Raw genomic sequence first — 51,967 nt, 5'->3', positions numbered from 1 at the left:
GGAAGTTTACATACACTTAGGTTGGAGTCATTACAACTCGTTCTTCAACCACTCCACAAATGTCTTGTTGACAAACTATAGTTTTGGCAAGTCGGTTAGGACATCTACTTTGTGCATGACACAAGTCATTTTTCCAACAATTGTTGAGAGATTATTTCACTGATAATTCACTGTATCACAATTCCAGTAGGTCAGAAGTTTACATACACTAAGTTGACTGTGCCTTTAAACAGCTTGGAAAATTCCAGAAAATGATGTCATGGCTTTAGAAGCTTCTAATTGACATCATTTGAGTCATTTGGAGGTGTACCTTCAAACTCAGTGCCTCTTTGCTTGACATCATGGGAAAATCAAAAGAAATCAGCCAAGACCTCAGAAAAATAATTGTAGACCTCCACAGGTCTGGTTCATCCTTGAGCAATTTCCAAATACCTGAAGGTACCACGTTCATCTGTACAAACAATAGTACACAAGTATAAACACCATGGGACCACGCAGCCGTCATACCGAACAGGAAGGGGACTCGTTCCGTCTCCTAGAGATGAACGTACTTTGGTGCGAAAGGTGCAAATCAATCCCAGAGCAACAGCAAAGGACCTTGTGAAGATGCTGGAGGAAACAAGTACAAAAGTATCTATATCCACAGTAAAATTAGTCCTATATCGACATAACTTGAAAGGCCGCTCAGCAAGGAAGAAGCCACTGCTCCAAAACCGCCATAAAAAAGCCAGACTACGGTTTGCAACTGCACATGGGGACAAAGATCGTACTTTCTGGAGAAATGTCTTCTGATCTGATGAAACAAAAATAGAACTGTTTGGCCATAATGACCATCGTTATGTTTCAAGGAAAAAGGGGGATGCTTGCAAGCCGAAGAACACCATTCCAACCGTGAATCACATCATCATGTTGTGGGGCTGCTTTGCTGCAGGACGGACTGGTGCACTCCACAAAATAGATGGCACCATGAGGAAGGAAAATTCTGTGGATATATTGAAGCAACATCTCAAGATATCAGTCAGGAAGTTAAAGCTAGGTCGCGAATGGGTCTTCCAAATGGACAATGACCCCAAGCATACTTCCAAAGTTGTGGAAAAATGGTTTAAGGACAACAAAGTCAAGGTATTGGAGTGGCCATCACAAAGCCCTGACCTCAACACTATAGAAAATGTGTGGGCAGAACTGAAAAAGCGTGTTCGAGCAAGGAAAAACTGAGTTTAAATGTATTTGGCTAAGGTGTATGTAAACTTCTGACTTGTAGATACGCTACACATACTAAGACAGCTAGTTCATTCGCTCTGATGTTTTCTCCAGTGAGATACACTTCCTTCAATTCCCAAGAGGCTGAATGTATGAAACACAGAGAAACAAAAAATACAAAATAATGTATGTAGTATAAATAAAAAAAATGGGGGGGGGGGTTTTTAGGGAAGCCTGGCGTCCATAAATACACGCCACTAATCTACACTTAACAAAAATATAAACACAAGATTTTACTGAGTTACAGTTCATAAAGGAAATCCGTCAATTGAAATAAATAAATTAGGCTTTCATCTATGGATTTCACATGACTGGGAATACAGATATGCATCAGTTGGTCACTGAGGTAGGGGCGTGGATCAGAAAACCAGTCAGTGTCTGGTGTGACCTGATGCAGCACGACATAGCCTGATCATTTGATCAGGCTGTTGATTGTGGCCTGTGGAATATTGTCCCAACCCTCTACAGTGGCTGTGTGAAGTTGCTGGTCATACACGTCAATCTAGAGCATCCCATACATGCTCAATGGGGGACATGTCTGGTGAGTATGCAGGCAATGCAAGACGTGGGACATTTTCAGCTTCCAGGAATTGTGTACAGATCCTTGTGAAACGGTACCGTGCATCATCTGAAATATGAGGTGATGGCGGTGGATGAATGGCATGACAATGGGCCTCAGAATCTTGTCAAGGCAACTCTGTGCATTCAAATTCCCATCGATAAAATGCAATTGTGTTCATTGTCCGCAGCTTATGCCTGCCCATATCATAACCTCACCATAGGGCACTGTTCACTACATTGACATCAGTAAACAGCTCGCCCACACGACGCCATCTGCCCAGTACAGTTGATATCGGGATTCATCCATGAAGAGCACACTTCTTCAGAGTGCCTGTGGTCATCGAAGGTGAGCATTTACCCACTGAAGTCAGTTACAACCCTGGTGAGGACAGCGACCACACAGAGACTGTTTCTGACAGTTTGTGGAGAAATTCTTCAGTTGTGCAAACCCACAGTTTCATCAGCTGTCCGGGTGACTGGTCTCAGACGATCCTGCAGGTGAAGAAGCCGGATGTGGAGGTCCTGGGCTGGCGTTGCATGTGGTCTGCGGTCATGAGTCCGGTTGGATGTACTGCCAAATTCTCTAAAACAACGTAGGAGGCGGTGGTAGAGAAATGAACATTCAATTCTCTGGCAAATGCTCTGGTGGACTTTCCTGCAGTCAGCATGCCATTTGGACACTCCCTCAAACCTTCAGACATCTGTGGCATTGTGTTGTGTGACGAAACAGCACATTTGAATGGCCTTTTATTGACCCCAGCACAAGGTGCACCTGGGTAATGATCATGCCATTTAATCAGCTTCTTGATATGCCACACCTGTCAGGTGGATAGATTGTCTTGTCCAATGAAAAATGCTCACCCACCCTGATGTAAACACATTTGTGCACCAAATGAAATAAAGCTTTTTGTGAGTATGGAACATTTCTGGGATCTTTTATTTCAGCTCATGAAACATGGGACCAACACTTCACATGTTGCATTTATATTTTTGTTCAGTGTATTATTAGTACCTGAGGTATTCACTGAGAAAATACAATTAAAGGGCAAAAATCACTTTTATTGTCAATAAATACAACAGTGCACATTCACCCAGAAAAAAAACAAGTGTACAAAAGTAAACCATATCACTTTTTTTATTTACATGTGTACTTGTTAAGTAACACAAATATCCCTCATTACAAAATGTGAGCGATCCAATGATCAAAGTGAATAGGAAATGCAAATGCTACTTAAAACCTCTTCAATGGGCTGTAATACTTCCCTTATAACAGGGGTTCCCAGTTACTGTCCCAACGTAGAGCTATGCAGGTTATCAATAAACAGATGCACTATGTGATCATGTATATAGAACATATATATTGGGCTACATGTTATGGACTGAAATTGGGATGGCCCACATCAAGAACTACCAAACTCCAGAAGTCTTTACCATTGTGCGCATAGGCGCCTGAGCAATGGGGAAAATGGAGCAGCTACAACCCCACTTTCAGAATAGAGGTGCAAACATCGGTTTTAAACCCCCACTTTTTTACCAGAAAATTATCATCTATTGGATCATTTTAAATGATTAGTAATGTTTGTATTAAAATGTATATGTCAATTTGAGAAATAATCAGAAGGCCTAATATTACATGCTTACATCTGTGAAATATTCCCCAAGCTATTTACAGGCATTTAACACCATTCTGCATTTTTGTCATCTATTTTCCCCAACTTCAAATCAATTAAATCACATTTGTTACTTAATGAAAAAAATGGAACAAAGTAACAGTTGTGGCTGAGCCCCATATGCCAGTGCACAATGGCCGCTTCACGGTTATAATGTAGCCAAGTGGTGTCTGTATGCGACTATGTTCTAAATAAAAAAGCACAGGGTATTTGGATCTCCATAAAACAGCTCTGCTTGCGGACCCGGCTCCACGAGGGGGCAAAAGGGGGCTTAGCCCCCTCAAGTTAAAACGTGTGCCACTTCAGTTTTACGTCTCTATATAAAAACAGCAAAAAAGTTCAAATTATCGAGTGACAGGTTGGCGCAAAATCAGTATCTGCGCACCTCAGAGTGTGTGTATATGTGTAGGTGGGCTATGGAAAGCTACTGGGCGGTTAAGTATGACTCCTTTGGGTTTGGTTTCCATAAAAAGCGTGGGGAAAATGCTGCTCATCTGTGGTAGGCTACGTGAATAATGTGATACGCCTCTGCCTGTAATAGGCTCATTTGATTTTGATTTATAAGGGCAGGTCAAGTTCAGTTAAATCCCCACCACTACAGAGTTTAGTTAGCTTCTTAGCTAGCTGTAAAGGGTGTTAGTGTTATTAGCCTATTTTGCTCTAACCAGCTAATCTGCCACGATCAGAAACGAAACTGCCGCCAAGCCCAGCAGTGATGATGCTGCCGAGCTCCAGCTAGCTCAGGAGTCAAGAGCCTACTCTCTCTTCCACAAGTGCCACAAGCATAATGTCTCCACAGACCCCTCCACCTGTTCCTGATGATCTTGGAACAAAGAAGCCAGCCCAGGTTAGCAAAGAATTATCCCCTAGCTGCAGGTTTTCTGAGCCTTATTCCAAGTATTCTAACTGGAAGCATGCTATTGATAGAATAAAAGGATTCGCTAGGAACGCATAAAGCATTTGAAATGCACCGCGGAAAGAAAACAAAGTTTTAAGTGCTATGGGAACTGAGGTGTCAACACGTGTTAATGATAGGCAACTGGCACAAACTCCTTTTCCACTTTGACAAATGTGTTTAGTCAGCAGACGAAGCATGCTACACCCAAGGAAAGCTCAACTAATCCAACTGGCATTTGTGTGGAATCTTACAAGAAGATTTCAGGGAGAATGGAATGATTGATTACTCAGGAAGTTCCACAGAGCATCAAAGGCTGCAACTCTTCTGAAAAGGTAAGAAACAATCTAGCTGGTTGGTTTTTATCATAATCTTGGTAGTATAGCCAGTGACATCCTTTTCAGCAACAACCTAGAGTATGAATGGCAAATATATTTTCATTGCCAAAAAGGGCTTGCTTAGTGTGTAGGGCGCTGTACATGGTGCTGATAGAGCACTCAATCGTCTCGGCCTTTGAACTTTTACGTTTATTGTGATAAGCAGAATTCATTCTAATTCTAATGGAAGGACCCAAATGACAGCTACATATCGATACATTTCACCATAGAAATAGAACGTAGGCTTTCTTGGCAGCCTATTGGTTTTCATGTTTTTAAAATGGAACTGAAATGGAAACGTATTTATGGTAGGCCGGCATTGCTTAATTGATTACAGGGGGAGGAACAGGGTTGGAGAGCCCTGCTGTAAGATGTGGTTATTTGCATTCTCCTTTTGTTTACTGTTAATGTAACTAGCCTAGATTCTGTCATGCCTTTATCAATCCGCGTTTGTTTATAGGCCTATGGTAGACCTAACTCTGTTTTGTTCTGTTCACATTCATTTGTTCACATTCGCTGTGTCGTTTTTCTAAGCCAAACTGCTATTCAGTATTTTTGTTACTAGTCTACTACTTTCAGCATTTAGTTAGCATTATTTTGGTAAGATGGCTGTGTGTACGCCTGCATTCACATTAGGCAATTCACCCATTATAAAAAGCCTATATTGTAGCCTATATTCATTACCAAAATGGCCTTGTGTAGGGCGCTGTCCATTGTGCTGATACAGCACAGTGGAGCTGGGCTACAGATTTCACGTTAATCTGTCACTTCAAAAAGTACTCACTGGTCTGAGTCTCTGCATTTGAACTTAGTTTATTACGTTATAGCGTGATAAGAATTCAATATAATTCCAATGCAAGAACCCTTAAAAATTGTGCCCCCCTCACCGAGTTCAACTGCACCCCTTAATCACTTAAACGCCTGTCCTGGTGCCTGGTCTGTGTGCTTGGCTTGGTAAGTCATTTTGACCAAATAAGCCATTTCTACCCTTTTTTAATCAAATATGTACACTGCTGAGACAAGTAAATTGTTTTAATGTTTATGGTGACAGCGCTTCAAACGGTGCCAAAAAAAGTCAAGCCCCCCCTTCCAAGCATTTGCACCCCCACTTTTAGACAAAATCAGGCGCCCATGATTGTGCATGCATATAATGCAATCCAGCACAAACACTAAAGGAATGATATTTCATTGACTCTGAAATGATTATTTCTTTACAGTAAATAAATATGGTAAAGGTGGTACAGCTGCATTAAAAATGTGGATAGAAAATCCCAACATAACAGGCGTTTGGATTGGAAAAGGCTACGTTCGTGTTTGTCTCTGTGTGTGGATGTTCAGTCAATCTTCTTGCTGCGCAGTCTGGCGGTGTCCAGCAAGTACCTGCAGGTGGGGCCGGTGTGGTGGGAGAGGAGGGTCAGGGCCTTCCCATGGACCAGGGTCAACAGGGTCTGGTGACCCGCAGCCCAAACCCGGTACCAAGGCCCATAAAATGGATCTGACACTGCTGGACACAGCATGTTGTTCAGATTGACCTCGGTCATCTGGGAAGAGGGAGAGAAAGAGAGAAAAGTGAGAGACTATGTAGAAGGAGACACACTGAGGCCACAGGAGGTTGAGGAGGACTGGCTAGTGGTAATGACTGGAGCGAATTAGTAGAATGGTATGAAATACCTTAAACACATGCTTTCCAGGTGTATAATACCATTCCATTTGCGCCGTACCAGCCATTACTATGAGCCGTTCTCCCTTCAGCAGACCTACTGTAACGGTGGCCTTGCTTGGTGTTTGTTTCCTTCGTGCCATCAGTCAGGCAGAGTGGGAGAAGAGCAGTCCGCTGTGTCATGCAGCTCATTAGTCATGCTAGTGTGACCTGTACATTAGTGTCGGACTCCTATATCTGTGTCATGTGTCTCGTTACTGGCCTCTCTTTTAAGAGCGAGTGAAGAGGAGTTGCACCGAGTGTCCAGTAGAGGGCTCCCTCCATCAATCTTACCAGGCCCAGGCCCTGCAGGAACAGGAAGTGATAAAGGAACAGGATGCCAGTGGAGAGGATAGCCCACCACATGTCCCCCAGGGGCTCTGGCTTGTACACACCTGGGGGAGGGGGAGGCAAGAATAGTAAATGTATGAACATAATTCAAAACAGAACTGAAAATACAGTTATGGATTTCTTCCATTTTATGGCAGACTAATCAATATGGGTATTCTCAAGTTCCCTTGAAAATTAAAGAATGCAGCTGGCAGTGGATTTTTTTGCTCCCGAGACCAACTATTGCATGCCTTTTCACAATGGGTGTGCCGATCTGTCATACTCATATTCGTAATGGGAATTACTTGTGATCGGAAAACCCGGAAGTGCACTTTAAAATGCCAGGTAATGCCTATATCTTAAATGTGCATTACTGCGCTATATCACCCAGAGTACATTAAGTTTCTTCACTCATTGTAAATAAAAAAAATGAAAAATGATTTACTTACTTGGTCCTATTCAATTATGAATGGAATAGGCTAATAAATTGCCTAATGCATGGCCAGTTACTACGGACTGCATTTATTCCAGACAGATTCAGGTGAAGGCAGGCACATTTTTTGCCCCATATATTGTTTCACTTTCGTGAGAAGCAAAACTTCTCTCCCAACACTTTTACAATCAAAATAAACAATCTACATTTGTGATATTATTTTCTAATGATTTGTTAAACGAGAGACTTCTACTAATTATGCGGACAGAAAGTAGGCCTACTAAACAAGGCAAAGTAGACAGACAAAAACAACTTATAGCCTCAGCAAAGTGTGAGAGCAAAATTGCTAAATTATGCTAGAATACTGTAATTGCATCAAATGGTTGTTTTATGCAACAGAATACGGGGTTGTTAGAACACTCATCTGTGTGTGTTCTACGGAGGGTTAAACACTGACAGGAGATGTATGTCTTTGGGTGATACCGCATCTCCCCCTGGGGTAGCAGTATGGAGTTGGGGGGCCAGACCCTGGTCTCCATACAATGATGACAGTATTTACAGCAGATACTGTTTGCTGTGAATTATTAGCAACCTTGTGACCCATCCATACAGCCTTTGTTTGTCACGAACATCCAGGGGGATGGACTTTGCTACAAAACGCTGTCGCTCAAATCCGCTGGTTGACTTTTCAGAGGTGATCACCGACCAGCTCCATTACTGCACTAATGAAATAATAAAGTCTGATTGTTTTGAAGAAATCTAAAAGTCTCTCCTTCTGATTACAATAATTCCACCACAAAGGTCAAAAGGAAATAAATTGATTTACCAATGACTAGCTACGGATTCTGATTTATACACGGAGAAAGGGAGACTTGTTCCCTGAGACGAGTGAGTGACATGAGAGCGCCTTGTTGTAATCTAATCGTTGCAGCAGGTTTAACCAATCCCCCGTCCATTTTATTTACAGACAAAAACTACCTAATAGTAGTTTAGAGCACCCAGCGCTTCAGCTGAAAATGAATTTTTCCAGATTACGGATAATTAGAAAATACTTGTGTCATAATCGTATTTGAAAAATTCTCCATATCCTTTTTGATACTTGTTTTGTCCGAGTACTCAGCACAGCCCTACTTTACACTATGTTAAAAAACAGTGTTGAGTAGATAAGTGTGTGCATGTACTAAGAATGTTTGTATTTTTAATCATATTTGTATTGAGTTTTATTGAATATCATGTAAAAATGTGTACTGACAATGCAATTGTTTGTCCAATGCGGTTGCTTAAACATAAAACAGAAGAAAACAGTACTGAGTAGGTATGGATGGCGGCGTCTACTTTTTGGTTGTTGTTCGGTTTCACAATAATAATCAAATGCAGCCTTTGCTTTAATGAGGCCCTTCCCACCCTAGACTCCCCTTTTTGTTTATATATTACAATGATTCCCTACACTATTCAGTGCATGTTTTCTCAAAACTAAAATTGAGCAAACAGTGCATAATGTTTTGCAGCCAGGAAATGAGAGCGATTTCTACATTGGCCACTTGACCCGATGTCCACTAGATAACAGCCAAAAAGTCAAAATAGCTTTCCCACTTTGACAACAGGTGCCAGCCCGGCGGGAGATATCAATAAGCGAATATCACAACACTGGCCAGCCAATCACAACACTGCCGGGTAAATAATACTGTGAAACACTATCATTCCACTATTACTGCAGATATACAGTGTCTTCGGAAAGTATTCAGACCCCTTGACTTTTTCCACATTTCGTTATGTTACAGCCTTATTCTAAAATGGATTAAATAAAAATCCTCAGCAATCTACACATAATACCCCATAATGCCAAAACGAAAAAAACAGGTTTTTAGAAATAGTTGCAAATTTATTACAAATAAAAAACAGAAATACCTTATTTACATACTGTAAATATTCAGCCCCTTTGCTATGAGACTCAAAATTGAGCTCAGGTGCATCCTGTTTCCATAGATCATCCTTGATGTTTCTACAACTTGGAGTATCCACCTGTTTCTGGAGGAAACCTGGCAACATCCCTACGGTGAAGCATGGTGTGGAGGTGTTTTTTCAGCAGCAGGAACTGGGAGACAAGTCATGATCGAGGCAAAGATGAACGGAGCAGAGTACAGAGAGATCCTTGATGAAAACCTGCTCCAGAGTGCTCAGAACCTCAGACGTGGGCGAAAGGTTCACCTTCCAACAGGACAACGACCCTAAAACCACAGCCAATACAACACAGGAGTGGCTCTGAATGTCCTTGAGTGGCCCAGCCAGCGGCCAAACTTGAACCCAATCGCAATGCTCCCCATCCAACCTGACAGATCTTGAGGATCTGCAGAGACAATGGGCGAAACTCCCCAAATACAGGTGTGCAAAGCTTGAAGCGGTATTATTAGAGAAGAAAGATAAAGGTTTTGTTCGGGCATCAAGCAGGTATTAACCAAGCCGAAAGGAAAAGAGTAGAATAGAGAGTACCACTACCAGACACACACACATCAGCAGAAGAGACTGCCTAGAGTGTAGCCTGTTTACCAGAGGAGAGAAGATACACCATATAAACCCACTTCACAGCACAGGGGTGACCCTACCAATAATACCTCATACAATAATAATAATAATAATAATGGCAGAGCAATTGAACCGCAACTTTATTTCCTCCTTCCTTTACTGCTGAAGTGCTCTTAAAGAGGCAGCGCACAGTGAAGGCTCCGTACAGGATTTCTCCACAAGCTTGTAGCGTCATACCCAAGAAGACTCGATGCTGTAATTGCTGCCAAAGGAGCTTCAACAAAGTACTGAGTAAATGGTCTGAATACTTATTTAAATGTGATAGCAAAAATGTCAAAAAAAACATGTTTCTGCTTTGTCATTATGGGGTATTGTGTGTAGATTGACGAAGAAAATCAACAATTTAATACATTTTAGAATAAGGCTGCAATGTAACAAAAATGTTGAAAAAGTTAACGGGTCTGAATACTTTCGAATGGCACTGTATTACGGACATTTTCTGAAATTACAACGCAGAAAAATCCTGTGTGTAGCACCTTTAAGCCATACTGTTAACTCTACAGTACAGATATGGACTTGGTTTTTGTTGAGTTTTTTAGCTCGCCAGTGATGCTGCTATGACAGGGATATTAATTATTCCTTATGTTCACAGATATGTGGTGTGTAATACATCAGGCTGTTGTTCCAAATGAGTTTGAATTTGTTAGGAGCCAGGGTGGTGTGTGACTGTGTCGATTTTTCCGTTTCATTTTGAAGCCATTTTTCATCCTATTGAAGAAATGGTAGATCACGATGGATAGTTAATTCCATTCTCTTTGTTCAAATAGTAGCCTAGTCTGTTGTTGACTGGGGATCCATTTCCCGATGTATTGGAGCTAATTCTAAAATACGGCCACCGTAGTCTCTATTCCTCTGAATTGTTCAGTTCATTTTGTTTTTATTGCCATATTATGTTTGATTTTAATGTTAAACATGGATAATTATCACATTCTCACAAAAAAAAAATAATGTCAAAAGTGTTTGCAAGAATGGCATCACAACACTAGATGGCAGTCTAGTTTACTCCAGGGCTCTGCCTCTCTCACTGCAACAATTTCAGAACTGGGAGGAGGTTTTTGATTGGTTGAGTTAAGGTAGTAGTGAGAAGTAACTCAAGATGGTTCAAATTCTTAATGATAGTGAAGCACCCATGGAATGGAGACAGAGCACAGAATTCCATAAGTGCAAAAGAAGCCGGCACGTACCTCCTTTCCTGAAGAGGTATACAGGCACCAGGTAGAGCAAGGAATGCTGGATGTAGTAGACCTCCTTCTCAAATGGAAGCTGAAGAAACAAAATGGACCAGTGTTTGGTATCTACATGATCATCATCAGCTTCATTATAGCAGTACAGATATGTACATGTCAACAATTAGTGTTTGCCTTACTATATTGAATGTTAAACAATGCCCTGCTCCTGCATTTCACATTGTTTGGCTATGGAAATGTTTGAAACTGTGTGTGTTTATTTTTTAAATTTTATTTCACCTTTATTTAACCAGGTAGGCTAGTTGAGAACAAGTTCTCATTTGCAACTGCGACCTGGCCAAGATAAAGCATAGCAGTGTGAACAGACAACACAGAGTTACACATGGAGTAAACAATTAACAAGTCAATAACACAGTAGAAAAAAGGGGGAGTCTATATACAATGTGTGCAAAAGGCATGAGGAGGTAGGCGAATAATTACAATTTTGCAGATAAACACTGGAGTGATAAATGATCAGATGGTCATGTACAGGTAGAGATATTGGTGTGCAAAAGAGCAGAAAAGTAAATAAATAAAAACAGTATGGGGATGAGGTAGGTGAAAATGGGTGGGCTATTTACCAATAGACTGTGTGAGAGCACAATTGGATCAAAACATGACTGGTGTTTCGGATTCAGTTAGACTAACTCGCGTAGAAAACAAAGAGAACCCTTCCCTAGGCATGAGTGTAACCAATCTGTAAATTGCCAGCCAGCCTGAACAGTAAAAGGATCTGTGAGTGAGATGGTGAGCTGGAACGGAAGGGGAGAGGTCTGGTTGGTAAAGCACTGGAAATCCACAGGGTTACACATCATCTGGTTGTGCATCAGCACTTTCTCTCTTGTCATGTCAGTCACTTACAATTAGGCCATATCAGCTTATTGTGTTTTAGATTTAGTCAAGCAGACAGCTTTCTTTTTTTTAGTCACTCAGTAAGATATTAAAACTGCACATGTTTCTCTCCACCCCATGGCAAAATGAGTAACAGGGTTCCCTTGACATTAACTTTTTTTTTGTGCCAATTTTCCTTTTTTTTTTACACCATATAGAGAATCAGATAAAAATGTAGGCTACACTGCCTATTGGCTTCATTGCATATTCAAGCCTGTCTCAAAATACAACACTCCCCTTTTAAAGCTCTCCTATAGGATGGTTGGCCACCCTTTGTAGTCTTTGAAATATTGCAACATTACAATTACAAACAAATACTTGTATGTATCTTTTCAAAATAATTCCCTCCAGGGCTTGAAATGAAGGACGCCCCGCCCCGTCGGTGTCTATGGTTGAAAATGGACTCTGGGACAGTTCTGTGACGACAGATCGTAAAATCATACAACCACTGTGCATTAAACATGTATAATTAAGCAAATGAGGCTGATGCAACAGATAAGTCTGTTTAGCCTAAAATATTGATAAAGTTTTAATTCTTCATATTATAAACTCAACAATGCCGACATGGCTGTAGAATACGTGCGAATGTTCCAAAATGCAATTAGCGGAAAACACCGTTCTCAAAAGCGCTCCGCATGTGTGAGCGGTTTCATGCGACATTGATGAAAATATCCATTCGAAATGAATAAAGACTGGAGCTCTAAAAATGCATCAACTAGCAGGGGTTACTAATATGACTAATATTATGCCTTTGGCTTCTGGACAATAAAATACTGTTGAAAACCAATGAGAAAAATGCTGGTTTCAATGTCATGATGGTGTTAATAAAATAATTCCCTCAACATTTCTATGGTTGTATTTTGGCTAGGCTACTTTGAAACAAGACATGCTTCATAAATAAAACATTCAGGGTTTCAACAATTAAGTTTATGGTTAAATAGTCGTAAAATGCTGACCGCCTCCGCTCGGATTCAAGTTGTGTGAATTGCGGAGCGCAATTCCTGCACTCTCTGGTCTTGTGACCATTTGATCTAAAACGAACCGTGCCTAGAGGACAACTTGTATATAGCCTCGTTATTGTTATTTGTGTTATTTTAGTATTACTATTTTCTTTTGATCCATTTGTTAAATGTTATTTTTCGTACTAGTTAAATGAAAATGATATTAACTGCATTGTTAGGAAAGGGTTCGTTTAGTAATAATTTCATTCAATTATTTAGACGTTAATGTTTAATTATTATTTGTCAAACATGACTGGTGTTTAGCCTCGATTTTCTGTAAATAAAAAAAGTCTAATTTATGTTTGGCCACATTTTCTGGCGCCTCCATCACGTCAGCATCAGTTTGGACATGACGCTGTAGAGGATATGCAGAAGGCCCAACAAAATGTAAATTTGGGGCCCCCAAAATGCTCTGACTGCATGTGTGGGTATGGATGTGGGTACGCAGATGCGCGAACCATTGCGCAACCCCCCCCCCCCCCCCCCATGATGAGTTCAGATTGTATATGTGGCCCCCACCCCCATCAAAGTTGCTCATCCCTGCCTTGGATGACCGTGTCTGTGCTGTAGCATACACCCTTGCCTTTCGTGACCACTGACTTTGCTGATAGTAAATACAATTTTACTCAAATTCAATACAATTTTCCTCACTGTTTGTCAGGGGTTCCTGAGAGTCTCCTGTCACATGTTGCTGCTGTTACTCAGCCAACAACACAATAAACCCACCCTGCCTGCCTCTCGACTGCCAGGCAGCAGTAAAAGAGTTAGGAATTGGTGGTCACAGGCCCAGAGCAAGTCAAGGGGACTCAAGCATACCGAAGGGCAAAGCCACATAATGAGGCCATAGTTATGCAAGTAGTATTTGTCTTTATTGCTGTTCAACATTCAATACAGTTGACACAAATGGCTGGAAAACTTGACTTGAGACATTCAAAGGATGCATCCACTTTTTAAGAGAGACAAATCTTCTGTATGAACAAAAACTATTCCAAATCCTTACTGCTCATCAGAATGACCATCCGTCCAAACCGGACAGCATAGATCAACAATCTTCAGGAAATAAACTAATTCCATTCAGGTATTGTGAACTGGACTAAAATTAAAATAAATGTCTTGTTCGGTTTGGATATTTACCACCATGTTGTGTGCTTTGTTCAACTATTTAGAAAATAGTTTGGAATGAAGTATAAATGTGTGGCCATGCTTTCCTTGCTATTGAGATATGAAATTGAAAAAGTGCTTGATGTGTGTTCTGGACAGAGAGCAGATAGTTGGATATAAAACACAGGAAGATAACAGTGATGTTGTAATCACAGTGAGAAATGTTTTAGCAACACTGTCACTATAACAGGCCTCACATACAGAAATGGCAAGTTTTAAAACACACCCAATAGGCCTATCTAAATGTATAAAATGAAAACATCTTAAAAATGATCAACACACTAACACAGCCATATGATCTCTGGTGAGCGTGTGACCGTTGAGAAATAGCAATAGCATTACAAAGCACAGATCAGTGTGATCACAGATCACTTTGATGACGCAGTGTATGTGTGAACCCTCCTCCCCCTCACCATGTAGCTCAGATTTACCAAACTCAGTCCTGGTGACCTCAAGGGGTGCACGTTTTGGTTCAGCTGTGTAGTGTTAGGGCAAAAACCAAAACGTGGACCTCTTGAGGTCACCAGGACCGAGTTTGGAATATAGCTTTACAAGACATACTCGGCTGGACATGTGGCTCCTCCCTAGGACAGAGCACGCCCGTCCCTACACACCAAATCAAATTGTATTTGTCACACATGGTTAGCAGATGTTAATGCGAGTGTAACCCCCCCAGGTTTGTGCCAGCATCAAAGACAAGACATGGTTCATCTTCTCTCTCTATGATAAAGGAATTGATATTGACTGTTCAAACAATAAAAGTACTGGGAATTTGAGATGTGTGAAATGAATCTCTATGCTCCACTGACACCTCCCTTTGGTTAAATCCTGGCAAGGATCTATCATACATGGGATGACAAAAGGCCACTCAAATATGCAGTTGTCACACAACGCCACAGATGTCTCAAGTTGAGGGAGCGTGCAATTGGCATTTGACTGCAGTAATGTCCATTAGAGCATTTGCCAGATAATTGAATGTTCATTTCAATACCATAAGCCACCTCCAACGTCATTTGAAAGAATATGGCAGTATGTCCAAACGGCCTCATGACCGCAGACCACATGTATGCAACTCCAGCCCAGGACCACCACATCCGGCTTCTTCACCTGCGGGATCGTCAGATCATTCACCCAGACAGCTGATGAAACTGTGGGTTTGCACAATCAAATAATTTCTTTACAAACTGTCAAAAACCGTCTCAGGGAAACTCATCTGCATGCTTCCTCACCCGGGTATTGACCTGACTGCAGTTCGGCGTCATAACCAACTTCAGTGGGCAAATGCTCACCTTAGATGGCAACTGGCATGCTGGAGAAGTGTGATCTTCACGGATGAATCCCAGTTTCAACTGTACCGGGCAGATAGCAGACAGCGTGTACGGCGTCGTGTGGGCAAGCGGTTTGCAGATGTCAACGTTGTGAACAGAGTGCCCCATGGTGGCGGTGGGGATATGGTATGGGCAGGCATAAGCTACAGACCACACACACAATTGCATTTTGAATGCACAGAGATACTGTGACGAGATCCTGAGGCCCATTGTTGTGCCATTTATCTGCTGCAATCACCTCATGTTTCAGCATGAGCCCCATGTCGCAAGGATCTGTAAACAATTCCTGGAAGCTGAAAATGTCTGTTCTTCCATGGCCTGCAAACTCACCAGACATGTCACCCATTGAGCATCTTTGCGATGCTCTGGATTAGAGGTCGACCGATTATGATTTTTTTTCAACGCCGATACCGATTATTGGAGGACCAAAAAGGCCGATACCGATTAATCGGACGATTTTTTTAAATATATTTTTTTATTTGTAATAATGACAATTACAACAATACTGAATGAACACTTATTTTAACTTAATATAATACATCAATAAAATCAATTTAGCCTCAAGTAAATAATGAAACATGTTCAATTTGGTTTAAATAATGCAAAAACAAAGTGTTGGAGAAGAAAGTAAAAGTCCAATATGTGCTATGTAAGAAAGCTAATGTTTAAGTTCCTTGCTCAGAACATTTATTTGTATTTTTTAACCTTTATTTAACTAGGCAAGTCAGTTAAGAACAAATTCTTATTTTCAATGATGGCCTAACATGAGAACATATGAAAGCTGGTTGTTCCTTTTAACATGAGTCTTCAATATTCCCAGGTAAGAAGTTTTAGGTTGTAGTTATTATAGGAATTATAGGACTATTTCCCTCTATACCATTTGTATTTCATTAACCTTTGACTATTGGATGTTCTAATAGGCACTTTAGTATTGCCAGTGTAACAGTATAGCTTCCGTCCCTCTCCTCGCTCCTCCCTGGGCTCGAACCAGCAACACAACGACAACAGCCACCATCGAAGCAGCGTTACCCATGCAGAGCAAGAGGAACAACTACTAGAAGGCTCAGAGCGAGTGACGTTTGAAACACTATTAGCGCGCGCTAACTAGCTAGCCATTTCACTTCGGGTGACGCTTGACGCACAACAAAGAGCTGCTGGCAAAACGCACAAAAGTGCTGTTTGAATGAATGTTTACGCGCCTGCTTCTGCCTATCAACGCTCAGTCAGGTACTTGTATGCTTAGACAGATTATATACAACGCAGGACACGCTAGATATCTAGTAATATCATCAACCATGTGTAGTTAACTAGTGATTATGATTGATTGTTTTTTATAAGATACGTTTAATGCTAGCTAGCAACTTACCTTGGCTTACTGCATTCACGTAACAGGCAGTCTCCTTGTGGAGTGCAACGAGAGAGAGGCAGGTCGTTATTGCGTTGGACTTGTTAACTGTAAGGTTGCAAGATTGGATCCCCCGAGCTGACAAGGTGAAAATCTGTCGTTCTGCCCCTGAACAAGGTAGTTGGGCGGCAGGGTAGCCTAGTGGTTAGAGCATTCAACTAGTAACCGGAAGGTTGCAAGTTCAAACCACCGAGCTGACAAGGTACAAATCTGTTGTTCTGCCCCTGAACAGGCAGTTGACCCACTGTTCCTAGGCCGTCATTGAAAATAAGAATGTGTTCTAACTGACTTGCCTGGTTAAATAAAGGTATAAAAACAATGACAAAAAATGTAAATTATTATTATTATTTTTTTAATTCGGCAAATCGACGCCCAAAAATAACGATTTCCAATTGTTATGAAAACTTGAAATTGGCCCTAATTAAATCGGTCGACCTCTACTCCGGATTGATGCGTACGACAGCGTGTTCCAGTTCCCGCCAATATCCAGCAACTTTGCACAGCCATTGAAGAGGAGTTGGGCAATATTCCACTGGCCACAATCAACAGCCTGATCAACACTATGTGAAAGAGATGTGTCATGCTGCATGAGACAAATGGTGATACTGACTTTTTTTTACCCACGACCCCTACTTTTTAGGTATCTGAGACCAACAGATGCATATCTGTATCCCAGTCATGTGAAATCCACAGACTAGGGCCTAATGCATTTATTTCAATTGAACGATTTCCTTATATGAAGTGTAACTCAGTAAAATCTTAGAAATTGTTGGATGTTGCATTTATATTTTTGTTCAGTGTATATACAGGGTCAGTGCAAGTACCACATGTACGCAGTGTGCTGTACTGTAGTAGTTGAGGTACATTCTCTCCTGAACAGCCCCAGGTACATCCTGAAACATGATATTCCACACTGCCCACGAGCAGGTGCCATTGACACATGAATGGATGTCTGTTGCATGTGTATGAGACACAATGACTTGACACTAAAACAGAGAAAGTCTATAGCCTAGAGAACATGCCCCACATGGGATGGAACCAAGAGACTGAACTCTTATAACCATCTGACCTGTGGTATTCAAAAGCGGAGTTGTTGACCCATAGAATACAGTAAAAGTGCACTTTCACATCAGATCATCAGACCTACAGGTTGTGATCACAACACCTCTACTTCCCAGAGGTATGTAGGGGGATTGGAACAAAACCAATAAGGTAGAAGTCTAGAGGAAGCCAAAAGAATCCTCACATACAATGTTGTCAGAGTCATTTCAGGGGCTGGGCCAGACTCAGCATTGAATTGAGTATTGTTCTTTTTTGAACAAGAGAAACTGAAGTGCTTTTGAGTCATTGATGGATGAATGTTTGGGAAGGTGGTAATGAAATGTGGAAAGGGCCGAATAGGCCTAATTGAATTTGGGCTTGGTTTCCATGGCTGAGATGTGATTAGTAGCAAGAGAGACATGATTCAAGAGCAGGGAGCAGAGCTACTCTTGAGGAAAAGGGAAATGCAGCAAAAAGAACAGCCTGAGGACAGAGAGAAAAAGAGCAAGTGGGGGTTGTGACAGGGCAGCTTCACAGTTATTCTGTCAGCAGCAGCCAAGCACAGCTACTGTAGGGCTCTGCTTTTGCTGTTTCACATTCAATTACTGAGTGCGGAAGGCTCAGAAAAAGAGTATCTTCTCCCCGATCCTATTCTGTGACCACGTCACCATGGTTACATTGGATTGAGAGAAGTTGATATTTTCCGAGATGCATTACACATCTGCCATTGTCAACTAGAGACGGTGACATTAGCTTACAGAAAAACATCTCATCAAGTCCCTGAGAACAGTTGGACGTCATCGCTGCGTTCATCTTCTGCACAAAGGACAGTTATGTTGCTTTCCCACAAGGCTAGGAGATGCAACCTTGAGCTTTTTCTATGTCCCGATACTGTATTTTTCAAACAAACATGGTATTTCAGCATCCTGATAAAGTTGTATTTATTTGAAAAATACTTTTTAACCATAAGCAATGCAAGATGTGTTTTTCTGTGTTTTACATACTAGGCCAACATTTGTATTTGATATGCATAATGAAATATGATCTTTGAAACTATGAAAGAGTGGAAGTCTAATTGTGAGTGACTGCAGTGCTCGCTAATACAGTGAATTGGTTTCTTACCAGCCTAGTGTTGACCACAGGGAAGACGAGGGCCAGTAGGGCACCGTTCAGCATATGGACCTGAAGCCTGCAGACAGAGAGTACACGTCACACACTTAACGCCATAATCAACTAAACTAAATAAGCGTTTGCTTAAGATTCTGCAAGCCAAACGCATCATATACCATATGATACCAACCAGCACCTGTCAAAGTGCTAGGCTAGTATGGAGACGTGCTACACTTGGACCGGTGGTTTAATGCAATGAACTTGGGCATCCGCAGATGATAATTTAGGTAGATTCATCGTTTGTGTATCTCATATACTAGTATATATATCCTAATTTTGTAGTATACCCAACATCTGGTTGTTGATCATCTTCAGCATGGCCCATGTGACATAATCCTGTAGCTTTTGCATTACATCTCATTTCCTTCCCTCAGGGAACCCAGATTAGTCTTCATATCCTTTTCAGTCATTTTGTTTCTATGCAGACTAGTTCAGCTACATTTCAATTCTCCTATGACTGCATGGCAGAAGGACAAGGCAAGGTCCTGATTGGAACAGGGAGGGTTTGGAGGCCAGCATGGCTGTGGTCCAGCTCCAACCCTCCTGATGAAGTAGAGGACAGAGAACAGGGCCCAGGTGTTCTGTACTGACCCCCACCTTAGGGTTCCTCCCTCTGCTATAAGACCCTACCCACATAATTAGAGGCTGACAGGTATGTCTGCAATTTGGGAGTGATTGGTGCTGTGATACAGATCCTAGTTGGAGTCTCAATGATTTTGAGTGATGTTTGTTATCTACAACTGATGGCTCTGCTCTTTTCTCTATGGGGATCCTTTAGGGATGGAACGATTCACCAATACGCATCGGTCCACGAATCAAATGTTTAAGATACAAGTGCATCGATTCGCGGACCACAAACCCGACCCAAAAGTAGCATGCGTTGGTCAGAAAATCTATTCAAATGTTATGAATAGGCAGTTCACCCATATATATATATATATATATATATATATATATATATATATATATATATATATTGCTCAAAAAAATGAAGGGAACACTAAAATAACACATCCTGGATCTGAATGAATGAAATATTCTTATTAAATACTTTTTTCTTTACATAGTTGAATGTGCTGACAACAAAATCACACAAAAATTATCAATGGAAATCAAATTTATCAACCCATGGAGGTCTGGATTTGGAGTGACACTCAAAATTAAAGTGGAAAACCACACTACAGGCTGATCCAACTTTGATGTAATGTCCTTAAAACAAGTCAAAATGAGACTCAGTAGTGTGTGTGGCCTCCACGTGCCAGTATGACCTCCCTACAACGCCTGGGCATGCTCCTGGTGAGGTGGCGGATGGTCTCCTGAGGGATCTCCTCCCAGACCTGGACTAAAGCATCCGCCAACTCCTGGACAATCTGTGGTGCAATGGAGTGGATGGAGTGAGACATGATGTCCCAGATGTGCTCAATTGGATTCAGGTCTGGGGAACGGGCGGGCCAGTCCATAGCATCAATGCCTTCTTCTTGTAGGAACTGCTGACACACTCCAGCCACATGAGGTCTAGCATTGTCTTGCATTAGGAGGAACCCAGGGCCAACCGCACCAGCCTATGGTCTCACAAGGGGTTTGAGGATCTCATCTCGGTACCTAATGGCAGTCAGGCTACCTCTGGCGAGCACATGGAGGGATGTGCGGCCCCCCAAAGAAATGCTACCCCACACCATGACTGACCCACCGCCAAACCGGTCATGCCGGAGGATGTTGCAGGCAGCAGAACGTTCTCCACGACGTTTCCAGACTCTGTCACGTCTGTCACGTACTCAGTGTGAACCTGCTTTCATCTGTGGAGAGCACAGGGCGCCAGTGGCGAATTTGCCAATCTTGGTGTTCTCTGGCAAATGCCAAATGTCCTGCACGGTGTTGGGCTGTAAGCACAACCCCCACCTGTGGACGTCGGGGCCTCATACCACCCTCATGGAGTCTGTTTCTGACCATTTGAGCAGACACATGCACATTTGTGGCCTGCTGCAGGTCATTTTGCAGGGCTCTGGCAGTGCTCCTCCTGATCCTCCTTGCACAAAGGCGGAGGTAGCCGTCCTGCTGCTGGGTTGTTGCCCTACTACGGCCTTCTCCACGTCTCCTGATGTACTAGCCTGCCTCCTGGTAGCGCCTCCATGCTCTGAAAACTACGCTGACAGACACAGCAAACCTTCTTCCCACAGCTCGCATTGATGTTCCATCCTGGATGAGCTGCACTACCTGAGCCACTTGTGTGGGTTGTAGACTCCGTCTCATGCTACCACTAGAGTGAAAGCACCGCCAGCATTCAAAAGTGACCAAAACATCAGCCAGGAAGCATAGGAACTGAGAAGTGGTCTGTGGTCGCCACCTGCAGAACCACTCCTTTATTGGGAGTGTCTTGCTAATTGCCTATAATTTCCACCTGTTGTCTATTCCATTTGCACAACAGCATGTGAAATTTATTGTCAATCAGTGTTGCTTCCGAAGTGGACAGTTTGATTTCACAGAAGTGTGATTGACTTGGAGTTACATTGTGTTGTTTAAGTGTTCCATTTATTTTTTTGCGCAGTATATATATATATATATACACATATACACACACACGCTTTAATTAAGCGCAATGTTCGATGAAACAAGACAATGACTCAAAAAGGAAGCCAGAGATCAAGATAACCAGAAGGGGGAAAAAAACTTTACTTGACGAGCGTCCTCCCGCTCCTACTGGCATTCACAGACTGCCGTTACTCTCCAGAAGTTGCCAGTAATAGGTTGCCGACTCCTCATGTAGCCTTTCTCATGTGGAATGCCAATTTATTTGACTATTTCTACTGATCTGCATGCCAGTTATGGTTATCATATGCACATTTTTGTGGAACAGTTTCATTTAATTTATAATAAAGTCTTTGTATCTCAAAATAATTGGTCTGTTAATCAAAATACTGTCCACATGTAAAATCAAAATAATACAAACTTAAAAAGTAACTTCAATTGCCATTGCAAACTATGTAAAACAATTGCCTATAAAGCCAACAAATAAAAACATTGCTGCCTACAGGTAGAAAATATCCTGATAAAAATAAATATCCTAGGAATCACATTGGAACATTGTATCAACTATTAACTTTGGTCCAGCCCGAAGTGTGCTATCAAATTTGCAAAATTGTATAATATATTTTGGGCCCTGAAGAGTTTCCTGCACCAGTGAGCTCGGGACAGACACAGCTGTAGGCTATTTGTAATCAGGAAGGCATATTTTATGTTTTCCACTGGATCAGAGCATGATATTTTTCACTTTCACGCTGAGTGGTTATGGAAAGGGAGAAAGCTGGAAAGATTTTTCAAATACATTGAGGAACTATTGTCATTCTCAAAGAATGTAAAAACAGCTTGCTGTTTGAGGTGAAGAAAACATTACTTTGAGAAGCTCCACAGCTCATTAGTGGTGGTGCGTTAAGCCAATCAGAAACACTATCAGATCCCCAAATGGGCACATTTATATGCCTACATTTGCACGCTGACACGGTCGCCAGGTGTACGTTTCCTCCGACACATTGGTGCGGCTGGCTTCCTGGTTAAGTGGGAATTGTGTCAAGAAGCAGTGCGGCTTGGTTGGGTTGTTATGTTATGTTTCGGAGGACGCACGGCTCTTGACCTTCGCCTCTCCCGAGTCCGTACGGGAGTTACAGCAATGAGACAATTGGATACCAAGAAATTGGGAAGAAAAAAGGGCAACAAAAAAAATTTTGGGGAAAAAGAGGGACTCCCAAGTATACAGACTACACTGTTTGACTTCAGTCTTGTTGTGCCACACGTGTCCATTGTTTCTGAAGCTGTGTTGTACTATAGCAGCTTTTTCCAAAATGAGCTTCAATAATGATAGTCCACTTGTTTTTGAATTACTGTACTAACAAAAACTCTTGTGGGATGTTGGCAATATTACACACCTCGGCTGTGATTATGAAATGTCCTGAGAAGGAACCTCAGCCTGACCGCCAGTTGATGGAACTAAATTTGCATGGCATTGGTTTGAAATGTCATGCTCTGGTGTGGTGAAATGTGCACGGTAGTCATATATCAACAGCATAGTCAACTGTTGCTTGTGACATTCTAAAACCACAATGTTCTTTTCATTTTCGTGGCATTGCAAAAGTCCTAAAAAGGTTAGTAAAACAAGGAAAATTCAGACAAGTGGGGACATTTTGCCAGTCCCCATAAGGAAAAAGGCTATTTTAGGGTTAGGGAAAATAGGCTTTTGAAGGGGAATAAATGTTTTGGTCCTCACAAGGATAGTAAAACTTGTGTGTGTGTAATTAATGTTTGTGCATGTACTATGTAGGCACCTGAGCTGAGCCATAGGGGAGACTAGGCATCTACCACCCCACTGTCAGATTAGGGGGGGGCAGTGTTGCCTGTTCTTTGTCCACCCCACCTTGGTTCTGAAATTACCATCCCCCACTAACTTGTCATTTTAGCATATTACGTTTTTGAGCTAGTAATTTATCAATATTTATTGTTTACAAATTAAAATGGGCATTAACAGATTTGTGGAACCATGAAGCCAGTGTCCAGTCAGTCTCATTGGATCTCCCTCCTCGTCTCTCGAGTGTAGCCTAATGCATGCAACCAGCTAGAGCAACTTCACAAGGAAGAGAACCGATTCAACAGATTGTGGTAAACCCTCAGAATTCCCCTCAGCTTCACATATTGTACATGCAGTTCCTGGTTAAGTTCAGTGTCCTACTGTGTTGGGACTCAGTCATAAGATGAGCACTGAGGTGTTGACAGGGTGATGGTCTATTTTAAGAAGAACTTTGACAGTCAGTTGAAGTAAATGCCTGGGAAACTCCAGTCACTGGCTAGTCTGCGTTCTCACATAGCTAACTCAGCATGACACCTTAATACATGGTGTGGTCAGGAGGATAGAATGGGTGGGTACTTGGGGTGAGGGTGGTTGGATACGTATTTGAGGGTGGTGGCTTGTTGAGGTGGTGTTGGGATTTCATGGCAGTGAGTGTGTAGAATGGAGGTACTCACCTAAAGAGGACCATGGCTGTTTTACATGGCGGACAGGCCAGCAAGAAGATCTGTGGAAAAAGATGAAAGAACACTGATAAAAAATAAATATGCTACTGATATATTCAACTCCAAGTCGGGTCCTTTACGGATACTGGGTCGGCCGTGGTGCTACACGAGATACTGGGTAGGCCGTGGTGCTACACGAGATACTGGGTAGGCCGTGGTGCTACACGAGATACTGGGTAGGCCGTGGTGCTACACGAGATACTGGGTAGGCCGTGGTGCTACGAGATACTGGGTAGGCCGTGGTGCACGAGATACTGGGTAGGCCGTGGTGCTGGGTAGGCCGTGGTGCTACGCGAGATACTGGGTAGGCCGTGGTGCTACACGAGATACTGGGTAGGCCGTGGTGCTACACGAGATACTGGGTAGGCCGTGGTGCCGTGGTGCTGGTGCTACACGAGATACTGGGTAGGCCATGGTGCTACACGAGATACTGGGTAGGCCGTGGTGCTACACGAGATACTGGGTAGGCCGTGGTGCTGGGTACGGTGGTGCTACACGAGATACTGGGTAGGCCGTGGTGCTACACGAGATACTGGGTAGGCCGTGGTGCTACACGAGATACTGGGTAGGCCGTGGTGCTACACGAGATACTGGGTAGGCCGTGGTGCTACACGAGATACTGGGTAGGCCGTGGTGCTACACGAGATACTGGGTAGGCCGTGGTGCTACACTGGGTAGGCCATGGTGCTACACGAGATACTGGGTAGGCCATGGTGGTGCTGGTGCTACACGAGATACTGGGTAGGCCATGGTGCTACACGATGGTGCTACTGGGTACGGTGCTAGATACTGGGTAGGCCATGGTGCTACACGAGATACTGGGTAGGCCATGGTGCTACACGAGATACTGGGTAGGCCATGGTGCTACACGAGATACTGGGTAGGCCATGGTGCTACACGAGATACTGGGTAGGCCATGGTGCTACACGAGATACTGGGTAGGCCATGGTGCTACACGAGATACTGGGTAGGCCATGGTGCTACACGAGATACTGGGTAGGCCATGGTGCTTCCTCGAGTTGTTGTAAAAGCTGCATCCTAAAAAGGTCATAGAATGTACATAGGTTTTTAGTGCCACCCAACACCAACAGGTTATATAAATCCGACTGACCACCAATATTATACTGAACAAAAATAAATACAAGCAACAATTTCAAAGATTGTACTGAGTTAAGGAAATCAGTCAATTGAAATAAATTCATTAGGCCCTAAATCTAGGGATTTCACATGACTGGACAGGGCCTTGCGCATAGGCCCAGCCAATCAGAATTTGTTTTTCTGTTCAAAAAATGCTTTATTACAAACACAGGCTGTACCTGTTTTAGGTTACAGTTATAACAGTTGCCAAGAAGGCTACGGGGGCTATATGATCATAATGTAAGCCTATCAGAGTGGCCTACCATAAAAAACTAAATGCATCCCATAATATTTTAACATGGAAATAGCTGTGCTGTCATTCCGCCTACAGTAGCAGCCAATGTGTGGTGTTCAATGTAGACTTTTGGAAAAAATATGCAGAGCTTGACATTAACCTGTTTATCCACTTGTTATTCAGATAAGGAGGTGACAAAAATGTGTTGTTTGATACAAGAAACCACTTTACAAAATAAAGTATTATTCCCATACCATTATTACAGAGAATCAGACAAATTATGCTACCCTGAAGGTATTGGCTACTTATTTAAGCCCGTCTCAAAATACAACACTGCCCCTTTAAAAATACAACAATGCTAGAAATGCACACATTTTGTGCTGTTGTAGGAAGCAACCACTCCCCCATTGTTGACTAGAAAGGTGTTATAACTGGGCTAATAACTCACTAACAAATGTGCACGTGGCTAAATGCAGCTATCGCTTTGATCTCTAAAAGTACACCTACTCATGACCACTCATGCTGTAAACACAGTCTAGTTCAAAGTGAATGGTCAGATCCATACATGGCAATGGTATATTTGTATATAGGGATACTGCATCTGATTAGTTATGCCGCACCGGTCTGTAGAGTACAGGCTGAGTCGTCCCTGTCAATGCAATAGACTCCTACTCTGATGCATTCTGCAAGAAAATATCTTGCATAGTTAGCTTTGCATACGAAGTCTTGCATAGTTAGTTTTGGTGTGTTGCATTGAAAGTGGCTAATATGGGAATTCCCACAGTAGAGGGAAACATTGATAGTGTTAACTAAAAAGGGGAAAAAAATAAAATTGAGTGAAGTTTAATCTCGTGCTTCTCTACGCAGGCTGATAGTTATTCTCCGCGGCAGTCCTGCGTGCCCGCGCACACACGCAGCTCAGAGGGCACATTGCTCCTCAAGCACCCTCCCAATTGCATGCTCCCTCAACTTGAGACATCTGTGGCATTGTATTGTCCCCAGCACAAGGTGCATTTGTGTAATGATCATGCTGTTTAAATCAGCTTCTTGTCAGGTGGATGGATTATCTTGGAAAATGAGAAATTCTCACTAACAGGGATGTAAACAAATTTGGGCACAAAAGTTGGGAGAAATAAGCTTTTTGTGCATATGGAACATTTCTGTTTTTTTAATTTTAGCTCATGAAACATGGGAGCAACACTTTACATGTTGCATTTATATTTTTGTTCAGTATATTTAACTCCTTATTTTTGGCACTAAACAGTCTCCATATGTACTTCCATTAACTTTTTCAACTGGTACCGGGGGACCTTCAGAGTCTACGAGTCTTGTGAGGCCTGTGGTCGTCCTAGAGCAAAACATGTTTGTGAGAGTTTCCCCTTTGCACAGATCGGGTCATATTAGTGTGCAGCCCAAACTGTTTGGACGCTACAGACAGAAGTTGGCAGATCGGCGGTACCGACTTCAGTCCCAAGGCGCTTGTGGGGGTCGTAGAGCAATCACAATAGTTTGTAGGCCAAACGGTTCGGACACTACATATGGTTTTGTGAAAGGGATGTCTCATGGCCTTTCACCACAGCTGCAGAAGTGTGACAATGTGATGGATTGAGACGTATCCAATGCAAACAAAAAAACATCTCTAGCTTAAACTGACAGATTTTTATGGGGATAGTTTTTTTTTTACTAATTAGATTTCAGCGGGGGTCCCGATATCGACATTAAGGGGTTTAAACACCTAGATTTCTGCGTAATCTCTCAAATTATTAGGACATGTAAACACCTTAAAAGGAAAATTCCTTCAAGGTCCATTGCTGATATAGTCCCAAAATGTCATATGATTTCAAAAGCAGGATTATAATAATGCAAAATGCCTCATACTGGCTGTATTTCTGTATTTTTTGAAGTTATACATCTTAAACTTGATTGCTGACATGCAACATTTTGTGAGACTATACTCTCATCTAATCATTTGTCAATTAGTCAGGGAAGTTGTTCAAAGAGGACTACACATCAGCTCCAGCAGTGTGATCTGCACACATGGTTGCACAAGCAGCTCAAGCCTCCCTCTTTTGCGGGAGGGAAGTGAGTTGGGAAAAACTGCATTCTCACATACACACGTCTCCAAAAAAAACATGGTCGCTGTGATAATGTTTATTTTGATTGCCGATTTTCTACATTCATCGAAGTCCCATCAGGTAGTCTGATTTCAGATGTGTCCATGTAAACAGGATTGAGGGAAATCTTTCTTCTTGCAAAGCAGGTACACTTTTTAAACTATTATATTAAATCTGAGTATTCACAATAATCGTATTATTGTGTGCATGTAAACGTACCGAACAATGGAACACTTTACAACCTTCTCAACTGTCATTTACTGCATAAGCTACTAACCTAAAGCAGATGACATTTTAAAATTGCAGATGCTCTGAATGATGGAGCCGAAAGGAAATTAGTATGAATATTTTATTACCATCAAACCCCTGCAACTTATCCAGAATGCCACAGCCCGCCTGGTGTTCAACCTTCAAGTTTTCCCATGTCACACCGCTCCTCCACACACTCCACTGGCTCCCAGTCAAATCATCACTCACATCCACTACAAGATCATGGTACTTGCCTACGGAGCAGCAAGAGGAACTGCCCCTCCCTACCTTCAGGCTATGCTCAAATCCTACAACCGGACTACTCCGTTCTGGCACCTCTAGTTTCTTGGCCCTCCCACCCCTACGGGAGGGCAGCTCCCGCTCAGCCCAGTCCAAGCTCTTCTCTGTCCTGGCACCTCAATGGTGGAACCAGTAAACTAACTCGCACTTGACTCTTCCCACCCTACTAGCGCTGACTTTGCTGATAGCTACTTTGAGGAAACATGTACTTACTATGACTGAGATGTTGCTGTCCCACCTAGCTATCTTAAAGGGAGTCAGATGACTGCACTAACTGTAAGTCCCTCTGGATAAGAGCGTCTGCAACATGACTAAACTGTAAAATTACCAGTTTCCAAATATTTGTTCATTGCACTTGTGTGAGCATGCCTTCGTATCCGTGAGTATTGTGCTAGACTGCTAGTAGTGTTCTGTTTTGGTGGACATTTTCTCAGCCAGATGTGACATTCTGAATATCTTGGTCTGTCAAGGCCAGAACCCTGTGTTCTCATGCTGCTCACTGCTCTTCCCCTCAAGAAGAATAGGCCGCTTTACACACTCATCCTTCTCCAGCCACAGAGCTGCCTGCCTGCCTACCCACCTCTCTGCCCAGAGACTCTGCTTGGGTTTTGTAAATGCCTTAACACAAAACAGGAACAAGCATGTCTTGGATGTAAATTAGGGTTTTGCCATACAAATTTGCAGGTTTACTCACTGGTATGGTATCTGACAACAAAGAGTTTTTGGCCAATACATGTAAAGACTGGTGCGTGCTTATTTGCATGTCGACGCAGGTAGCCTAACTGAATATGCAGCACCAAGAGAAGGCCTCATGCTATACCCTGCTGGGTGGGGCTGTGATACTAGAGCAGTGTTTCCCAGGACCAAGGTGGGCAGGCAGGGAGCTTAGTTTTTAGACCTAGCACTATTAAGTGGATTCAAATAATCAAAGTTTGATGAGTTAGTTATTTGAATCCGCTGTGTAGTGCTAGGGGGAAACTACATTTCCACCGAGTGTGGGCCCCAGGAACAGGTTTCCTTGTACTAGAGCACTATAGCATTCTACTCTTAGCTTGACTGGGCTATGGCATGCTGAGCCATGTTGTCATCTACTTAGTTGTTGTTCAGTGCAGTAGACCCTTATGGAAACCATAGGTGGACCCATCTCCCCCAAAGACCAATTAGCATTCGTTCTCAGGATAATTGAGCTCCAGAGAATGGTTGTTCCCATTCAATCGAACATCCTGAGACATACACCTCTGGAAACCTTCTTCCAGGGACAACATCTTGAGTTCTATCTAACAAGATAATGACAGGGCAAAGCATTCGTTATGTGTGCATGCTGTGCTTTTGTTCCAGCGAGATGACACAGTGGTGAGTAACAATGGGAAGCCCCCCGCAGAACAGCCTCAATTAGTCGGGGCATGGACTCCACAAGATGTGGAAAGCGTTCCACAGGGACGCTGGCCCATGTTGACTCCAATGCTTCCCAAAGTTCTGTCAAGTTGGCTGGACGTCCTTTGGGTGGTGGACCATTCTTGATACACATAGGAAACCCAGCAGTGTTGCAGTTCTTGACACAAACCGGTGTGCCTGGCACCTACCACCATACCCCATTCAAAAGGCACATTTGTTGTCAATCCATGTTTTAATTGTCTCAGCTTAAAAATCATACTTTAACCAGTCTCCTCCCTTTCATCTACACTGACTGAGGTATATTTAACAAATTACATCAATAAGGGATAGAGTTCACCTGCTTAGTCTGTCATGGAAAGAGAAGTGATCAACTGACCAAGGTATCTCTGTTTGATATTACCCACAGCCTTGTAGGGCTGACCCCATTTAGTAGACTGATCGATAAGCTGTTGGTCGACCGAGATTAGTCGAGCAGTAGCCAAAAGAAATATAGACATACAGTACCAGTCAAAAGTCTGGACACACCTACTTATTCAAGGGTTTTTCTTTATTTTACTATTTTCTATATTGTAGAATAGTGAAGACATCAAGACTATGAAATAACACATATGGAATCATGTAGTAACCAAAAATAGTGTTAAACAAATCAAAATATATTTGAGATTCTTCAAAGCAGCCACCCTTTGCCTTGATGACAGCTTTGCACACTCTTGGCATTCTCTCAACCAGCTTCACCTGGAATGCTTTTCCAACTGTCTTGAAGGAGTTCCCACATATGCAGAGCACTTTTTGGCTGCTTGTCCTTCACTCTGCGGGTCCAACTCGGGGCGGCAGATAGCCTAGTGGTTAGAGCGTTGGGCCAGTAACTGAAAGGTTGCTAGATCGAATCCCAGAGCTGACAAAATAAAAATCTGTCGTTCTGTCATTGTAAATAAGAATTTGTTCTTAACTGACTTGCCTAGTTACATAAAAGGTAAAAAATAAATAATAATAAATCATCCCAAACCATCTCAATTGGGTTGAGGTTGGGGGATTGTGGAGGCCAAGTCATCAGATGCAGCAATCCACTCTCCTTCTTGGTCAAATAGCCCTTACACAGCCTGGAGGTGTGTTGGGTCATTGTCCTGTTGAAAAACAAATGATAGCGCAAACCAGATGGCATGGCATATTGCTGCGGTAGCCATGCTGGTTAAGTGTGCCTTGGATTCTAAATAAATCACTGACAGTGTCGACAGCAAAGCACCCCCACGCTTCACGGTAGGAACCACACATGCAGAGATCATCTGTTCACCTACTCTGCGTTTCAAAGACACGGCAGTCGGAACCAAAAATCTCAAATTTGGACTCAGACAAAAAGGACAGAATTCCACCAGTCTAGTCTTCATTGCTTGCGTTTCTTGGCCCAAGCAAGTCTCTTCTTCTTACTGGTGTCCGTTAGTAGTGGTTTCTTTGCAGCAATTCGACCATGATTCACGCAGTCTCCTCTGAACAGTTGATGTTGAGATGTGTGTTACTTGAACTCTGTGAAGCATTTATTTGGGCTGCAATTTCTGAGGCTGGTAACTCTATTGTACTTATCCTCTGCAGCAAAGGTAACTATGGGTCTTCCTTTCCTGTGGCGGTCCGCATGAGAGCCAGTTGCATCATAGGGCTTGATGGTTTCGCGCTGTTATTGCCATAATATGGATTTGGGCTTTTATCAAATAGGGTCATATTCTGTATACCACCCCTACCTTGGCTCAAACACATTAAGGAGGAAAGAAATTCCACAAATTAACTTTTAAGAAGGCACACCTATTAATTGATATACATTCTAGGTGACTACCTCATGAAGCTGGTTGAAAGATGCCAAGACTGTGCAAAGCTGTCAAGGCAGAGGGTAGCTACTTTGAAGAATCTCAAATATATGTTGATTTGTTTTTTGGTTACCACATGATACCATGTGTCTTATTTCATTGTTTTGACCTTTTCACTATTAGAAAATAGTAAAAAGAAAGGAAAGAAATTCCACACATTTCCCAACCCCATAGGCCTCTCTGGCACTCCCCAATCACCTCTGCAAGTCTGCATAGCTCACGAGTGGCAGTTAACTAGTGTTCCTACAAGCTTTAACAGTATCACATCAGAATTAGACGAAGTTGTTCCAAATCTAAATGTTTAAGTTTAGGCATTAACTCTGAAATCGTGATCTGTATCTCCTATCGTGATCTGTATCTCCTAAGTAGCCCCCCCCCCCAAAAAAACGATACCGGTACCCGATATTCAAACTTTTAGCGGTCTTTTAAGCATTCTAATACAGTTAAATAGTGAAAACACACACACAGCGGTCTAAGGCACTGCATCTCAGTGAAGAGGAATCACTACAGTCCCTGATTCGAATCCAGGCTGTATCACATCCGCCTGTGATTGGGAGTCCCATAGGGCGGCACACAATTGGCCCCGCGTCGTCCGGGTTTGGCCGGGGTTTGCCATGATTGTAAATAAGAATATGTTTTTAAATTACTTGCATTGTTAAATAAAAAAGGTTACACACACACTCGTGAAAAAGTTATTTTGTTGGCATTTACGCATGTCCCCATTATCAGTAAAACATAACCAAACCCATTTATTTCACTTACTTGCTGTGCTGTTTCGCTGTTCATTTGTTCAGTTGTTTCATTCTCAACCAGGATTTCTCATACTATGGAACGCCGTTTGGGTCTTTGCGTGTCAAATAAGCTTGTTGACCAATCATGACCTGAATATGACTGCACGTCACAATTTTACACATTCATACATTTTTTACGTGGTTATTACAGTAATCACTCATATTTTATATGTCACAATGATTCATCGATACGTATGCTGTGATGCTGGTAGTTCTCGCGCACCTACAGTGCTGGTCATTAAAAAAAAGCTAGCTAGCTCATGGATGCAAACAATGTTCTTCCCCAAAAACATAGCAAAATGACACTGTTTCAATAGCTATGGTTAGCTAGCTAACTATATGGCTAGGTGTCATCTAAAATAGCCCTAATTTCTAGGACAGTTCTTAATTGATTAATGGTGATCGGACCCATCTTTGTGTCCCTAGCCACAATAAAAATTAGCCACAATAGTGGACTTTGCGATTAGCCTTCAAAATAAAAGTATGTCATTGACAGTAATGCAAATTAATACAATTGTAGAATGCCATAATTGAATAGATCAGGCTAAACGAGGTTGGAATGTTATATAAAATCAACAAAAGACAATTTATTAATTTGATAAAAATCTGCAGAAAACACACCAGATGTATAATCCTTTAGAATTGCATTGGGGGCATGCTTATTTCACTGTACAGCCTTACCTGGATTGTGGCTGGATTGTGGATCAATGACATGGGGCATCAGTCTATTCAGTGACACCCAGAGAACATTAGCATTGTAGCTCTTATTGCGGGACTCTGAAACAACTGAATTGAGCCACATGTATTGTCAACCTGTGTATTGAACACTTTTCCTGCAGAAAAACAATACTGTGTGGATGTTTTGGAGTCTCTTGAGGAGGACATTGGGAAAGAATATCTTGGGTATTGAGTAGACAAATACCCCCATTTGATTTATCCCCAATCCTGAGGTAAAGCTGTACAGTGCAATATGAATGTCAATACACAATAGGCTGACTGGGGAGGTGATTTCACAGTCACAGTCCCACGACAAGCTAAAACTTTAATATTTGTGTAAAGTCTTCAGTTGTGTTCTGTGGGTGTCACAGAGTAGACTGATACCCCATTTCATTGCTTCACATTACAACCTTTTTTAAACATTATCTAGTCTAAATATTGCATGATTCCACCAATTGTAACCTTCTGCATCACTTTCAAAGAGGTCCTTTTATTTTGAGGGCAAACCACAAACTCCACTGCTGTGCCTAATCTCTATTGTGGCTAGCTTCACAACACAACCCGGTCCGGTCGAGCCTCACTAGCTAGATGAAGCTAGCTGGCTGCTTATAACGTTAGCTTTGGGCAACAGGGTTAAGTAGCTGGCTAGCCATTTATTTTCATGAACTGAAGTTCAATTTCAATAGGCAAACAACAATACTTCGCAATGATTTAGGAATCCTTGTGTGTAAGAATAATGAAAATGACTGCAGTTCCTACTGGCCATTGTTTTCAGGCTGGTTGTATTGGTGCTATCTAGGTACCAAGCTAAAGCTAGCTACCCCAGAAGTTGCGGTCAAACAAATAATGCTTTATTACCAACGCGGTATTGTAAACACATAGTTCGTGGCCAGTGTGTGCTTGTTTGCAGACTTTTTGTACAGCTATGACAGTGCTACTGATAGTAGTGGTGGCGCTTGGCTTGCACGTGCAAATTCAGAACACACAACATTCTATAAGAGAACGGTGTTATTTTACATGTCAAATTAAAAGCTTATTTAGTGCGTCAAAAAGTGTTAGGACTCGTCAAATAGTGTTATTTGACGTGTATCTTCTTTGACACGCAGACCCAAACGGTGTTCCATAGTATGTCATGAAGCTAATAGCTATTACTGTGTAACTCTGGTAGAGCAAAATGTGTACCGGTGCTCGACCAGTCAGCGAAAGCCAACGTCACCCACGACAGATAGCCAAGGTCAATGAATACCATTATCTTGGCGTGAATGGATTTTGCCTTTGAGTTGTCTCACTGAAATGTTCTTACTTACTCTTTCAAATGACTGCTCGACTTGTTGACTGCTCGAACCAGGCAGCAGACATTGTGGGCTAGGTTAGGAATGCTGTGTTGCATGTGTAGTGCCATTATGTCATGTACCTATGTTATAAAAGGTATGCACGTCAGCTTTGACATCGGTTTTGCATATCGGTGTTAAACTAGACACCGGGCCAATACCGATGTTGTCATTTTTAGCTAATTTCGGCCGATTCCGATATGTTCACTGATATATTGTGCATCCCGAATTCAAATATATTAAACTTAAAATAAATAGTTTCAACGGTATTGGAAAACCATTGTGGCTTTTACCAAAATACTCCGGTATACCGGCCAAGCCTAGTTGTCGTTGTTGCATATTATATAGCAGAGATTCTCAACTCGTGGGTCTCCACCCCGCAGGAGATTTTGAATAGGTCGTGGGTGTTGGAGGAAAAAAATGAAAATACTCCTGACTGAACTTAAACAACTAAAACCAGGAAGTGTAGAAATTATAAAGAACTTAAAAAAAAGAAGAATTTAAATCTGAACAATTTTTCTTCAATCACAGTATTTTTAATATAGAGCTGTTAGCAGAGCTTTTTAGCAGATTTGGTTGATTTTGTGATCTCAAACCAGTGAGCTTATTAACATTCTTCATCAAGAATATGGACAATATTTAAATTATTGACAATGAAAAAGGTGGGAATGTTGTTCCCTTGTCAAATAATTGCTACATTTACTATCAATATAGAATAAAAAACATTTTTCCAGCTTGCATTTTGGCATAAAAATAAATCAGGATGCGAATATTTGCTCAAAACTGACAACCTGGTGAAATTTGGGTCCCAAAGTAAAACCTGTTGGGACCCACTGTTCTATAGCAAAATAATCCACTGTTCCTTTCCACGCAAAACCTCCAACTTTCTCCACAATAAGTCACAGCAGCTTATCTTTGTCCACAGACTGACCAGACACGAGACATATGCTAATGAGGGGCCACAGCACAGACCTGTAACTCTAAACCCCTGGTTAACATTGACCAGGATAAAAAGAGTTTCCAGAATAGTAAACGGTAAGTGGAATTGGCAGTGAAAGGCATCTCCCAGTAGTCTCTAGGAGGCGGGCAGAACGATGACTACTCCTTATTTACCAGACAAATATTGGTCTAGTGCAAACAAGTCAGATAAACAGTCAAACAGCTGGCAGCCTGTGAAAAGGTGCTTCATATACAGTCATCAGAGTGACTGATTGCATAGATATGCCTGTTGGTCATTGATACTGGAAGAATTGTACAAATGTAAAAGATTAGACTGCACTCACTTTGCTTGATGTAAATGCTTATTTAAAAAATGTAACACTGGAGGTACAGTGCCTTGCAAAAGTATTCACCCCCACTTATTTTCCACCATATTTTCCGAATAAATTCATAAAAAATCCTACAATGTGATTTTCTGGATTTTTTTTTCTCATTTTGTCGGTCATAGTTAGTGTACCTATGAGGAAAATTACAGGCCTCTCATCTTAAGTGGGAGAACTTGCACAATTGGTGGCTGAGTAAATACTTTTTTTGCCCCACTGTATATACACACACCTGTTCTGAAAGGCCCCAGAGTCTGCAACACCACTAAGCAAGGGGCACCACCAAGCAAGCGGCACTATGAAGACCAGGGAGCTCTCCAAACAGGTCAGGGACAAAGTTATGGAGAAATACAGATCAGGGTTGGGTTATTTAAAAAATCTGAAACTTTGAACATCCCACGGAGCACCATTAAATCCATTATTTAAACAAATTGAAGAATATGGCACCACCAGGCAAGGAGGGCATCAACCAGAGGCAACAAAGATAACCCTGAAGGAGCTGCAAAGCTCCACAGTGGAGATTGGAGTGTATGTCCATAGGACTATGGGCCACTTTAAGCCATACACTCCACAGAGCTGGGCTTTACGGAAGAGTGTCCAGCATGGCAGCATCATGCTGTGGGGATGTTTTTCCATCAGCAGGGACTGGGAAACTGGTCAGAATTGAAGGAATGATGGATGGCTCTAAATACAGGGAAATTCTTGAGGGGAAACGGTTTCAGTCTTGCAGAGATTTGAGACTGGGACACCTTCCAGCAGAACAATGACCCTAAGCATACTGCTAAATCAAGACGGGGAACGTGGTTTACGGGGAAACAGTTCAATGTCTTGGAATATAAACACACACACACATATATACATATTAGTTGAAGTCAGAAGTTCACATACACATTAGCACAAATACATTTAAACTCAGTTTCACAATTCCTGACATTTAATCCTAGCAAAAATTCCCTGTCTTAGGTCAGATAAAATAAAGTGGTGATCCTAAGAATGTGAAATGTCAGAATAGTAAAGAGAATTATTAGTTCAGCTTTTATTACTTTCATCACATTCTCTGTGGGTCAGAAGTTAACATACACTCAATTAGTATTTGGTAGCATTACCTTTCAATTGTTTAACTTGGGTCAAATGTTTCTGGTAGTCTTCCACAAGCATCCCACAATAAGTTGGGTAAATTGTGGCCCATTCTTCCTGACAGAGCTGGTGTAACCAAGTCAGGTTTGTAGGTCTCCTTGCTTGCACACGCTTTTTCAGTTCTGCCCACAAATTTTCTATGGGGTTGAGGTCAGTCCTTAAGCCATTTTGCCACAACTTTGGAAGTATGCTTGGGGTCATTGTCCATTTGGAAGACCCATTTGCGACCAAATTTGAACTTTGACCGATGTCGCTTCAATATATCCACATAATTTCCCTTCCTCATGCCATCTATTTTGTGAAGTGCAACAGTCCCTCCTGCAGCAAGCACCCCCACAACATGATGTTGCCACCCCTGTGCTTCATGGTTGGGATGGTGTCTTCAGCTTGCAAGCGTCCCCCTTTTTCATCCAAACATAACGATGGTCATTATGGCTAAACAGTTCTATTTTTATTTCATCAGACCAGAGGACATTTCTCCAAATAGTATGATCTTTGTCCCCATGTGCAGTTGCAAACCGTAGTCTGGCTTTTTAATGGCGGTTTTGGAGCAGTGGCTTCTTTCTTGCTGAGCGCCTCTCAGGTTATGTCGATATAGGACTCGTTTTGCTGTGGATATAGATGCTGTAGGAAATGGATACAAAAGTATCTTCACAAGGTCCTTTGCTGTTGTTCTGGGATTGATTTGCACTTTTCGCACCAAAGTACGGTCATCTCTAGGAGACAGAACAAGTCTCCTTCCTGAGCGGTATGACGGCAACTTGGTCCCATGGTGTTTATACTTGTGTACTATTGTTTGTACAGAATGTGGTACCTTCAGGCTTTTTGGAAATTGTTCCCAAGGATGAACCAGAGGTCTACATTTTTTTTTCTGAGGTCTTGTCTGATTTCTTTTGATTTACCCATGATGTCAAGCGGAGGCAGAGTTTAAAGGTAGGCCTTTAAATAAATCCACAGGTAAACCTCAAATTAGCCCATCAGAAGCTTTTAAGGCCATGACATCATTTTCTGGAATTTTCCAAGCTGTTTAAAAGGCACAGTCAAGTTAGTGTATGTAAACTTCTGACCCACTGGAATTGTGATACAGTGAATTATAAGTTAAATAAGTTGTCTGTAAACAATTGCTGGGAAAATTACTGGTGTCATGCACAAAGTAGATGTTAACAAACTATAGTTTTGCCAAGTCGGTTAGGACAAGAAATTTGTGGAGTGGTTGAAAAATGAGTTTTAATGACTCCAACCTAAGTGTATGTAAACTTCTGACTTCAACTGTGTGTAATATATATATTAGTGCAGTCGGAAAGTATTCAGACCCCTAGACTTTTTCCACATTCTGTTACAGCCTTATTCTAAAATGGATTTAAGAAAAAAACAAAAATACTCATTCAATCGACACACAATACCCCATAATGACAGTGAAAACAGGTTTTTAGAAATGTTTGCAAATTTATGAAGAAAAACAAAAGTGGAAATTGAGCTCAGGTGCATTCTGTTTCCATTGACCATCCTTGAGATGTTTGCAAACTTGATTGGAATTCAATTGATTGGACATGATTTGGAAAGGCACACACATGTCTATATAAAAAGGTCCCACAGTTGACAGTGCATGTCAGAGCATAAACCAAGCAATGAGGTCGAAGGGAATTGTCCGTAGAGCTCCGAGACATGATTGTGTCAAGGCACAGATCTGGGGAAGGGTACAAAAAAATTATGCAGCTTTTAAGGTCCCCAAGAACACAGTGGCCTCCATAATTCTTAAAATTGTACAAAACTTTGAAAGTTTATTCAAGTACAGACGCATAAACGGTCAAGTGATGACACATTACAGAGGAAAGAAATTCCACAAATGAACTTAAGGCACACCTGTTAATTGAAATGCATTCCAGGTGACTACCTCATGAAGCTGTTTGAGGGAATGCCGAGAGTGTGCAAAGCTGTCAAGGAAAAAGGTGGCTACTTTGAAAAATCTAAAATGTATTTTGATTTGTTTAACACTTTTTTGGTTACTACATGATTCCATGTTGTTATTTCATACTTTTGATGTCTTCAATATTATTCTTTATTGTAGAAAATAGTAAAAATAAAGAAAAACCCTGGAATGAGTAAGTGTCCCCAAACTTGACTGATATTGTATATGGATCATTTCTAAAGCCAGGCACATTCAACAGTTAAGCTATTGATTACAGTCCTAGTTTAGTTGAGGTTTCCTCTCCTCACTTAGACAATTAAGGCAAGGACTGTTTTCTCGTTCCCCAACTCTGCTGCTGCCCCCGCTGCACTGTTCTCAACACCAATATGCAGGTTAACTTGGCTATTATGCACATAGCAACATGGTCTAGGAAAAGGCACCAATTCAACAAGCACGTATGCGTTTCAGAACCGCGGACATAGATCATTATCCAAATGCGGGAGAAAACGGATGCTATAAAATGTCATTCTAACCATATATAATAACCATATACAATTTTCAGTAGCACGTCTTAGACTGCTGGACTCTGTCACCCCAACAGCCTCCACAATGGATCAGTCCACTCACAGGCACGAATCAGACAGGTGTCTTGTACACCATGATTTTTCAATTTTTTTTTGACCAAACGACTAAAGAAATCTTGGTCAATTAACAGCTTATCGACCAAACTAATCAACCAGTGGACTAAATGGTGTCAGCCCAAGTAACAGGTTCTAACCACTCTTTCCGTTGACATGTTGGATAGCCTTGGGCTTCAGAACCAAATAAAACATACTTTCTTGATGACTGCAATATTGTAATCATAACATGCCCTTTTTCTGATCAATGATCTGAAACTGATGACATTGCCCTTTACACGATTCAACATGATCCTCTCAGTTAAATTGAGTGGGATAAGATCAGACAATTACAGTGCACCGCAGCACACCACTTTGGGAAGAGGGGGATACTAATGCACAACATTACAACAGATGAGCCCCTACCTCCTCAACACCCCCTGTGTTGAGTGCTCTCCAAATGTCAGCTCAGTAGACACACTCACAGCCCACACCTCATGTTCAGACTGAGGCTGAGTGAACAACAAACCCCTCATTGTGTACTAGGTGGGCATTACATTTACATTTAAGTCATTTAGCAGACGCTCTTATCCAGAGCGACTTACAAATTGGGCAGCTAGTCAAGATACATTCCCCCTACCTGCCAGCGTTTCTTCTCCTTTCCTTCACCATGTGTTTCTATCTAGTCCCCTCCTCGCCATCAGGACTCCCTTAATTGAAGCTACAACATGATAACTCAAGGAACAGGGAGAGGCTAGTGAATTGGTTTCCCATGTCAGATTATGCATGCAGCTTTCACTGGTTACGGAATGTTTCATCCTATAAAAATACATTACTTTGACTTCAATTTCCCCCATCACTAATGCATTCATAAGTGATACAATCTTTCTGGATGCCACTGCAAGTAAAGGCGGATTCCGTTGTAAACTACATAGGTATTTCCATAGCCACATGAAAGATGTTCCTGAAATCAGTGCACAATAAGATGTAGAGTAAAAACACAAGGTAGAAAGTTAACATATTGGACACGATGGTAAACCTATGCAGAACGGTTTTACAGAGAGGCAGATAACATGCTTACTTAAGTTTATTTAAGTGATAATGCCCGAGAAGCCGGTGTTTGGAGGATATATTGGCATGGGCCGGCTTCTGCGGCATTATCACTTGTGTACAACTGGTTCCTAACATATTCAAATAATGTTTGACAGATTTCCATTAAAAACTTTAATTAAATTTAGTCATACGATTTCATCCTTCCACAAGATATAGTCCCGACACAAATCTAGGGTTTCTACCCAAGCCGGCTGGTCGTTCATTCTATTGGTCCGGTTGCCAGAGACGCAACCCAGTCGTTCAGTCTTTTTGTTCTGTATCTATGGACGCGAACCAGTCGTTCGTTCTAAATGTTCCATTGCCATACTGGCTGGCAACGTTCTTATCCCGTGCTTGCTAGCTAGCCAACTACGGCTAATTTACAGTCACATCAAAAAGTGAAGGCAAAACAACAACGAACTAGCTGCATTTGCAAAAGCTGTTTTCTAGTGACATTTATTTGGATACAACCATAACAATGAGCTAATGAAGCGCGATTTCGCCTAGCATAGAAAATGTGCTCATTCGTCAGGACACTTGATCAGAGGAGCTAGCCAACAACACAGCTAAGACAATCATTTCAAACTGAATCTGGAAAGACTAAACTACAGTAGTTGCACCTCATCATGCACATTTTTTAAAATGACATTTCATTGTATATATTCATAAATTGATGCCAGCTGATTCATTCATGATTTCGACTGACTGAGAAACACTGCCTGCCTGTCTGGTCCCGACTCATTCATTACTATGGGACAGCTGGAGATCGAATTTGAATATTGAAACAATGTTCCAAATGTCAGAGACCAACTAAGGCTTACACAAATCTCCGCTATTGAAAACGAAATGTTAGTCTAAAAGAAATATGAGATCATGTCTGGATGCTTTTTATAGTAGAGATCAAGTTTATAAATTGCCTGGCTGGGCTGATGAGACAGTGGATTGCGCAGTCAGATGGAACAGAGTAAATAGGCATTTTAACATCATAGATTTAGCCGGTGGTAATTTGTGGAATAGACACCGGCTGGAATACGGTTTTCACCAATCAGCATTCAGGATTAGAACCATCCATTGTGTAAATAGTGCATAATGTGCTGGAACAGAGAGAGACAATCTTTGTATACGGACCGATTCATCGGAATGGCCGATTTCGAGTTTTCATAGTCGGTAATCTGTATTATTGGACACCGATTTGCCGATTTTTTTTACACCTTTATTTAACTAGGCAAGTCAGTTAAGAACACATTCTTATTTTCAATGTCGGCCTAGGAACGGTGGGTTAACTGCCTTGCTCAGGGGCAGAACGACAGGTTTTTACCTTGTCAGCTCGGGGATTCGTTTTTGCAACCTTCCGGTTACTAGTCCAACGCTCTAACCACCTGCCTTACATTGCACTCCACGAGGAGCCTACGTGGCAGGCTGACTACCTGTTACGCGAGGGCAGCAAGAAGCCAAGGTAAGTTGCTAGCTAGCATTAAACTTATCTTATAAAAAACAATCAATCTTAACAATCACTAGTTAAACTAGTAATATCAACCACCATGTGTAGTTATCTAGCATGTCCTGCGTTGCATATAATCGATGCGGTGCCTGTTCATTTCTCATCGAATCACAGCCTACTTTGAGAAACAGGTGACGATTTAACAAGCGCATTTTTAAAATGTATTTGATTTATTTCACCATTATTTAACCAGGTAGGCAAGTTGAGAACAAGTTCTCATTTACAATTGCGACCTGGCCAAGATAAAGCAAAGCAGTTCGACACATACAACGACAGAGTTACACATGGAGTAAAACAAACATACAGTCAATAATACAGTATAAACAAGTCTATATACGATGTGAGCAAATGAGGTGAGATAAGGGAGGAAAAGGCAAAAAAAGGCCATGGTGGCAAAGTAAATACAATATAGCAAGTAAAACACTGGAATGGTAGATTTGCAATGGAAGAATGTGCAAAGTAGAAATAAAAATAATGGGGTGCAAAGGAGCAAAAATAAATTAATTAATTAAATACAGTAGGGAAAGAGGTAGTTGTTTGGGCTAAATTATAGGTGGGCTATGTACAGGTGCAGTAATCTGTGAGCTGCTCTGACAGTTGGTGCTTAAAGCTAGTGAGGGAGATAAGTGTTTCCAGTTTCAGAGATTTTTGTAGTTCATTCCAGTCATTGGCAGCAGAGAACTGGAAGGAGAGGCGGCCAAAGAAAGAATTGGTTTTGGGGGTGACTAGAGAGATATACCTGCTGGAGCGTGTGCTACAGGTGGGAGATGCTATGGTGACCAGCGAGCTGAGATAAGGGGGGACTGAACCAGGCGAGGCAATCATTTGAGAAACCAAGGCTGTCGAGTCTGCCGATGAGGATGTGGTGATTGACAGAGTCGAAAGCCTTGGCCAGATCAATGAATACGGCTGCACAGTAATGTTTCTTATCGATGGCGGTTAAGATATCGTTTAGGACCAGGAGCGTGGCTGAGGTGCACCCATGACCAGCTCTGAAACCAGATTGCATAGTGGAGAAGGTATGGTGAGATTCGAAATGGTCGGTAATCTGTTTGTTGACTTGGCTTTCGAAGACCTTAGAAAAGGCATGGTAGGATAGATATTTGAGGGAAAAAAAGCACTGTCGTTGCACCAATGTGTACCTAACCATAAACATCAATGCCTTTCTTTAAAATCAATACACAAGTATATATTTTTGAACCTGCATATTTAGCTAATATTGCCTGCTAACATGAATTTATTTTAACTAGGGAAATTGTCACTTCTCTTGCGTTCCGTGCAAGCAGTCACGGTATATGCAGCAGTTTGGGCCGCCTGGCTCATTCTGAACTGTGTGAAGTCCATTTATTCCTAACAAAGGCAGTAATTAATTTGCCAGAATTTTACATAATTATGACATAACATTGAAGGTTGTGCAATGTAACAGCAATATTTAGACTTAGGGATGCCACCTGTTAGATAAAATATGGAACGGTTCCGTATTTCACTGTAAGAATAAAAGTTTTGTTTTCGAAATGATAGTTTCCGGATTCAACCATATTAATGACCAAAGGCTTGTATTTCTGTGTGTTATTATGTTATAATTAAGTCTATGATTTGATATTTGATAGAACAGTCTGACTGAGCGATGGTAGGCAGAGGGCTCGTAAGCATTCTTTCAAACAGTACTTTCGTGCGTTTGCCAGCAGCTCTTCGCAATTCTTCAAGCATTGAGCTGTTTATGACTTCAAGCCTATCAACTCCCGAGATTAGGCTGGTGTAACCGATGTGAAATGGCTAGCTAGTTTCAAACGTCACTTGCTCTGAGACTTGGAGTGGTTGTTCCCCTTGCTCTGCATGGGTAACGTTGCTTCGAAGGTGGCTGTTGTCGATGTGTTCCTGGTTCGAGCGAGGAGAGGGACGGAAGCTATACTGTTACACTGGCAATATTAAAGTGCCTATAAGAACATCCAATAGTCAAAGGTATATGAAATACAAATCGTATAGAGATAAATAGTCCTATAATTCCTATAATAACTACAACCTAAAACTTCTTACCTGGGAATATTGAAGACTCATGTTAAAAGGAACCACCAGCTTTCATATGTTCTCATGTTCTGAGCAAGGAACTTAAACGTTAGCTTTTTTACATGACACATATTGCACTTTTACGTTCTTCGCCAACACTTTGTTTTGCATTATTTAAACCAAATTGAACATGTTTCATTATTTATTTGAGGCTAAATTGATATTATTGATGTATTATATTAATTTAAAATAAAAGTGTTCATTCAGTATTGTTGTAATTGTCATTATTACAAATAAATAAAATAAAAAAATTGGCCGATTAATCGGTATAGGCTTTTTTTTTTGGGTCCTCCAATAATCGGTATCGGTGTTGAAAAATCATAGTCGGTTGACCTCTAGTGTGGATCAGAAAACCAGTCAGTATCTGGTTATGGGTATATGCATAATTTGCCTGATGCAGCTTGACACATCCTTTGCATAGAGTTGATCAGGCTGTTGATTGTGGCCGGTGTATCGTTGTCCCACTCCTCTTCACTGGCTGTGCAAAGTTGCTAGATATTGGCGGAAACTGGAACATGCGGTTGTACACGTCTAGGACATTTTCAACTTCCAGGAAGTGTTTACAGATCCTTGAGACATGGCACCATCTATCATCATGCTGAAACATGAGGTGATTGAAGCAGATGAATAGTACAACAATGGGCCTCAGGATCTCGTTACAGTATCTCTGTGCATTCAAATTGCCATCGATAAAATGTAATTGTGTTAGTTGTCTGTACCTTATGACTACCCATACCATAACCCCAACATGGGGCACTCACATCAGCAAGCCACTCGCCCAGACAACGCCATACATGTGGTCTGTGGTTGCGAGGCCAGTTGGATGTACTGCCAAATTCTCTAAATGACGTTGGAGGTTGCTTATGGTAGAGTAATGAACATTCAATTATCTGGCAACAGCTCTGGTGGAAATCCTGCTGTCAGCATGCAAATTGCACACTCCCTCAAAACTTGAGACATCTGTGGCATTGTGTTGTGTGACAATATTGCACATTTTAGAGTTGCCTGTTATTTCCCCAGCACAAGATGCCCCTGTGTAATAATCATGCTATTTAATCAGAATCTTGATATTCCATACCTGTCAAGTGGATGGATTATCTTGGCAAAGGAGAAATACTCACTAACAGGGATGAAAACAAATTTGTGCACAAAATTTTACCGAAATAAGCTTGCTGTGTTTGTATCTAAAATGTCTAGGATTTTTTAATTCAGCTCATAAAACATGCGACCAACACTTTACATGTTGTGCTTATATTTTTGTTCAGTGTACATTGACTAGGTCTACTCTACACAGAAATGCTCAATGCACATTCAACACTAAAACAATTAGTAGGCCCATCTCAAATTCACACTTCAAATTTGAGATATGAGTCCCCAAAAGACAAAAGTAACTTTAACGGGCAATCAACAGTTGAAACCATAGCCAAGTCCCGGTTTCCGTAAAAAAACTGAGGGTTGGCGCTGGAGAATTGTAACCACTCAAATGTAAAGACAGCGCTATGGATGGACTGACCATCCATGATATCAAAACTATAGTTTTAACCATGTTTGGAGGCTATAGTGGTTGTTTACAAACATTGGAGAAAAACATTGGTCAAGTTTTGCTTCTGATGGGTTCTGATGGGTTACAACATTTATTCTTAGCTCGAGTCATTTAGAAGTTACATTCTTCAAGAATCAAATGGGTACATATCATTCATGTATACATGCAACAGCAGATTGCCCCTTTAAAAGTACGTTTAAATCCTGTGTGAATAACACCATGTATGTTTGCAAAAAGTGGTCGTTGCTAGTATTCCCAGCCTTGTAGCAATCTTACCTGCAACATGGTCACAACATGACAAGGATTCAGTAGGTATATCACTGTCTTTTTGGCGAATTTGAATCCAACCTCAACTCCAAACGTCATACACAAAGCAACCAGCAACAGGTTCTTGCCCAAACTGTCCTCTTTTATGCTTGGACCATCTTTCGTTATCTCGTTGAGTTCTTTAGAAATGTTGATTTTCCTCAGTGCGACGACAACTTCCACGATGGAAATCAGAACCATGACAAAACTCTCGCCGAGACGTTGTTGGGGTGCAAGAAAGGCGGCACATTCTGGGCCCCCGTTGCCTTCAAACTTCGGGTCCACGCCGCCATACAACCAGTCTAAAAGGCTGTAAATGTTATATCTAGACATATTCCTCTTCTCGTTTTGGAAAAGGTAAGAACAGGACGGACATAAAAGATAGTACACTGACTTCTTGTTGAAACATGAACTGCAGTATTTCACCCTGGCAGTGATCTCTATAAAGAACGCAGAAATGTACACCACAGCTGCCACCGCCTCCTATTCTTGACAAGTAGACGTAGTACTAGTAGAAATTCAGCTAGCTAGACTGCGTGGACTGTAACTCGGAGGCCGCCAGTGCGAGACCAAATTGCAGTGTGGGAGTAGCTAGTTAACTATAGCTGCTTCTCAATCATATGGAAACTTGGTCATTCATATTAAAGCTATGGTTGTACCCCTGTGTACAAACAAGTAACCACGTGATTAGCTACCGACATGTCGACCAAGTCACCTATTTGCAGTGGCATTTTAGGCGTTTAGCTATTCATTAGTTGCAAGAAATTAAGTTAGCTAGCTGGCAGCAGCATCCAAAGATATGGCTACGAGTAAGATAAATAGTAGCAAATGCAACAGTCCAGCTGTAGTTCTTATGTTGCTCTATCTCATCAAGAGAGGTCATCGTTGGTCCCCAGTTGCACTATTCAATCCAACCATTTATCACAAGCCAGCAGAATCGCGAAGATTTAACATCGTTCGATCAAGCACGAGACTGTGAAGGTAGCTTACTAACTGGTTACATTACAACTGATATACGAGTCCACGTGCGTTGTAACATACGGTTCTTGCTGCCTATATCGCCGTTTTCTTTCAGATATGTTTGCATTAAAGAACATAGCATAGCTTTCTTCACCAAACCAGTTTAGCTCTATCCATCAAGTTTCTTCTAACCCATTTAAAATTTCGTCTCCACACACTAGGAACATTACTTTCTAGGGGATAGTTGCGTTTAAACCCCGCCTTTTTCAGTTAACCCCTGACTACTAGACCCCCTTTGTATTCAGATGTCTATACATTTACAATCTGCTGTATCTGATATGTGTAAAAAATAAATTTAAAAAACATAACATTCATTGACAATAACAAGTGTCCTTCTATATTTATGGAACAGCTTGCCCTGTCACGTAAGAGCGGTAAACACCATTGAGGTTTTAAAATGTAGTTTGAGATGGAAACCAATCTATTAAGCCGTGCAAATCAAATCTATCATTATTATTTCAGTCAACAATAAGTGACATTTTAATGGACCTGTGCTGGGTGTATCCATAGGGTGTAACTCTCGCAGTATCTCATTAATATAAGTGCAGGCTCGCCCTCTAGTGGTTTTTCATCACAGCTGAAGAAGTGACCCCAGGAAATTTGATTAGGGGTACATATCAGCACATACAGAACAATTAGCCAGATATTTTACTGAATGTATACATGTGAAGCATCCGGTTGGCGTTTCCACTCACTACCAAAATTGTGATGAGAGGAAGCCCAGTGACCGGCAGTGGAGAAGATGGAACGATGTGGATTTGGGCCGATATTCTGCCAATTGTATCACTGATGAAACATTTGATCTCCATCTAATTTTCTGTTTCCAAAACTAGAATCTAAAACAAACAGAGTGGACTGCGTTGTGTAGACGTTACCCTTTGCCAACGTAACATAATAATGTTTTTGGACGAATTGTGCAAGGGCGAATTGAGTTATTGCACACGCGCATTTAACAGAGTAGCGTTCCAAACGGAAATATGCAAATAAAGGCTAGAACGCGCCAATATGATCTCACTAGCTCGTGCTTGGCTCTGCCCGCCTCCTTGCTTGTTCTGCCCGCTATGATTAATTTGCTCCCATTGGAAACGACAGACTTCTGGTCTGTTTTGGGTTAACGTTAGTTATACAAATATTTGACATCAGTCTATGTTACCTATTGATCTCGCCAGTTTGTAGTCCTAAAACCCGGAAACGAGTAACGTCTAGTTCGTTCACCCATCCCTATGGGAAAATAATAGGATTTTGGAATAAACTTCGAAAATAAGGTCTGAGGTTAACACAGGTTTAGGAGATCTTATACGTTTTGTTCTATGATACAACAGCAGTCGGTTAACATGACCTTTATGAATTATGAAGCCTTTATGTGCATTTTAAAATAAAAGTAATTTTAAAATAATCACCAAAGATATGTTAGCTGATAAAGAGTCTCATTGAATAAAACATACGTTCTCGTATGCCTGTGTTTACGACAGACCTTCATTTGGGCGTTTATACAAAAACCCTACAAAAAGGCCATTAATTTCTTCCATAGGCTTTGTTTGTCCAACGAACCGAGACGGAGTTCCTACAAAAAGATAACGTTACTATTTCTCTCTATACCCCATGCCTGCACTCCCCACCCAGAAGCTATGTGCTTTCCCACCTGCCCGTATAGAGAACCTACAGGAGATGGTTAATTCATACAATTGATTTGTAGGGCTCATGAAGCAATGGCAGTGTATTTTTCTGAGAAGAATATATTTTTTTGCACAGAACCTGTATAATATGTGCTGACTGTAACAATGGAGGCTCCTCAGAGGAGGACCATCCTCAGTGAATTTCATAAAAATAAAAATGTTAAGACATTAAACAAGTTATCATTTTTAGATACAACTATACTAAATATAACCAAATAATTGACTATTAATAAATAAATAACACCATTTTGCAATGAAGGTCTACAGTAGTCTCAACAGCACTCTGTAGGGCAGCACCACGGGTACATTGACTTCAATACAAAACCTAGGAAGCTCATGGTTCTCATCCCCGTCCATAAACGTACACAGTAATTATGACAAATTTAGGAGGACATCCTCCAACCTATCAGATCTCTTGCAGCATGAATTTACATGTTGTCCACCCAATCAAAAGATCAGAGAATAAATCCAGTACTGAAAGCATAAGCTACAGCTAGCTAGCACTGCAGTACATAACATGTGGTGAGTAGTTACCTCAAAAAGAGAGAAAGACAATAGTCTAACAGGTTTGAACAAATTAATTTCTTCCAAAATTATGGAGAAGTAAGAGCAGTTTCACTTACTTAGCTAGCAAATGCAGCTAGCTAGTTTAGTCTACTCAAACACTGCTCAAACAGGGGGGTGCTACGTTAGCTAGCTGGCTATGACTATCCAAACAACTCTTCCAAGTCAAGGTAAGCTTTTGGTTTTACTAATTTATTGCCACCGGGTCCCGCCGGTGTAAGTGCTGAACTGCTTACTGACTGTACGCTGTAATGTTACTGTATGATTGTAGCGGGTTTACCAACGCGTTAGTTCTATTAGCTATGTTGACTATGACATTTCTTTAGCTAATATGGTAACAACAGTTTGGCTTGGAACAGCTGATGTGTTGTGCATTGAAGTCCACAAGCGAAGGGAAAAGGTGAGAGAGGGGGAGTGCATAGATGCGAGAAGGAATACAAAGTGGCTGCTATGAAAGTGAACTGTATTTACAGTGATCAGGGATGTATTCATTCTGCCGATTCTGTTGAAAAACTTTTCTTAAACATAAGCAAACGGAACAAAATGGGGATAAACATACCTGAATTTGTCCAATAAAAACTCTTGTTTGAAACTGTTGGACTAATGATTACACCCTATATAAGCTAGATGCAGGCAAGAGTGTGCAAGGCGGTATTGGATGTGTCACTGTCTGTTCATGTGTCACTGTCTGTCACCTCAACATTTTCTCTCGACCTGTGTGCACCTACATTGTAAACTTTCATTCATAGGCTAGGTTGTAGCAACTTCATGATGGGTGTAGGGAAAATTTGAGTATCATGTATGTAGTAGCCTAAACCTATCGCTGTTACATTGAACTGGGTGAATGGAATATGAATGACAGTTATCCAATATGCTGTAATAGAAATAAGGCCATGCCCATTAACAAAAAAAAATAGTCCTCCCTCATCCTAAACGGCACTGACTGCTACTGGACTGTAAAATTGCTAGGATTAGAGATTGCAATCAAGACGTAAAGGTAAATGTGCAACCCTTTCTTGACTTAAACTGCCTATGGTTTGGATTTGTTTTGTCTGATCTAATACTGTCTCCATAAACATCAAAGACAATGTACATACAGACAGAAAAAAGCCCCACCCACCCTCTGGGGGTGGGCGGTAGTGATGAGCAGTTACTTCCTGTACTTTGGGCTTCAAAACACTAAAACGTTTCCCCTCTATGGATGTTGGTGTTAGTATGATTCACCAAAATGTTTATGCAAATAAAAAACTTCTAATGGAGTGCACAGCGAAAATATTGACATTCAGATTTCCTGAAAAGATTATGAGATCACTCCAGCACTAAGAGCTGAACTGCGCCCACACCCACCACACTCTGTTTTAATAGTTTTTATGTCAACTAATAGTTTTTTTATGGAGATAATCCATACTTGGGAATATCAAGCCATATCAAAGGCATAAACGCTGGTAATAAGTTAATGTTAGGATATCCTTTCCATCAATACTGTCTCTACATCAACCATCACGGTCAGTTCTATGGCTCTCTGGCAAATGTGTTATGAGCCTGTCATCATGTGGTCATGTTTTCATGTCTACATAAATGACATGGATTCTGCCTGTTCATGCCCTCTGTTCCTGTATGCGGATGATTCTGCCCTCTTGGTTTCACATAAGAATAAGGAGACAGTTGAAAAGACCCTAAGCAGCAAACTGACTAAAGTCAGTGAGTGGTTATCCGACAACAAACTGTCTCTGCATTTAGGCAAGACAGAATGTATCCTGTTTAGTTCCAAACACAAAGTAAGAAACTTTTCCAACTTCTAGGTCAAGTGTATTGGTGAACGAAAAATGCTCTGTTACATACTTGGATGTGAACTGGACCAACACAACAGGTGAACTCATGGCTCTGAAAGACATTGGGAAGGTTAACTCCAGGACAACGTTCCTGGCAAGGGTTGCCAAGTTCCTGGATACAGAGACTATGAGGACCCTGGAAACATCTGATACAGTGCCACTATGAATATGCTTGTATCTCATGGTTCAGTGGTATAACAAAAAATATGAAGTACAAACTTCAAACGGCACAAATCAAACTAATGAGAATTATACTCAAGCTCTTCCCTAGGACGCACATTGGTCCTAACCATTTCAGGGAACTTAAGAAATGGTTTATGGACAAAATGCTATAGAACTGCACAGGCTTAAAGGAATGTATAATTGTTTTCAATTAACATTACATGGTCATTTATTTTACGGTTTCCTCCCTATTGATGAGATGTACTTGGTTTTCATGTTATAATCTTATGTATATTTTGTTTTCATTTATTTTCATGAGGACCACAATGGAAATACATTTTTAAAACTTTTTTGTGTCATCCTCAATGATTTTAATGGCATTGTACTGTATCCACGTGTGGTTGTTTTGTGTTATAAAATGGTCAAATAAATCACACAAAAAAATGTCATCACAGAACACAACACCTGTAATGTTTCAAGAATAAGTCATAACAAAGTTAATAATTCTCTGAAACTTTGAGAAATAGGTTAATGACAATAACCTTTTTTGTTTTGTGATCGTTCTGAAAGTCAAAATTTATTGACATTTTAATATGAAATGAATTCATGAAAGAAAGTGGTCCTTTCTTTTTTCCCTAAGATCTTTTGCAAAGAAATGTGAGGTGACTAGGTGAAAAATCTGTTGATGTGCCCTTGAGCAAGGCATTTAACCCTAATTGCTCTTGTTAAGTCGCTCTGAATAAAAGCGTCTACTACATGACTAAAATGTACATGTCAAGATGTAATAAAGTAATTCACATAGCCTTCATCATATGACCAAATCCTCTTTTCATTTTTAACATGGCTCTGATACCGTAGTTGTAATAGAGGTCAGAAAACAAAAGGAAAACTTTCGCTAGCATGATCCATTGTCTGTTGTATGCTGTTCATATGGAATAAAAAGACACAAGATCATTTTGAAAAAGCACTAAAATCAGAAGTCATAATACACAATCCGTAGAAGAT

At 41.3% G+C, this 51,967-nt stretch overlaps 1 protein-coding gene across 2 annotated transcripts; it reads right to left on the bottom strand.

Annotated features, from left to right (window-relative positions):
- Positions 1-2,859: 2,859 nt before the first annotated feature.
- On the bottom strand, positions 2,860-46,914 carry LOC115101305 (transmembrane protein 164-like). 2 transcript variants are annotated; one of them, XM_029620681.2, is made up of 6 exons: positions 45,679-46,907; positions 24,042-24,091; positions 18,984-19,050; positions 10,993-11,071; positions 6,757-6,857; positions 2,860-6,304 (listed from the first exon to the last, which is right to left on the bottom strand). In XM_029620681.2, exons 1-6 carry the CDS (start codon positions 46,039-46,041, stop codon positions 6,098-6,100), a joined length of 867 nt encoding a protein of 288 aa, XP_029476541.1. In that variant the 5' UTR covers positions 46,042-46,907; the 3' UTR covers positions 2,860-6,097. The 2 variants fall into 2 exon arrangements, with proteins under 2 accessions (XP_029476541.1, XP_029476542.1); XM_029620682.2 differs by having other exon boundaries at positions 6,219-6,304; positions 6,686-6,857; positions 45,679-46,914.
- Between the last annotated feature and the right edge of the window lie 5,053 nt (positions 46,915-51,967).

Source organism: Oncorhynchus nerka, linkage group LG19 (assembly GCF_034236695.1).
Source record: "Oncorhynchus nerka isolate Pitt River linkage group LG19, Oner_Uvic_2.0, whole genome shotgun sequence".
Lineage (NCBI taxonomy): Eukaryota > Metazoa > Chordata > Actinopteri > Salmoniformes > Salmonidae > Oncorhynchus > Oncorhynchus nerka.
The sequence above is the reverse complement of the archived record's forward strand: the minus strand, read 5'-3'. Positions and strand labels throughout refer to the sequence as shown.

Bases quoted from the DNA above. Each gene is read 5' to 3' on its own strand.
- LOC115101305 (XM_029620681.2), bottom strand. From the start codon at position 46,041: ATGTCTAGATATAACATTTACAGCCTTTTAGACTGGTTGTATGGCGGC. The intron at 19,051-24,041 runs GTGAGTACCTCC...CTCTGTCTGCAG, and splicing joins ACAGCCATGGTCCTCTTTAG to GCTTCAGGTCCATATGCTGA. The intron at 6,858-10,992 runs GTACGTGCCGGC...CCCCTCCCCCAG, and splicing joins ATACCTCTTCAGGAAAGGAG to GTGTGTACAAGCCAGAGCCC.